This window comes from Pelophylax lessonae (genome assembly GCF_965119305.1).
Source record: "Pelophylax lessonae genome assembly, chromosome: 6".
Classification (NCBI taxonomy): Eukaryota; Metazoa; Chordata; class Amphibia; order Anura; family Ranidae; genus Pelophylax; species Pelophylax lessonae.
This window is the reverse complement of record NC_138773.1, coordinates 33563154-33635242: the sequence shown is the minus strand read 5'-3', so window position 1 is coordinate 33635242 and position 72089 is coordinate 33563154. Positions and strand designations below refer to the sequence as shown.

The 72089-nt window shown below is 46.2% G+C and overlaps 1 protein-coding gene across 2 annotated transcripts; it reads left to right on the top strand.

Annotated features, from left to right (window-relative positions):
* Positions 1-14094: 14094 nt before the first annotated feature.
* Positions 14095-29513, top strand: MAZ (MYC associated zinc finger protein; the record flags this gene model as incomplete). Of its 2 annotated transcripts, none has more annotated exons than XM_082261158.1 (5): positions 14095-14318; positions 19824-20587; positions 21119-21182; positions 22401-22572; positions 29210-29513. In XM_082261158.1, the coding sequence occupies exons 1-5, from the start codon at positions 14286-14288 to the stop codon at positions 29308-29310; spliced, it is 1134 nt and encodes a 377-aa protein (XP_082117284.1). In that variant the 5' UTR covers positions 14095-14285. The 2 variants fall into 2 exon arrangements, with proteins under 2 accessions (XP_082117284.1, XP_082117283.1); XM_082261157.1 differs by lacking the exon at positions 29210-29513 and adding an exon at positions 26349-26539.
* Positions 29514-72089: the final 42576 nt, after the last annotated feature.

The following is a 72089-nucleotide window of genomic DNA, read 5'->3' as shown; positions in this document are numbered from 1 at the left end:
TCCCTGCCTCATGTGCAGCGGCTTGTTCGCCTGTGCGGGTTCCCCACGCCAGGTGAGGTAAGTGTATTTATGTGGGGACCTGTCTGTCTGGGGGGGTATCAGTCTGGGACTGTGTAACCTGCCTCTATTCACGCTGCTTGTCTCCCTATCTCTCGGCTGCATGCTGTGGGCTGCAAGGGGGGGGGGGGGGGAGCTGTATGACACTGTGTGTGTCAGGCTGGGCAGTGTGAGAAGCTGTGTGCTGTGGGGCATGTTTTTTCTTGGCATGTTTGGGCATATACAGCGATCGCTGCGGCGATCTAACCTGTATCCTTATATTGGGATGTAATGTGTGTGTTTTAATGCACTGTGGAGCGGCGTTTTCGGCGCCAAACGACGCCATTTTGGCGGCACCCGCTCCGGCCGCATGGTTTACATGCATGGCGGCCATTTTCTTGTAGCCTCCATAGGCTTACATAGAGCGCCCTGGCAGCATCACTTCCTCTTTCCAGGAACACCGATCGAGGCAGCAGCAGCAGCGAGGGTCTCCTCAGGTTTTATCCTTCTGTTCTTGCTATCCATTGCCTGTGTTCAGTTTGCATATTCCCTGTGGGGGTCTCATTGTGCTTGAGTGTGGTGCGGTGGGCTGCGCTTGCCGCGCTTGCTAAAAAGGGGCAGTTAACCCTTGGTTGTCTGGCATTACAGGGGCAATGGATTCTCAGGAGGGCAAATTTCCTACAGTATTGGTGGAAAGCCAGGGGACCGCTGTTTCCCCCCCAGGGGGGGATTTAGCCACTATTGTGGCTGGCCTTGCTGCCCAGGTGCAAATGCTGGTGGCTGCTCAATCTACTAAACGGCCCAGAGTTGCTCTGTCCTCTGATTCTGAGGGTGAAGGTGATGGGGCTGTTCTGGCAGGGACCTCCTTATCGGGGTCCCGCTCCTCTCTTGATCTAGTGGGGTCTGAGGTGGAGGCTGAAGTTGAGGGGGTCGATAATTCTCCCCCTGGCTCGCCTGAAGAGCTTGCAATCATGGATGAGTTGATTGCTTCCATTAAGCAAACGCTGCGTTTGCAGGACGAAGTGTGTCCCCCCGCTGCCTTGGCGGCTTATGGGACGCAGAGAAAACGCAGGACGCCGCAGGTTTTTCCCTGCAATGCTGATTTTCAGCGCGCTGTTAAGGATCAATGGCGCGATCTGCGCAAGCCTTTTGCGGTACCAAGTAAATTCAAGCTGCGTTATCCTTTCTCGCCTGCCACTGATGAACGGTGGTGTGTGCCTCCGCCAGTGGATCATGCAATTGCGGTTTTGAACAAAGCCACTGCGATTCCTGCAGAGGGTTCCCCTGTTTTCCGTGATGCCACGGATAGGAGACTGGAGTCTCTTGCCCGTCATACTTATTCTGTTACGGGTTCTATGCTTAAGGCTCTGTTTGCTTCTCTCATGGCGGCCCAGGCGATCGCAAGTTGGACGCAGATGCTTAGGCGCGTCCTAGTGGCCGATTCGGCCTCGGCGGCGACCCTGGATATGGTGGATCAGATCCACCAGGGTGTCATGTATCTGTGTGATGCGGACCTGGACCTGATTCCGTTGGCTGCACGTGTGCACAGCGTGGCGGTGTTGTCTCGCCGCCTGGTTTGGTTGAAATGTTGGTCGGTGGACCAATCTTCACGTAAGACCTTAGCCAATCTGCCTTATGATGGGTCTCGCCTTTTTGGGGAGTCCCTGGATGTGTTGATTAAGGGGATCACCGGGGGTAAGAGCACTCTCTTGCCCCATTTCCCCAAGGCTAAGGGGGCTTCTGGGAAGAAGCATGCAAATTTTCGGCCCCCTCAGGGGTCCTTTCGTGCCTTTCGGCCGCACTACAAGGGCAAACCGTTCAAAGGCCAAGGCTCTCAGAAGAAGCCCTGGTCTGGGAAACAGAAGTCCGGCCAATCCGGACCTGCAGCCCATAACAGTTCGGCCTGAAGGGGCGCCCTCACCCAGTTTTGGGGTGGGGGGACGCTTGCTCGGTTTTCTTCAGCCCTGGTTGGCCCGTGTGCGGGACAGATGGGTTCTGGAAATCGTTCGATCTGGTTACAAGATCGAGTTTCTCTCTCGGCCGGAGAGCAGATTTTTTCCCTCAAATCTTCAACTGTCTCCAGAGCGCCTGCGGGATCTGCACCTGGCGGTGCGGGACCTGAGGGCTCAGGGAGTGGTGGTTCCGGTGCCTCATCGGGACAGGTTTCGGGGGTTTTATTCCAATCTGTTCACCGTGCCCAGAAAGGAGGGCAAGGTTCGTCCGATTCTGGACTTGAAGGCTCTGAACCGCTCTGTGCGGGTTCGCAAGTTCCGCATGGAATCCCTGCGGTCGGTGGTGGCTGCCCTGGTTCCGGGGGAATTCATGGCCTCCATCGATTTGAAGGATGCGTACCTTCACATCCCCATATTCGAGGGTCATCAGAGGTACCTTCGATTTGCCATTGCGGAGGATCACTACCAGTTCGTGGCGTTGCCCTTTGGTCTCGCCTCGGCTCCGCGGGTCTTCACCAAGGTGCTTGCACCGGTTCTGGCATTATTGAGGGCCCAGGGCATTTCTGTCCTGGGGTATCTGGACGACATTCTGGTTCGGTCTGCGACCAGACAGGGTCTGGAGGAGGACCTGTCTGTCACAATGCAAACTCTGCAGGAGTTTGGTTGGACGATAAATGTTCCAAAGTCGACACTGAGTCCGTCGGTTCGTCTCCCCTATCTGGGAATGATACTGGACTCGGTGCAGGCGAAGGCCTTCCTGCCGGAAGACAAACTCAGGACTCTTCAGGAGGAAGTCAGGTTCCTCAGGGACGTTCCGAACTCGTCTCTGCGGACGTGTATGAGATGTCTGGGATTGATGGTCTCGGCCTTCGAGGCGATTCCTTTCGCACAGTTTCACACGCGGGGTCTCCAAGCGGAGATCCTGTCCAGGTGGGACGGGCGACCTCAATCTCTGGATCTTCAGATCTCGTTGAGTCATCGCACCAGGGAAAACCTTCTGTGGTGGCTCCAGTCCCCGTTGGTGTCCGGGGGCAAGTCGTTTCGTCCGATCTCGTGGACGGTAATCACCACGGATGCCAGCCTGTCGGGCTGGGGTGGAGTTCTGGGCGTTCTGTCCGCCCAGGGGACTTGGTCGGAGGGGGAGTCTTCCCTTCCGATCAACATTCTGGAATTGCGTGCGATAAGGCTCTGTCTTCATCGCTGGACGGACCGGCTGCAGGGTTGCCCGGTTCGGGTGCAGACGGACAATGCCACGGCGGTGGCCTACATCAACCACCAAGGGGGCACCAGGAGTGCCCGAGCGGCTCGAGAAGTGGCCGACATTCTGTCTTGGGCCGAGACTCATGTCCCGGCAATAACGGCGGTTCACATTCCGGGAGTGGAGAACTGGCAGGCGGACTATCTGAGTCGCCAGACCCTGGATCAGGGGGAATGGTCTCTCCATCCGGCTGTCTTCCAGACGTTGTGCGCGAGGTGGGGTCTTCCAGATGTGGACCTGTTCGCGTCTCGCCTCAACAACAAGGTGAAGAGGTTCGTGGCAAGGACGCGCGACCCTCGGGCAGACGCGTCGGACGCGTTAGTGGCCCCGTGGCATCAGTACAGGCTGATGTACGCGTTTCCACCGATTCAGTTGCTGTCCAGGTTCCTTCGCAGGTTACACTCGGAACGCAGCACGGTGATTCTTGTGGCACCGGACTGGCCTCGCCGGTCCTGGTACGCAGACCTCGTGAATCTGGCGGTCGACGCCCCTTGGCGTCTGCCTTTTCGAGACGATCTACTGTCTCAAGGACCGATTTACCATCCTGCTTTACAGTCGCTGGCTTTGACGGCCTGGCTGTTGAGACCGAGGTCCTGAAGGAGAAGGGTCTCTCTCCAGAGGTCGTTCATACTTTGATCAACGCGAGGAAGTCTTCCTCGGGGAAGGTTTATTACCGTACTTGGAAGGCCTATTTTGCCTGGTGTGAGTCCAGGGGGTTTTCACCCCGCACGTACCCGGTTTCCCGTGTGCTGTCTTTCCTTCAGACGGGTGTCGATCAGCGTTTGGCGCTGGCTACGATAAAGGGTCAGGTGTCTGCGCTGGCCGTTCTGTTTCAACGTCCCGTGGCTTCCAACTCCTTGGTTGGCATTTTTATTCAGGGTGTGCGGCATCTGGTCCCTCCTAGGAGGGATCCTTTGCCCCCTTGGGACTTGAATCTCGTTCTATCTGTGTTACAACGTGCTCCTTTTGAACAGATCAGGGAGATCTCGTTGTCTATGTTGTCCAAAAAGGTCGCCTTTTTGGTGGCGATCACTTCGGCTCGCAGAGTGTCGGAACTGGCGGCTTTGTCCTGCCAGTCTCCGTACCTGGTTGTTCATTTGGATAAGGTGGTCTTGCGACCTAATCCTTCTTTTCTGCCGAAACGAGTTTCGGAATTCCATCTTAATGAGGATATTGTCTTGCCTTCGTTGTGCACGAAGCCTAAACATCCAAAGGAGGTGAGATTGCACTCTCTGGATGTTGTTCGGGCGATAAGGGTTTACCTTAAATCGACTGAGTCTTTTCGTAAGACGGACTCCTTGTTTGTTCTTCCAGAGGGTCCTCGGAAGGGCATGGCGGCTTCGGCCTCTACCATCGCCAAATGGATCAGGCAGACCATTGAACAGGCCTATGCTTTGCAAGGGAAGGTTCCCCCTGTGCCTGTGAAGGCGCACTCTACTAGATCTCTGAGTACGTCTTGGGCCTGTCGTCATGGGGCTTCTGTAGCCCAGGTGTGTAAGGCGGCGACTTGGTCGACCGTGCACACTTTCACGAAATTCTACAAAGTAGATGTTCAGGCATCGGCGGATGCTTCCTCTGGCCGCAAGGTTCTTAGTGCGGCTGTTCCCTAGGGTCCCTTGTTGGGGACTCCTGGCTGTTGGGATATCTTTTGTATCCCCTGGTTTTTTTGTCTTTTCCTGGGTTGTTGCTCCTGTTGAGCACTTATTTTTGCTGTTGCCCAGCTGGTTTCCTTCCTTTGGTAAGGTTCCTTTCTTTGATGTGGAGACTGCGTTGCCTTTCGGCGCGGATGCGTTTCCCACCCCTCATGTTTGCACTGCTTTGGGACGTCCCCATATGTGACGAATATGAAGAGGCGGCGACTGTCGGAGGACGTAAGAGAAAACGGAATTTTTGTAAAATCTTACCTGTAAAATTCCTTTCTCTGAGTCCTCCGACAGTCGCCGCCCCCGCCCCTCTTTTGGGGTTTGATTGTATACTCTACTGCTATTCCACTAAAACTGAGATATGGTTGCAGGAAGTAGGAGGGTATTGACTGAGGGGACCACCCCTTGAGGGTGGGATATGTTAAAGCTTTATTGTTAACATATTCTGTTGCCTAGCTACTCCTTCGGAGCAAAGTCTAATACCCCATATGTGACGAATATGAAGAGGCGGCGACTGTCGGAGGACTCAGAGAAAGGAATTTTACAGGTAAGATTTTACAAAAATTCAGTTTTTTCACATTCTTTTACATGAAATTCTCAAAAACAAAATGTAAAAAATCTACCAATTTGCTTTCTGCTACATATTTTTGGTAAAAAAAAAAAAAATCGCAATAAGCGTATTTTGATTTTTTTGGGCAAAAGTTATTGCGTTTACTAACTACAGGAAAGATTTATATAATTTTTATTGTTTTTTTTTTACTAGTAATGGCGGCAATGTTTTTTTTGCGGGACTGCGACATTGCGGCAGACAGATTGGACCCCTAACTGACATTTTTGACACTTTTGGGGGGGCCAGTGACATTACTACAGTAATCAGTGCTAAAAATATGCACTGTTACCACGCACCAATTGGCTAACCCTCCTCTCAGGGGCATATAAATAGGATAGACTGAGCGTAGCACGTAACCCCTGATGACGTCATACCTTGATGACGAAACGCGTCAGTCACACGCTACGCCCTAACGTCACTTCCACCTTCCGGAACGCAAGCTGGAACGCATACCGGCTCCATTGCTATTTTCAATGCATCAGCTGGATATCGTGTTCTGTAATGTAAGTGACTACTATATTTATTAAAATAAACAAGCAAAAAATTGGGGGAGCAAACCCTGAACATGTATATCTAAAGCCGGTGCAGCTATGGACCAAGCAACATGTATATTAAAAAAGAATAGCGCAACCATGCAAAAGAAATGACTATCAAATATGGAGACAATCCATAAATAAAAATGGGGATTTAGTTCCACCATATGGCCATATGGAGACAACACTCCTTGCTGGGAAGGTGTGCTAATGCACTGCAGGGGACTCCTCCTATATCTACTTGATAGAGGACACCAATAGAGTACAGGTGTGTGTGGGGGATGGGATGCTCAACCTCATAAGTCTCATTTGCTTGTTTATTATGTATTCGGTCTGACCAGACTTATGGGGTTGAGCATCCCATCCTCCACACACACCTGTACTCTATTGGTGTCCTCTATCAAGTAGATATAGGAGGAGTCCCCTGCAGTGCATTAGCACACCTTCCCAGCAAGGAGTGTTGTCTCCAAGGGTAAGAGAGGCTGGATTCACCCCTTTTTTATGGATAGTGTAGGACCCACCGATAATGGGGTACTTTGACGCAGTGGTGGGCTTGAGCACGATATGGCCATATGGTGGGACTAAACCCCCATTTTTATTTATGGATTGTCTCCATATTTGATAGCCATTTCTTTTGCATGGTTGCGCTATTCTTTTTTAATATTTATTAAAATACCTATGCATATCACGCTATGAGCCTCCCTATTGTGTTTTATGCGGCCCACTGAGACCACCACGGTTCCAACGAACATACAGAGGACACAGCCCCTCTCATTCAGTGGACTGGACCCCTGAATACACATCCTAAAGCCCACAGAGGATTTGTGACCAGCTCAAAGGGACCATTTACCCACGCTAGACCCCAAGGGGTCGTCTGGTAAGTGGGCTGAACACCCGGTGACGGATTCTCCTCTCTTTGTCTGCATGTGGAATCGCACCTTATTGAGCACCAGCACTTTTCATAAAATGCTGCACGGTTTAGGAGATATTTGCACTGCATGCAGCTGCTCACGCGAGCGGCGCATGCACTCTGAAGGTCCGGCGGACCTTTAGCGTTCCTTGCCGGGAACTTGCCGAAAAATGGGATGCGCGGGAGTGACATCATGGCGGCTCCGGCCAATCACAGCGCCGGAGCCGCCGAACCCGGAAGAGACGCCGAGGGATCATGTCAGCTCCCACAGCGGTGTCCGGGGGTCCGTGTCAGGGCTTCGTTCTAAGGTAAGTTTTTCATAATGAGCTAGTATGCGATGCACAATAGCTTATTATGCCTTTGCCTTGCAGGGTTTTTTTTTTTTTTTTTTTAGGTATACTCCCGCTTTAAGGAATTTGGTCCTGAGGTCGCTGGATAGCTGAAGGAATTCTTTGGTTTTATGCTTACACACGGCATACTTTTGTCAGTATAATGTATGTTGTGACTTTTAACCGTTTCCAATAAATGCTTAATGGTATTGCACTAGGTTGGTGCGCCCTTCTCTTGTTTTTATGCTTCCATGTAGGGGCTTGTTTAGACTTGCAGGTTGAAAGCAATAAAAATATGCAGTGGAGCCAGGGGATGGAGCTCCAGCCTGTGATTGACAGCCTCAGCTCTGTTCCTGTGTGTTGTGTGATGGGGGTGTGCCCCATTCCCTTCAATCAGCTGTTAGAACTGGCCTCACTGAATTTTGCAGACAGTTATCTCAGCTCTCTGCCTCCTTTTTTCCTGACAGCTCAAAGAAGCTTTAGAAATTCTGGACTTTGAAGGGATGTAGAGAAGGGAATACTGCAGATAAACAGGTACAACTTATGTAGGAGGATTTTTTTTTTCATCTCTGTGTATCACCTGAGGGCAGTCACTTCACTGGGTATATGGAAGGGTTAACAAACACTTTAACCAGTTCTGGACCGGAAGGATTTGCCCCCTTAATGACCAGGCCATTTTTTGCAATTCAGCACTGCGTTATTTTAACGGACGATTGCACGGTCGTGGGACGCTGTACCCAAATATAAATGATGTCCTTTTTTTTCCCACAAATAGAGTTTTCTTTTGGTGGTATTTGATCACCTGTGTGATTTTTTATTTTTTGCGCTATAAACAAAAAAAAGAGCGACAATTCTGAAAAAAACCCCAATATTTTTCACATTCTGTTATATAACATTACCACCCCCCCCCCCCTAAATGTAAAAATCAAATTTTTTTCATCCTTGTAGGCCAATTTGTATTCTGCTACATATATTCGGTAAATAATAATAAGCGTATTTTGATTGGTTTGCGCAAAAGTTATCGCGTCTACAAACTAGGGGAAAGATTTATGTAATTTTTATTTATTTTACTAGTAATGGCGGCGATCTGCAATTTTTAGCGGGACTGCGACATTGCGGCGGACAGATCGGACCGCTAACTGACATTTTTGACACTTTTGGGGGGACCACTGACATTACTACAGTAATCAGTGCTAAAAATATGCACTGTTACTGTAATATTGACATTGGCAGGGAAGGGGTTAACCTAGGGGTTAATTGTGAGTCTAGGGGGTGTTTTCTAACTGTATGGGGAGGGATTCGTGAAATTATCATAGAGACCTGTGTTCCTATATAGAAGGATCACAGGCGCCCTGTCATCATTTCAGAAAGAAGAACGGTCAGCTTGTGTCGTTTACAACAGCTGACCGTCCTTCTCTCTCAGTGGGGAGCGATCGCGGGTGCCCGGCCCGCTGGTCCCGTGGATTGGCATCCGCGCTGCCTATTAGGGGCGGGAGTGCGCCGCCGCGCGCTTGCCCCCCAGAACCACACCCGCGGCCGATGTAGGGCTACGTAGTTTTGCGCAGCCGAGCCAGCCTGCCGCAGTATATATGCGGCGGGCAGTTGGCAAGTGGTTAAGCTGCAATGGCCATGGACAGGGGTGTTCACATGCTGTGGTTGCAATGCTTTCCCTTACACCCGCTGCATTGACCGGGTAAGTACCACTACCTATTCAAGCCAATGAGGACATGCTGCAACCATCCATAGTAACACCCTGGTGCAGCATTACAGGGTTAAAACAAGTGGCGAGGAGGTGTTATAACGACCGTCAACCACCTCTTAAAAGAGATCCAAATGCAAGAGCGCTTTTCAGAGGCATGGCAGTTTAGATGGAAGTCTAAACTTAGCTTTTAAGGGGCTTAAAATAAGAACGCTCCAAAAGCACTTGAAAATGCTGATATAAAGTGTGTGTGGGGGGTAAATTGTTAAGATAGGTGACCCCATTAGAGGATTTCCCTCATTCCTGCTAAGGTGACAACACTAAATTGTGGATTTGGCGGCAGCGATCACCGGGACTCAGACAGCAATAAAATCCCCAGCAGGGGTTCTAACCCCGCCCTACTTTAGCCACAACTGAATTAAACACTTTCATTGAAACTAAGAGCAGAGCGCTGGTGGGATTTTCCTTTCAGCTTTCTGTCGCAAAAACAAAGCAATCCAACCAACCTCCCCTCCCCCACCATCGCCTCATTGCACTATCCTGACGAAACCTCCATCGTTTGTCCCTTCCACCCCTAATGGGCCATACACACTATAAGATTTTCTGAAGACTTTTTCCTTTAGACTTACCAAAACCATATAATAGGAGGTCAAACCTAAACACTTTCAATTTGTATGCAATCTGGCAGGCCCTTGCACTACATAGAAAAGGTAAATCTGAAGGAAATCTAACCACAAAAGTTGGATAGTGTGTATCCAGCACTATCTACAACAGCCAATAAAATTATAAAATGATACAATGTATGTGTATTATAACTAGAGATGGGCTCAGGTGTGTTTGGGATTGCTCGTGCCCGATCCCGCCAGGAAGCCGACACTGCCCGCCGCTAATCACAGGCACTGAGACATTTCGCCAGGTGCTTTTGGAGCGTTCTTATTTTAGGCCCCTTGGGCTCCGTTCACATATTGGCATCTCGGATTGCGGGCAGAATCGCCGCAATTCCCGTGACATGCAATGGCACCCCAAACGCGGTGCGATTTTGCCATGATTGTCGCCTGACCAGTCGCTGTAAAATTGCGCAAACAGAATCGCGGGATGCTTGTCTCCCAAAAGATGTTCTTTTGTTGGGCGACAGGCGTCCCCGCGATTTTACAGTGACAAATGTGGCAAAATGACGCCACATCTGGGTTGCCATTGCAAGTCACAGGAATCGCACTGGCGTCAATGATTCGGGATCCTAAGCTGAAACCTGGCGATTCTGCCCGCAATCCGAGACGCCACTATGTGAAGGGAGCCTTAAAAGCGAAGTTTAGACTTAACTAAACTGTGGTGCCTCCAAAAAGCAATCTGCATTTGGATCTCTTTTCAGAGGTGGTCGATGGGCAGTGAGGAGGTGTTATGATGCCTCCTCGCCACTTTTTTTTAACCCTGTAAATGCTGCACCAGTGTGCTACTATGGATCAGTGTTAATTTTGGCAGCAAATTTCAATTTAGTTTTAGTCTTAGTCTTAGGACTAAAATGGCATTTTAGTTTTAGTCCCATTTTAGTCTTCTGCAAGTGTTTTAGTTTTAGTCGTATTTAGTCGACTAAAACTCTAGTACATTTTAGTCGACTAAAACGTCCTACATTTTAGTCAACTAAAACGTCCTACATTTTAGTCGACTAAAACTCATTTTAGTCATCTATAACCGAATGGGTGTAGTTCAATTGTAATTTGTAATGCATTATTTAAGCATTTCTCTACAATTTCCAAACTCATTATATACTACTGCTGGTCCTGGAGTGAAAAATCTAATATGTTATTATTTATGGTATTAAGCTTTGAGCATGCACCAGTGTTAATTTTGGCAGCAAATTTCGATTTAGTTTTAGTTATAGTCTTTTGACTAAAATGCCATTTTAGTTTTAGTCGTATTTTAGTCATCTGAATTGTTTTAGTTTTAGTCGTATTTTAGTCGACTAAAATTGTGTTAATTTAGTAGACGAAAGCGTTTTAGTCGGTTTTAGTCGACAAAATTAACACTGCTATGGATGTTTGCAGCATGTCCTCATTTGCTTGAATGGGTCGCGTCCAGCGGCGGTACTGCGTGGTCAATTAGCAAAGTGGCGTGTCTGCTTCCTGGCGGGATCCCGAACACACCCAAGCCCATTGCTGATTATAACCTGGGAGCAACACTCCTGACCAATCACAGTGGTGTAGTGGTTAGCACTTTCGCCTAGCAGCAAAAGGGTCGTTGGTTCAAATCCACGAGACTACCTGCCTAGAGTTTGCATGTTCTCCCTGTGCCCGTGTGGGTGTACTCTGGGTACTCCGGTTTCCTCCCACACTCCAAAGACATGCTGGTAGGTTAATTGGCTGCTGTCTAAGGTGGCCCTAGTATGTTAAGGTGACCAGATTTTTAAAATGAAATCCAGGGACATGTTTTTTTTTTTTTGCATTAGCAAATGGCACAGGACTACATAATACACAGAGCACTGGGCACAGGACTACATAATACACAGAGCACTGGGCACAGGACTACATAATACACAGAGCGCTGGGCACAGGACTACATAATACACAGAGCGCTGGGCACAGGACTACATAATACACAGAGCGCTGGGCACAGGACTACATAATACACAGAGCACTGGGCACAGGACTACAATATACACAGAGCGCTGGGCACAGGACTACATAATACACAGAGCGCTGGGCACAGGACTACATAATACACAGAGCACTGGGCACAGGACTATGTGATACACAGAGCACTGGGCACAGGACTACGTGATACACAGAGCACTGGGCACAGGACTACGTGATACACAGAGTGCTGGGCACAGGACTGCATAATACACAGACGCTGGGTACAGGACTGCATAATACACAGAACACTGGGTACAGGACTGCATAATACACAGAACACTGGGTACAGGACTTCATAAGACCCAGAGGGCTGGGCACAGGACTACATAATACGCAGAGCACTGGGTAAAGGACTGCATAATACACAGAGCGCTGGGTACAGGACTACATAATACACAAAGCGCTGGGCACAGGACTACCTAATACACAGAGCACTTGGCACAGGATTACATAATATGCAGAGCATTGGGTAAAGGACTGCATAATACACAGTGTGCTGGGTACAGGACTACCTAATACACAAAACACAGGGCACAGCACTACCTAATACACAGAGCGCTGGGCACAGGACTGCATAATACACAGAGCGCTGGGTACAGGACTACCTAATACACAAAGTGCTGGGCACAGGACTACCTAATACACAGAGCGCTGGGCACAGGATTACATAATATGCAGAGCACTGGGTAAAGGACTGCATAATGCACAGAGCGCTGGGTACAGGACTACCTAATACACAAAGTGCTGGGCACAGGACTGCGTAATACACAGGAGGGTGTTAGGCATAGAATACAGGGTTCAGAGGTTTGCTGTGCACAAAGGGTACTTCTGCCCCCACATCCATAGCTCACCTCTGCACCCTTCTCTCGCAGATTATCTCTGCAGCCACCTCTTAGCCCTTCCCCCCACAACATGCCCTGTGTACAGTAATCTGGCCCTAAATCCAGGGACAGACTTGGACCAGGGGGTGTCGTCAGCCTGGGGACTGTCCCCAGAAACCGGGGATGTCTGGTCACCCAATACTATGTACAAGTATGAATATGAGTTAGGGACCATAGATTGTAAGCTCCTTGAGGGTAGGGACTGATGTGAATGTATATGTAAAGCGCTGTGTAAATGGACGGCGCTATACAAGTACCTGAAATAAATTGGAATTAATCCGTCGCCTTATTACGCCGTCCCGTTCACATCTGAGCATTCATAAGAACTCGCATTTCCAGAATGCCCCAAAACGCACGTTTGGGTGCCATTCATTCTTTTTAAAAAGCGTTTTATCACGCAACAACACGCAACGCGCCGTTCAAAAAAGCACCAAAGTCAGCTACGAAAAAGGGTACAAGAGCTATTTTAGCACGTTTGGGGGGTGCCGCACCAAAAAACCACACGGCATTGCTGCGATTGCATGTGAACGTTATTTAGAACGCCCAGCAGCCGGTGCTAAAAGAACACAATGTAAATGTATTGTAACCTGGGAACTTCCTTCCCCTCCCCCCATTGTGCAGGATACAATGTAACTCTACACTGGCAGCCATTAGCTGGAATGCAGCTTCAAGCAAGAGGCGCCTGCCCCTTTAAGCTCCCTATCTGCCCTCCGACAAATAAATGCCTGGGCCAGGAGGGAAGCGCCGCCCACTCCCTTTAAGAGCCAAGCCGTTCATCAATGCAGGCGGGCGATACCACTATGTCAGGGGGAGATGGGGGGGAACTCAGAGCGCGCGCTGACTGTTAATTCAGATCTAAACCATTCATCTTCCTCTCTCTCTGCAGATTACTTCTACTGCAGCCAACAGGTGGGGGGCAGGGGGGCCACCGATCTGTTTACCTTCCTAATAATCGCATCCCCCCCCCACATCTTGTTTCCCTCCAACATCGACCTCTCTGCACAATGCACAGTCTCCATTTTGCACTTTTGCAAAGAAAAAAAAAAAAGCTCCCTCCCCCTCCCTTGTTTTTCCTTTTAGTTCAGTCCTGCCTCTGCAGAGAGGGAAAAAAAAGATACATTGTTGCAATGCATTGATCGTTTACTTTTTTTCTTTGTTGCAGCAGAATCTCCCTTCTTGCACCCCCTTTATGATGTGATCGGTGTAGGTTTGATTTTTTTTTGGGGGGGGACTTTGCAGATGGGGGTGGGGAGGTGAAAGGTCAAAGCAGCTGCCATATTTTTGGGGCAGTAAATAATGCAGAAATAATCAGAGGAGGAGGAGGAGGGGAGAATTTGGATGGTGGTGGAGGGGGGGTGGGAACAGATCAGGCAGGCTTGCAGTTATTTCCCAGTCTGCTCTGCACAAGGAGGGAGGAGGGGGGGAGCACCCAGAGAGCGAGAGAGGGGAGGGGTGCCAGTGATGTCATTGCAGCTCTGATCTCCCTTTATTCAATGCTGTGTGTATTTTTATGGGAATTTTTTTTTTTTTTTTTTTTTAAATCAAGCTCTGGAAAAAAAAAAAAAAAAAAACTAGCCTTTAGGGGGCAGTGATCTGCAAGGGAGAGAGAGAGAGCCATCCAAAGCAGAGCAAGGCGAGGGAGGGAGGGGGAGAGTGCTCAGTTCCAGAGAGGGGGGGAGATCACCGGGACACACACACAAAAAAAAAAAAATATTTGTATATTTTTATATCAAACCCCCCAACAAAAAAAATAGATTTTTTTTTTAACCCACCACCACCACCCACCCCACCCCCCCTCTTCGCCATGGATGCAAACTGGACCAGCTTTATATTCCAGGTAATGGATGTCTTTTGTTGGGAAGTGGGTGGCTTTGGGATGGTGTTTTGCTGTTGTGTTTTTTTGGGATGCATGCGTTACCTCTCCTGCCGGCGACTTGGGGGGGCCCATCAAAAAACGGAGCCCTGAAAATTAGCATCTTCTTCTGTCTGTGAGTATTTTTTTTTTTTTTTTTTGTAGGGAGGGAGGGAGAGCAAAAAGAGGAGATGGTGTTGGGTGTTTAAATCACCACCCCTCCCTCCCATCTTTTTTTCCCTCTCCCTCTTCTTCCCTTTCATAGAAATAGCGAGGCGCCGCGAGGATAATATTCCCTTGCAAAGGGCGGTCTGCGCCGTGTGTCCGCGCTTTAACGCCGGGGAAAACAAATATCGATAGGTCCGTGCCTGCTCGGCTTTATGCAAGGCACTAATAGGATTTCTTGCATGGCCGTCATGGCTCCGTGTGTGCAGCCCTTTGTTTGCAAAAACAGCCGCCGTCTCCTTAAATCGGGCCAGACGGTGTATACTTGTAACTGTAGACATACCGGGGGGTGCTGGAGGGGGGAGGGGGGGGTGAATTTTTAAATTTTCCAATCCCAGGCCTAAAATATACCTTAAACGCTTTTAAACTGCCGCTGTTCTATCTGTCAGGGGGGACGTTGGTGGGAAAAGGGGGCTTTTTTGTTGTGTCCTAGGGGGGAGCACCGGTGGGCAGGAAAAATAGCGGCAAAAAGCAGCACATAAGCGTAGTGTTTGGTGCCCCGGAGATTATTCAGGCTTATACGGAAATCCTAAGCGTTTTTGCATTCAGCAGGGTGACAGGTGAACGGGCCCACCTGTATGCCAGCTCAGAGGTGGGAGCTGGTCTGGTACAGGTGTTACAGCATGTCAACAAAAGGGGGGTGGGGGGGGGTAAAGCCGTGCCAGCTTGGATTTGGGACTCAGTACGACCACCGTGCGCAAAATGTTTTAATTTTGTTTTTAACCTTTTAATTTTGATTGTAACACACCATTAATTTTTGCAATAAGTTTTTGAAGAGGGGCGTAAAGATGTGTCCCTCCTTTGATTTGGTCCTCGGTACGTCATTCGTGCGCAAAATGTTTTGTCATTATTTACCCTTTTTTTTTTTTTTTTTTTTTTTTATTTGATTATAAAATACTTTTTTTTTTTCTGCAAAATGTTAAACTGTTGCAATACGTTTCTTCAAAATAATCACAGTGTGGCCTAATTTGGTCATTATTATGTTTTTTTTTTTTTTGTATTTTATTTTAATTTTATTCTTATTCTTATTCAGGATTTATATAGCCCCAACAGTTTGTGCAGCGCTTTGCAACATGAGGGCAGACAGTACAGCTACAATACAGTTCAATACAGGAGGAATCAGAGGGCCTTACTGGTTAGAGCTTACAATCTAAAATTTCATACAAGTTTTTATTTTATTATCGTTTGTGATTTTTTTTTTTTTTTTTTTTTCTTCCATCATTTACGTTTTGAAGAGGGCGTAAGTCAGCCCCCTCTTTGATTTGGGGTCCAGCATGGTGACTATGCGAAAAATATGTTCAGTTTTGTTGTTGTTTACCCTTTTTGTTAAGTTTTGGAGAGGGTGTAAGCCTGTACCCACTTCGATTTGGGCCCCAGTACAACGACCGTGCGCAAAATGCGTTTAATATTGTCGATATTTAACCCTTTTCTTTTGATTATGAAACTTTTTTTTTTTTTTTTATTTTATTTTTTAATTCTGCAAGATGTTTAACTGTTGCAAAAAGTTTCTCCAAGGCAACCACAATGTGGCCTAGTCTGGAGAGATTAAGAAAATATCATGCGCAAATTGTGCAATTTGAATATATAATAGTTACTGATACATTTTATTTCATGCTAGGTTTAGTTTTTATAATCGATTGTGAACAAAAAATGTTTTTTACATCTTTTTTTGTCATGTCTTTCACTATAACTTTTTTTTCTTGACTCTCTCTTCGTAAGTTTGAGTAGGGCGTAAGGCCCCTTTCACCCTTGTGCGACTGCAAAGTCGCATGACAAGTCGTACCCCATGATTTCCAATGAGCACCGTTCATATCTGTGCGACTTCAAAGTAGTCCCTGCACTACTTTGGTCCAACTTCGATGCGACTTGAGGTTCATAGACCTCAAGATTACACAGGCATTGCTTCAAGTCCAGTCAGTCGTGGGACTTTCAGCTCGCACAAGTGTGAAAGGGGCCTAAAATATTGCTCTTTGATTTGGGCCCTGATACAGAGATAGTATGCCAAATGTATTCAACTTTGTCATTATGTAACCTTTACTGTATTTAGGAAAATTTGTATTTTCTTCAAAATGTTCAACTGTTACTGTAAATTTCTTGAAGGTAACCACAGTATGGCCTGGTCTGGAGATTAAATTAGAAGATATTGAACACATTCTTTGAGAGCCCGTTCACACTGGGGCAGGTGGCCTGACAGGTCGTCGTAGGTCGCCTTCCATAGAGAAGCTGTGGACCCATTCTAATAGGAGCGACACAAGTCGCTCCGACTTAGAAAAAGTGTCCGGAGCTTCTTTGGGGTGACCCGGAGAGACCTGCATAGACTTCAGTGATATAAAGTCCGTGCCGGCCGCTCCGAGGTCGCGGTGCGCTCGCACCGCAACTTCACAGGTCGCCCCGGGAAGTAGCGCCACCCCAGTGTGAACGGGGTCTTACAGTCTATGTCGAATTATTGACAAATTATTATTTAAAAAAACTTGCGCAAAAATCAAATAAAAGACCTGAGTTGCGCAAATTTGAACGGTTCCATTGCTAACGATGGGTCGCGACTTGTCATGCAATTTGGACCTTTCAAATCACATGACAAATCGCACCGGTGTGAATGGGACTAAACCCTTTTTCTTTTAATTTAACACTTATTGGAATAGCTGCACATTTTGCCGAATAATTGTTTAATTCAAAGGAAAAGGGTAAATAATGACGATATTCAACACATTTTGCACCACCAGTCAATCTATCAGGGGAACCCTCACCAAACATATAACTTAAAGCGGAAGTAAACTCATCAAATGAAGAGGAGCTCCAGTCCCCCCACCAAAAAATTTAATCCGAATAATGTAGCTGCTTAAAACATACATAATTGCAGTGCAATCAATATGAACAAATAGGATAATCAGTTTAAGATAGTGAAGCCCAAAAGTCCCTTGTATTAAGGAGAGAATCAACAGACGTGTGAGGTATAAGATCCAGAGATCCACTTCAGGTGATAAGCCTCCACCCTGAGTAAAAATATTGTGCTCACCTCAAGATCAGACCCCTGTGTTAGCAGAAGGTCTAATAACCTTTGACTTTGGGATCAGTCATAACAAGAGAGCCGCAGGGTCCCAGCCAATGGTCAGGTATCATAGACTCCCACACGGCGACCTCTGCGCATGGCGTACGGCATGATGGCACACTACGGAATCCAAGACACCACCGGGCTTCCCGAGAAGAAAAGGCCTGACTTTTAATATTAGGACTGACTTTTAATATTAGGACACTAACCTATTCAGGGATCGCGTGATGTCTGCACCCCAGCCGACTTTTCAATTGGCGCTTGGGTGCTGCCCCTGCAATCCCAACTAAGGGAAACCGGCAGTGAAACCTTTACAGCCTGTTCCCTGCTGCGCTTTCTGATTGGCCTGGCAGCGGTGGAAGGAGGAGGGGGGCTGAACGGTCAAAAACAGGTACCCACTCCCCCCAAAAAGGTGCTAAATGTGGCAGTGGAGGGGGGGGCGGAAGCAAACTAGCGCAGCTTCTCCTCTTGGGTGGAGCTCCGTTTTTAAGTTTATTAAAAAAACAGTTGGAATGCAACTGTCACATTGGTTATGCTCACAACTAAATTGTGAAACCATCCAAAGGCTGGTGTCATAACTGATCATATGTGCAGCATCGTGGTAGTTAAAGCGGAGTGCCACCCAAAATTGGAACTTCCGTTTTAGGTAGTAATAACCCCCTCGCATGCCACATTTTGCATGTCATTTTTTTGGGGGGGAGCGGGTACCTAGTTTTGACAGGTACCCGCTCCCACTTCTGCTCGGAGCGCTGCGGCGCCCTGAACAGAAGTTCTCCTTTCCCTCTCCCTCCCTGCAATCTTCTGGGACATGTCAGAGGTCCCAGAAGATTGCCGGCCAATCAAGATGCGCAGCGCAACTCGCGCATGCGCAGTGCGTACCCGGCTGTGAGGCAGCAAACTGTCACAGCCGGGTGCCCACACCAGTGATGCCGCCGAGACCAGAGGGAGAGGATCGAGGCTTCGGGCGGCCGCATGGCTGGACCGTGGGACAGGTGAGTGTGTGCTTTATTAAAAGTCAGCAGCTACACTTTTTGTAGCTGCTGACTTTTAAAAAACACAGAAAATGCTGGAACTCCGCTTTAAAGATTAAACAGAGGCCAAGATGGCTGCTTCCTTGGCTGAAAATGATAGGAGGGTTTACTCCCACTTTTTTATTTTTTTTTTTTTAACATTTGGGTATAAAAATGAGCATGGGGTTTTTTTTTTTAATCTTTGAACTAGGCCATACTGGTTACCTTAAGAAAACTTATTGCAACAGTTGAACATTTTGGAAAAATGTAAAAATAACCTCGCCATTAAAAAAAAAAAAAGTGTGGCTTAGTCTGGCAATTTCAGTTAAGAAATAATCACAAATTGTACAAAATTAATAATATATTACCACTTTACCAGTAAACATTTTATTTTGCTTTCATGCACTTTTTTCATATTCTTTTCTAATTGGCTGTAAAACACAAGTGGGTTTTTTTTTTTTCTTCTGCAATAGAGTAAATAAGTTCAAACAGTCATAATCTTCTGCCTGGACTGGTTGAGCGAATTCAGTTGTTTCGACTGGTTTTACAACATTAAAGACCTAATTCTCAGCATTTTGTTTTTCAAGATTTTAAAATCTCTGTATCTGCAAAAACTTTCACAATGCCCACCTAAACATTTTGGCTTTACATGCACAGGTTTTGTCAAGGTAGACATGTATTAATGTGGAGGTTCATTTAGGTGGTAAGAGATTTTCTTGTGCACAGAGAACTCCCTGTTGGTTATCCCAGCGCAGCCTTTCCTCAGCCTTAAATGGCTGTATACTGGGAGACCTAGATTATTTTGGGCTATAAACACATTTGTACACATTTCCAAATGCTATTATTCAAACTTTTGGATTGCATAAGGGGTTTACTTGCCATTTTAAAGGGTTTTAGTAGTGTGCCTCCCTAGCTGAAACAAGACTAGGCCTTCACCTGGCTTTATAGTATTTTTGGGGCACTATACAACTGGTCAATCGAAGTGCGCTTTAGGCATTTTATATATCACCAGCACATTACGGGGTAGCATTGGACCATTCATATCAGTCCCTGCACCCAAATTAGCTTAGATTTCCTATCCGCACAGCCATACACAGAGCTAGTCCCATAGCTTTCAAACATCTCTGCCCTTGGCTCTTTCAGGTAAGAAGACATCCATAAAGAAACTTTACAAGGTCTTTTAAGATTTTTTTTTTTTTTTTGCAGACCCCTCCGCCACCCCCTGCCGAACCTCTGCAGGTCGAACTTTTGCCGGTTTTAGCTACTGTAACTGCGCCGCCAGATGGATCCCTCAATTCCCAGACAATGGTGCACACCATGGCACCCCAACACCCTTCCACAGTGGACACAGCAGCCCTCAAGCAGGTGGTGCCAGGTCTGTCCATTCCCCAGCAAATGGCACCAACACCCGTCACGTCACAACCCTCTCCTGTCACTACCACCACTGCCCTTCCCCTGCACCCTATCATGGAGCTGCCCAAGAAGTCCAAGAGTCGAGGCCCATACATCTGTTCTTTGTGCTCGAAAGAGTTCAAAAATGGCTACAACCTCAGAAGGCATGAAGCAATCCATACGGGCACCAAACCTGCCCGAGCACAGCCAGCCACAGTTAAAATGCCCACAATGGTGCCGCTCAGTTTGCTCAGTGTTGCCGGCACGCTTGGAAGTGGTACAGAAACCCTGGAGGTGCCCACCTCTCCTTCCACGCTCCCCCTTTCAGTGCCCGGGCCAGCCCCCACGGCCAAGAAGGTGCGCAAGAACCACGCCTGCGAGATGTGCGGCAAAGCCTTCAGAGATGTCTACCACCTGAACCGCCACAAGTTGTCGCACTCTGACGAGAAGCCCTACTCCTGCCACGTGTGTCAGCAACGCTTCAAGCGCAAGGACCGGATGACGTATCACGTGCGTTCCCATGATGGCACGGTGCACAAGCCCTACATCTGCAGCCACTGTGGAAAAGGATTCTCGCGGTAAGGAGGACAAATGGTGGGGCTGGGAGACCAGAGGATCTCCTGCAGTGGCTGTTGTAGAAGCACAGTAGCAGATCCACAGTACTGAGTTTTCATAGGAGCTCTTCTACTCTCGCTAGGAGAGGAACTTAAAAGCATTATTAATATTTAGCAATTTTGAGCAGCTTCTTCTTTCATAACAATATAAGTAGACCACAGCTTTCGGGTTTTAAAGACCAAGGGTAAGAGGAGGTTGGATTAGCTTTACACAGCGAAGGACAAGATTCTAAAATATTAATTGTACTTGATAATGAGAGCAGGTTGGTAGTAATGATCAAGAAACAAGCATACTGTGAAAATGAATGTTCTCAAAACAAAAAAACATTTGGCAGTAGAGTAATATAGTCCTATATTATTAGTAACTGCAATTCAAATGTTACGAATGTACCCTATAGTCTTTTCATACTTAATGCATTCTCTCCACTGCATATATGCCTGATTAAATATATTTTGATTTCTTTTTTTGTATTTTGTTTTTATTTGTAATTTTAGTCCTGATCATCTGAACAGTCACGTCAGACAAGTTCATTCTACAGAGCGTCCATTTAAATGCCAGGTACTTTCTATACTGCCTTCTTATCTTGCATGTACTAAAATAATAATTGTATGGTTTAAACATGGCAGCTTCTGTAATATATCCAGCTAATATAACTGGGATCTAGAGCCCTGTCAATTGAGATTTTCTTTTGTTCATTTTAAAGCAATCCTGTGGCCAGGCTTTTGAGGTTTGAGTATATTTACATACCAGTAAATTAGGCTTTAAAACTATCCTTTGTAGCTGCCGGAATTGTGGACCAATTCATTCTCAAAAGTTCACAGCAAATGCTGTGAGTTCAGCCCTGTAGAGCAGTTCATCTTCAAGTTCACAGCAGAAAGCACTGAAGCCATTCACTCAGCAGCTCAGTTCACCCTGCTCCCAGCTGTAGCTCAGCAGCGTTCCAGCATTCTCATCTTTTTTATATCCTATAGACCCAAAGCAGGAGCTCTGGGATAGGGAAGCAGAATAAGCTGAACTACTGAGTGAATGACTTCATCCTCCAGTTCACAGCAGAAAGCATTGAAGCCATTCACTCAGCAGCTCAATTCACCTTGCTCCCAGCTGTAGCTCAGCAACGTTCCATCATTCTCATCTTTATATTATATAGACACAAAGCAGGAGCTCTGGGTTAGGAAAGCGGAATAAGCTGAACTACTGAGTGAATGATTTCATCCTCCAGTTCACAGCAGAAAGCACTGAAGTAATTTACTTAGTAGTTCAGCTTGTTCTGCTTCCCTATCCCAGAGCTCCTGCTTTGTGTCTATGTGAAACATGAGAATGCTGGAAGGCGCCTGAGCTACAGCTGTGAGTGGGGAGCAAGGTGAACTGAGCTGCTGAGTGAATGGCTTCAGTGCTTTCTGATGTGACCCTGAGGATGAACTGCTCTACAGTGCTGGCAGCTAAAGAGGTCAGTGAGAACTTACTTTAAAGCATGTACTACTTGTTAATGTGAAAATATCTAACTGTCCATGGGCGCAGGTTCACTTTCAGCCTTGCAGGTCTGTCTGTTCTAGAGCTCTCTGGTCTGCGCATCAGATAAGGCATCTCTGGCTTTCACATGCATGTGTGAGCTTCCTAAGACTTGTGAACATGTTTGAGTAATGGTCGATGCAAGGCATTCTGTGAAAGTCCACTTACAGGAACAGTGTGTTGTTGGGGGTGGGATTCTGTGCCAGCTGTCGCCACAAGCTTTCCAGCAGTACTTTTCTTCTGAAGCAAATGTCTAACTGTCAACAGACCTGTGAAGCTGCCTTCGCTACAAAGGACCGTCTGAGAGCGCACATGGTGCGACATGAGGAGAAGGTCCCCTGTCACGTGTGTGGGAAGCTCCTTAGCGCTGCTTACATCACGGACCACATGAAGGTTCACAACCAGGGTCCAAACCACGTGTGTGAGCTGTGCAACAAAGGTAAGCCTGCAAAGGGGTTTTTATGTGCCTTCATATCGCAATCCCCCCCCATGACACCAAGACACTCCCTATGACTCTTAAGTGGGTGTATCCCAATGTCCAGCGATGCTCATCTCGGCTAAGTTTGAAGAACTTGCTTCAATGGGTTGGGTGGTCTTTATTTGGAAGCCCATTGGCTTCGTAAATTTAGTGTTCATGTGGTCCGTAGGTTTGGGCAGTAGGAAAACTCCCAAGATCGCAAGGGTTCTGGACAGGTGGAAGTGTAGTGATTGACTGACTTTACACTTGACTCTATACCCTCAAGTTAAGATCTTCAACTGCATGGTTTGTTGTCCACCCTCTGGCCATCGTTCTGAAGACAGTCAGGATTATTTGTTGACCCTATGGATCCCCTGTGGGCATTTCTTTAACAACCAGCTGTCTTCAGTGTGGTGAGCAAAGGGAAGAAAGACCTCAACTTTGAAGATCTGTAAATTGAAGGGCCAGAGGACCACCAATCCAGAAATGTTGTGATCTTCAAGCCAAGGTTTCCATTGGCGGGTTTGTAGAATTGTACACTATAAAGCTGCTGATGTAGAAATATATAGTTCTAAATCCCATTTTAAAAAAAAAAAAAAAAAAATGGCCAGACTTTTGTCAGGAAGCTTTGAAATTCTGTGTAACAGGGCCTGAAGGTAATCTTTTTTTAGGCCTAAATCCCTGGACACCAAAATATTAAACAAAAAGCTGGTATTCTTTAGGCTAGGCTTGTTAGTCAAATAGTTTTTAATTTGGCTGAGAGTAAAAACTTTGTGGAATGATGTAAAGCTATGCTCCTAAAGGGTGGAGTTTAACAGTACTATGTAAATGACAAAACTTTGTGGGATGAACTTGGTAGCTAAGCTTCTCGGGGGTGGAGTTAAGGTGGCAGTATGTAAATCACAGGCCAGCAAGCTTGAGAATGGTATATTTTGATGACCTATTCCTGCCTTTTACAAATTGTCACTATCCCTTTTTAGCTATGCATGGCTTTACTTATAAGCTCTGCTAAGGAAACATACTGACTCTAATATCCTTTTCTATTAGTGCAGCGAAAGGAATGTTTGTTAACAGACTGTCTATAGTGTGATTTCTATATGTGGATTTGTAAAGCCTAAGAATAAAGTTTTTTTTTTTTAAGAATTTTTTTTATTTTTTTTGTGTTCGGGGCTATACTGTGCTCTTTAGTCCTCCTTTAAAGTTAAATTCAACTAATTTAGAAATGGGATTTTTGGTGATAGGCTACTTAGGGGTTCGGAGTTATATCTATTAAGCATATAGTAGGACCAGGAAACATGAGGCTTTAAAGGTAAACTCCAGGCAAATGGCCATATGCACACTTAAGAGTTGTAAAGGCAGAAGGCTTCTTTATAGCTTTATGCATTAAGATAAAAACCTTCTGTGTGCAGCAGCCCCCCTCAGTCCCCCTAATACTTACCTGATGTCCATGAGTGTCTCAGCCATTGGAGATTCTCCCTCCCTGATTGGCTGAGGCGCAGCAGCTCTATTGATTGCCGCTGCTGTCTGTCAGCTAGCCAATCAGCGGAGTGAGGGGGTGAATAGATCCATAGGGGTGTGACTTGGCCCAGGTGCCCCCATGGCAAGCTGCTTGCTATGGGGGCACTCAATGGGAAGAGGGACCCAAGAAGAGGAGGATCTGGGCCACTTTGTGCAAAACCAACTGCACAGAGGAGGTAAGTTTGTTTTTTTTTTTTTTTTTTTTTTTTTAGGAAAAAAAAAACCGAGACTTTACAATCACTTTAAAAATACATGTAGCGTTTTTTTTATAGGGCAAAATTTGTGTAACTCCTGTTCAGCCATTCATGTGGTTTCCACACTCTTGCCACAGTACATAGCCTGTTAGTAGCCAACATTATCCTTTTTTGTGGTAGCAATGCTGCTCCTTCTAATACCTGCCCGCCCATTGAACAAAATATGCATCAACAGTGGGCGGCCTCAAGTGCGGCCCTTGACAGTGTTAGAGATAGCAGACCCGGCCAACAGCGACAACAGAATATAATCAAAGGCAGGAGGCGGCCAGAGACTGCGGACAGGAGGCGGCCAGAGACTGCGGACAGGAGGCGGCCAGAGACTGCGGACAGGAGGCGGCCAGAGACTGCGGACAGGAGGCGGCCAGAGACTGCGGACAGGAGGCGGCCAGAGACTGCGGACAGGAGGCGGCCAGAGACTGCAGGCAGGAGGCGGCCAGAGACTGCGGGCAGGAGGTGGGAGGCGCAAGGTTCCCTCTCTAAGTTTTACCCTATAAACACCCTTTCCCCCTCCCTCCAGTTGTATGTAACCTGGTAAATAGGCTGGTATCACTGTGCAGTATGATAGATTCTAATTAGCTCACCGGAAGCTCCTCTTCTCTATTTCTTAAGTGCAGGAAAATATTTGCCTGGAGATTTACTTTAAATGTTTTAAGCTAATAATACTGAAATCCCTGTGCTAAACACAGTAAGGTAATTACAAATAAATCCTTTTAGCTTTGGCTGTGCGGGGCTTACCTGAGCAATTCTGTTGGGAATACACAATGGTCTCTTCTGGAGTCTTTATGCCTCTCTGCTCATCCCTTATCTACCAGTCTTTGTATGGCCTCTGCCAGCTCTTCCCAATAGGATTCCAGGCTGCCACACCTCTGTTGGTGTCTCACTTCTTCTGCTGCATTCTCAATAATCAAATTTAAAAGAAAAAATCCAGCAGTCCGAGTGAGACCCTTTTTATATAATTATTCCAGGTGAGCAGAGAACTCATGGGGCCAGGGGATGAGCTTTCCATCCTTCAGTGAAGCAATGCACAGCCCAAAGAATCTCAGGGTAGACATTTGTCCATGCAGGGTTCAGAGGGGCAGCTCCACCCTAAACTGATGTTATCTGTGATCAATAGTAGTCATGTGCTGGCTCCTGATGTCTCCTGGAGATTCCTGTGACGAGAGAGCTGTGCTGGAATTCTGCCAGTGATGGTGTCACTCTCCCCCCCCCTAATGGATTCTCCACAATGTAAATAATTGAGTGTGGAGTGCAGTGGCGGGGGGAGTGACATCATAGGGAGCAGAGAACCGAACCACCGGCAGAAAATGTCACCATTGGAGTCTCCGATAGATATCAGAAGTGAGCGACACAGTTCTCTGGCACCAACCTATACATGAAAGGTTATGGAGAGTTTACCTTTTTTTAATTTTAAAGTCTTATTTTTAAAGAGGAACTCCAGCTATATAAACGTAGGAGATGGATAGAAGAGAGCTTTTATTTATTTATATATATATATATATATATATATGTGTGTGTGTGTGTGTATGGGAGAGAGCTTCTCTAACAATCCTATAACTGGACAGTTAAAGAAGCAGCAGACCGATGAGCTCATCTCTCCGTCACTCTGCTCTGACCTCAACTCCTATCAGCATCCCCCTTCTTAGTACTGCAGCACAAATGATTGGCTCCTTGTGCTGCCTCTACCTCTCGCAGCCTGAGCTCTGCTGTACTGGGGCTGCAAGAGGCTGATACAAAGTCTCACACAATACATTTTATTACATTTTATTAATGATTACAGAGCTGCATCTTTCTTTTTTTTTTTTTTTTTTTTTAATGCCTGGAGTTCAGCTTTAATGTTTCCTGGTTATTAGAGGAGGTAGCTGGTATGGGTGGTTTGATTATTTTTTTTTTTTTTGGGGGGCGGGGGGGTTGGATGACAGATTCTTAGTAGAGAGCAATGCCTGTGGCCCGGCCTTAAAGCGGCGTGTGCTTCTCCCCCCCGTGCAGGTTTTGCCACGGCCGCCTACTTGCGGGTCCACTCGGTGAAGCACCACGGTCTGGTGTGCCCACGGGCAGACAGCTTCCTCTGCAAGTTGTGCAGCGTACACTGCAAAACTCTGGCTCAGCTGAGCGGCCACATGCACACACATGCCATGGCGGGGGCCACGGGCCTTGCTGAGGGGCCCACACTGCAGTGACCACGGCTAAGGCAAGAGCGTAGTTACCTTTCCATCCCCTTCCTCCCTTTCCCCTCCCCTTCTCCTCTTCCTCCTCCTTCCTTGGGGCTGTATGCATTGTGGGTAGCTGGAGCTGTCCTGAGCATTGCTGGGTCTTGGGGTATGGTCCATAATCCTCTCCTGTCCTCTTTTCTTGGCACATCTGTCTTGTCATTCATGATCTGTGTCCGGACTCGTCCTGTAATAGGCATGTCGAACTCGCCAGTGGTGTAAAAATGTAGGGGAATTCCCAAAGGGCTACATTATGGCCAGGGAAAAAAAAATGGTGGCACTTTTGGGAATTTGCTAATTCTGTTCTAAATTACATTTAAAAAAACAAAAAAAATAATAATATCTGTACTTTAGATCGCAGTTTAAAGAGAGGATAATCCTGATGAGGTGCAAGAAAGCATTTCCCGCACCGTAGTCCTTTGCACTCTTCGGTTTGACATGCCTGTCATAATAGAATCTCGTTAATCCGTGCTTTGTTTCTGCCTCTCTTGTCTAGCTGCCTGATTTGTCTCTCCATTCTGTGTCTTTGTTCTGCACGATTTTATGCTTTGCAAAATATTTTATTGTTCTGTAGCTTTAAAAGGTGACTCCATATTCAAGTGTACTGTATGTAATGCCAAAACTTTTTTGTCTTCTTCTTTTTTTTTTTTTTTTTTTTTAGTTTTGGATAGAATGTGGAAGGGTTAGATCCGCTGTCTGTGCCCCCAGTGGGGCAATTCATCCCCCTCTAGTTCCTGGTGACAGTTGTCTCGGGTACAGAATGTGATAGGAGATCCCAACGTACTTGAGTTGTCACATAAGGAGAGCGGAGACACCTGTTCTGGTGACAGCGAAAACCGGTCATAGGTGGATCGAATCTCGGCCAATAAAGCAAGGGCTGGCCGAGATTCGAACCGTCTATGGGCAGGCTGGTTGTACCCAAGTAGATCCATCGATTTGACTTGTGTACAACGAACCTGTTCGATTTGTTTACAAATAATTACTCCTGGCGGTTATCAATGCTAGCAGTAATCATTGTGTTGGGCCGGACGGTAAGGCTTCCTGCACCCCTCTGATGGCAGAACACAATAGCATTGCGGGAGGCATTTCTCCATCCGCATTGGCTGTGTTGATGGGGAAATCGGGCGATTTCCTTTCCTTCCACCACATCGAATCATCTTTGGCTTTCCTAAGAGGAAATTATGCCTTGCTATGATGGAATCTGCTTAGTTCCTGTTGTATCTCTAGCACAGAAAGTGAAATTGTTCCCGACAGACACAGGAAAAAACTGATGAGTCTTAGGCAGGCCAAACACGATGTATATTTTTTTTCCTGCAACCACGGGTTGCAGGAAATTCTTATGTTTCCCCCATCAACACAGACAGTGCTGACGGGAATCCCTCTTGCAGAGCAATTGTCTGCTCCCGGTGGGGGTGCAGGGATGGGCTGGGGAAGCCGCCCCAGCTGGGAGAAGACCGTGATTATGGCTAGCGGCTATAGCAACCACTAGCAATGATTGCAAGAGAAGCCGGCAGGCTGGTTGTACATTCAGCCAGCCCATTAATGGTTCGAACCATGTATGGCTGGCCTTCAACAAAAGGGTATTTTCTGATATTTTTCTTTTTTTTTTTTTTATATATTGAATTTTGTTTTATTTTTAGCTGGGGTATGCCTTGAGGCTCTGTTTTATAGTCTATACTACTAAACCAATAAAAAAAAAAGGGGTAACCTACTTATCTTTTGCCTTCCCTGGTCCCCCCCCCATACCTCTGCCCCTTATCAACATTCTAATGTATTTTTTTAAATAAGATGTTTGTCTTTATTACATACATCTTTTTAGACCAAGTGATGTCATCAATGGGTCTCTTGGGAGGAGTTATGACAGATATCAAAAGGCCTTGATAAGTTGATGTCGGTCTCACTGAGCCTGCATGATTGAAAGAACTGAAATCCAATGAATGAAAGGGGTGGGAACAGTAAGGAAAGGGCTAGATCACGCGTGCTCAACCAGTAGCCTTTCAGCTGTTGCGTAACTACAATTCCCGTTGCAAGCATGACTCCCAAAGGCTGAGGTATGATGGGACTTGTAGTTCCGTAACAGGTGGGCCGCCACAGGTTGAGAACCCATGGGTTAGATGATGATGAACATCCTTCAGCCAGGAAATGAGGCGAGTTGTATAACTTGCTGAAGCTTCTAATGTACGTTGTGAGAAGCTTACAGGGAAATCACAGTAAGCACTTTCCAGGAGAGAAGCCTGTACAACTGTGCAAGACTGGATGGTAGGCTAGAGGCCAGATTTAACCATTACCTACTTTTTCCAAAACTAAGAAAATAAGTTTTTTTTTTTTTTTTTTCTTTTATATTAAGTTGGGATCGGTGAAGAGAGTATAGTGTTTGTATGACATGAACTTTAATGTAACTCTGGGACCGGTGTAGCAGTATTTTCCTGGCTTTGGGTCCCAAAAGCTGCTCAGAATGGGAATTTTCAAATAAGGAATTCCCTCTAAAGTGTGTAATTGCCAATGCTACACTCTCTCCTCCTTTTGCTCTAGTAATTCCTCTGTGATACATGGAGCTACCCTTTAAACTCCCCCCCCCCCCCACCCCAATTTGTAAATATGCTCAGTTCTAAAACATGTCTTTTTCCTCCTGTCTTGCAGGGACCTGCCAAGTCTGCCCTCTGTCGGACCCAACAGCTGCCGTGACCGCTGTCCTGCCCAACGCTACTGTCCCTGGTATCTTACCGTCGCAGCCCTGGTGACTGGCTCTTCTGGAGGGGGATACAGACGCTGCAGCCTCTCTCTTCTGATGTGTTTGTGTACAGACTGATGGGGGGTGCGATTGCTCCTCTGATGCACACATAATGTATTATGAAGAGGGGGTGCATGTAACCTCCTCCTGTCGCCTTCAACCTCCCCAGGGAGGAACTAATGAAGGTGACCTGGAAAGACAAAAAAACAAAAAGGGAACACCATCCATACCGACAGCTTGGTATTACCAATACCCTATTGCCCCATATTCACTACTAGACACAAACTGCACAGGGCGGAATTTTATACACTACACCCCCCCTAGGTGGCGGGAAGAGGAGTGCAGCGTTTAATCGGCATGTGGCCCTCACCGTGAAACTTTCCAGTCCCTCTGTGGGCAGAGTAGCTGGTGTGGAGCTGGCACATAGGGATGACACGGGATGGGCCACTGCAGTAGGGAAAAGGTAGCCGCACAGGCTTGTCTAGCAGAGGTGGACTTCACTAGACATTTTATCAGCAGTTCTGCCAGGTTGTCGGACAGACGCAGCGTCCTGCGGATGGTGTAGACCTATTTAATTTTAATAAGTTTTAATAACACTAGATGAAGAGTACTTTTTTATCTTTATTCTTTACCAGTTCAATGACTGGCTGTCAAAAGTGGGGGAGTATAGAATTTCAGAAGACCCCCTGGGGAAGTAGAGGTAGGAAAGGAAGTTCTAAAAGTATTGGTGCTGCAAAGAGCAGGAAGTAGCACTCTTCAGTAGAATGGGAGGGGGGGGACTTGGAAGAGCTGAGAAGCATGGGTAGGGGGGGGGGGGGAGGGTGGTACTTAAGCAACAGGAGACTTGTGGAGGAACAAGGGGCTATACTGGACTCGCATGGAGGAATGAAGGCCTTTCTGAAAGAGCAGGGAGTAAAAGGGTGTTGTAGAGGAACAGTGAGGATCCTGGGACTGAACTGGAGGGACAGCAAGGAACTGAGAGCTCTACTGGAAGAATATTGGGGAACGAAGGGAGGCTTTATGAAAGGAGAATTGAGAAACTGTACTAAAGAGGAACAGGGAGAACAAGGGGGGGGGGGGGCTTTACCAGAGAAATGGGGAACCTTGCTGGAGGAACAGGGGAGAAATTGGGGGTGGGGGGCCTTGCTGGAGGCGCAGTGAGGAATTGGGTAGGCCTTACTGGAGGAGCAGGGAGGAATTGGGGGCTTTGCTAGAGGATAAGGGGAGAACCGGGGGCCTTGCTTGGAGGAGCAGGAAGGAATAGGGTGGGTTTTCCTGGAGGAGCAGAGAGGAACAGGAGGCCTTTCTAGAGGAGCAGGGGGGCATCAGAGGCCTTTCTGGAGGAACCTAGGGGCTTGTTGGAGGAGCAGGAAGGAATAGTGTGGGTTTTGCTGAATGAGCAGAGAGGAACAGCAGGCCTTTCTAGAGGAGCCGGGGGGCATCGGAGGCCTTTCTGGAGGAACCTAGGGGCTTGTTGGAGGAGCAGGGAGGAACCAGGGACCTTGCTTGAGGAGCAGAAGACTGGAGCAGCAGAGAGGAACCTAGGGCTCTGTGAAAAAGTTTGGGACTGCTAAAAAAGCAAAACGGAAGCAGAAAAGCGGATGAGAACCATGCTGTGATTGGCTTTACTGCCCTGATTATGACCTTGGATAAAGTCCAGAGCATTTGTTACAAAGTTTATATGTCATGACCATCCTTGTGCAGCGTTTCAGGGCATAATGCAGGGTGAGGACTACTGGCATCCTCATTTTCCTTTTTTTTTTTTTTTTTTTTTTTTTTTTATCCCTGATGAGCTTAGAACTTTGCAAATGGTTTTACGAACTTTGGGAAGCTACCACCGCTATAGCACAAGTGGTAAACTGTTGCTCTGACAACACCTACAAATGCTGCTGATGAGCTAGCTTTTGTAGCATTAAAAGGAAATCAACAATGAAGCAAGTTTTAATTATCGGTGGACTTGCAGATCTCATTGGGTTATGAATGTTGGGCGTATGGGCTGGGATAGTAGATTAAGATGTCACTGAAGCCCAAATGAGGGCTTCTAGAGCCACTTTTGAAATTTTCAGATTTGACCAAGCACCCATCTGACCCTAGCATTTCAGTCCTAACTAACAACTGTTAGCACATCACATTTTAAGTGGTCCTGTCAACTGCATTTTGTGAAGTAATCCAGTATTGAGAGTCCAGTGGTTCAGCATTGAGGTTGCATCCTCTTCAAGTGATTTCTGAACTAGACCTGATATGCTAAATGACCAAAAGTACGAGGACACCCTTCAAATGATTGGGTTTAGGTGTTTCCAGTGAAGTATGGTTAATGTTACAGCATATAAATTTAGACAATTGTGTGCTTCCAACCTTGTGACAGGTTTGGGGAAGGCCCTCTTATGTTCCGGCTTGCCTGAGCCCCTATGCAAAAAGCCAGCTAGATAAAGACAAGGTTTGACCAATTTGATGTGAAGGAATTCAAGCAGCCTGCAAAGAGTTATGACCTCCACCCTACCAAACACCCTTGGGATAAATTAGAACATCAATTTTGAACCAGATCTTCTCATTCAACATCAGTACCTGACCTCACAAACGATCTGTTGGCTGAATGTGCACAAATTCTCACAAACTTACTCCTTCCCAAAAGAATGGGGAATGTTCTAGCTGCAAATCGAGGCCTACTGAATAAAACTGGTCATGGTTTTGGATTGGGATGTCTAACAAGCTCATATAGGTGTGATGGTCCAGTGTCATCAAACTTTTGGCCATATAGTGTATCTTGGCAGATCTTCAACCTCTAAAGAGCTACTTACTTTATAGCCCCACTAGGTGGAAAGTAGTCTTTTTAGGCTTGATTCACTCTAGCGTTTTGAAAACCTTGTTTTTATTGTGTGTTTTGCATCTGTTTTGTTGCATGTTACTGCACTGGGTAAAGTGCAGCAAAACACAGAAGATCGTATGCTAAAGGGCAAAAAATGTAGCACACCCTGAGTGCAATTGCAGCCTGATGAATCAGGACCATAGGTCTATTTAAAGGTTTAAAATAATGTATACTTTTTTTATTTTTTTTTTTTTCCCCCACAAAGAAGACAGATTTGTTAATAGCTTTTTCTTGTCTGTAAATACTTTTCCTTCACCGTTGTCCTCAATGAATTGGAGACCTAAAGGTGGGAAAAATTTAAGTAGCAAAGTACGTGAAATAAGATGGTGATTTTGCTGATCTTTTAATAGGCTCAGTGGATTTTATGGTTTGTTTTTTTCTTTCTTTTATTCTAGGGTAGGTAGGACTTTTTTCACTAAAAGCCTTTAGTAAATTTTATAGACAATTGTCCCTAAGTGTACTGCACAAAATACAACATTTTGAAATTGAGTGCAGATTGAAATAGAAGGGCATGTTTTAAAGTAGATTTAATTAAAGTGGACCTTGCATTATACAATGGCCTCCCTCATTTTCTCTAAAGGGCAAAAAAAAATGGTAGCAAAAATACACAATATAGTTGGGTTTCCCCAACTCCAGTAGTGTACTGGGTGATGTCATCCATCTGCTAATAAGATCCCTGGGAATGCTGAGTATCCAAAATCTCCTGAGAAGACACAGCAGCACAGTGCAGAATTGTCTTCAGGTGAGATTTGGGCTACTCAATGAGGAGGATAAAGGGATGATGTCTCCAACTAGGCGCCATGGGAAACAGCCGGGGAAAGGTAATTTTATTATCTAACTCGGCCCACTTCATCCAGCATGCTACCGAGGGGGGGGCACTTTGGATCTCACCCCTCATTGAGAAGGTCCACCTATTTAGTTTAAAGCCTCAACATGGTAATGTAATTTCCAAATTTTGTTTTCACTCGTTTCAAATCTGGTGATCCTGCCATGAAAGTCTTTATTCAGGCACTTCCATTTAAGTGGTGACAACTGTCTCCCAACTGCTCTCCTACTTTGTCACCCTGAGTACCTGGTAAAGGCTAAAAGACCTTTGTCTGTGCTGGCATGGGTCATTGTTGTCACTATTAGGACGCTGGAGCAAATGCATGTAGACAGGAAGTGGCTAAAAGATGCTGGTGAAGATCAGCAGCACTGAGTTGGGGGATGAAAACAGTATTATGAAAAAAGTGATGATATGATAGTCATTTAGTAATCCAAATGGCACACATTTAGGGTTTACATCCATTTTTAATTTACAAAATTTCTTGCGTAGAAATAATTTATGTTAGCAAAGTGGAATTTTGTTATAAACTGTTAAACAAGGATTAACGTTTGGTTCTTAGCAGCAACTGCACAAATGGGACATTTTACAGGGACAGGTTAAAAAAAAAAAAAAAAAAAAAAGTTCTGATTGGTTGCAAAGAAGCTTCACTTACAGCTGAGGTAATCCTGATCACTTCTACCTTGTGTTCCAAACTCATTCTGTTAGATCAGCCCGTATAAATTTTTTATTTGCGGTCCGTAATTTTGACTTTTATGTAAGGTTATGCACTTCTAGAAAAGGTTTCACTTAAAGCATGGGTGTCCAAACTTTTGGCTTCTCTGGGCCACATTGAGTGTAGAGAAATTTTCTCGGGCCGCATATAAAATGTATACTATAGTTAGGGTTCATAAGTAATAAAATGCCGCCGCACCCTTCTTGCACCTCCGCACAACCCGCACTTATTTAACACAACTAGAGGATGATCAAATGAAATGGAATCGGTATACAGAGGTTTACTTCTTCTGAGAGATATTAAAGGAACACTCTAACCACCATGACCACTTCAGTGATTTGAAATGGTCCTGGTGGTACGAGTCAGAAACACTGCACATGCTCGACCCCCCCCCCCTTCTTCTCCCCTCCGAGGCAGTTTCTGCCTACCATTAATTAGAAGCCACTGTGGCCATGCCCCCGACTCGACTTCCTTTCTTCCTAGCAAAAAAAAAAAAAACTGTCAGGGGGCAGTGGGCCGCATTGCCTGGGGTTCCGGGCCACACGTGGCCCCCGGGCCGCAGGTTGGACATGCCTGACTTAAAGGATTTGTTCTTGGCTTGACTTCAATATATTCCCAAACCTCCCCTGCCCTCTCTAGATCATGTCCCAGCATTTGTGTTTAGTAAACTATGTAGCGAAAACCAGCTTTGAAATCACCAGGATTGTAAAATTTTTGCAAGGGCAACTACTGGGAGGTCCGTACCTAATAGACATAGGTGCACCACCAGAACTACATCTCTCAAGAGCCTTGTTCCTACACACAGTATGTGCATTGAATTTTGGGAGTCAATTTTGCTGGGAAAGAAGTCGGTGTATTAATGTGGCGAGGGGCAGGGAAAGGTCGAGTTCTGTAGTCCTGCAAAGGACTTGCAACCGTGTTTTGGGATTTCAGTGTAGAAGAGGCAATGTGTTGTGTGCTCAAACGGGATGGTAGGAGTTTACTTGATTTATAGCAGATCAACAGGTATTTTTTTTTTTTTTTTATTGTACTTGGGCATATATTGCAAAGGTGTACTTTAATGTATTTTATTTTGACCTGACATACACTTTAACCCCTATCTTTTGCCTGCAGTCTTCTGTTGAGACTAATGGGTCATGAGGAGGCTCATCTTTTCTTATGTTGTTAGTCTTTTCTACAGAATGGGCATCACCGTGTCTCTATAGTTCAGTCAATGACTTTGGAGATGGTCCTTCATCTTAACGTGCGTCAACATCCCGGTTTACCATTTTAGACATGTATGTTTTCTAGATGACCATATTTTTAAGAGGTGACCCCCCCCCCCCCCCCTGTCTTGATTCATTGGCATCACTATATCTCTTTAGTTCAGTCATTTTACTTTGGAGATGGTCCCGCAAGTTAACGTGAGCCCAACGTTAATGTTTCCCTGCTAGATTTCTTCATTTTCTTGATGAGCATCTTTTTTTCAGAGCCTTGTCTTGATCCAGTGCCATCACTGTGTCTCTTTAGTTCACTACTTTGGATATGGTCTTTCATCTTAATGTGAGTCAACATCTATCTATGTTTGCTATCTAGGCATTTTCGTTTTCTTGATAACCATCTTCTTCCTAGAGGACCGGTATTCTTTATTCATTGATTCTGTCAAGGTTCATGTTCAGCAGCCCACTGATGTGTCCATTTAGCCAAGGTCCATTTTTTTTAGGTATGCTCCTCTATACTCATTAATTCTTCATCTCCTAAATATATCCAGTTCACCCAGAGAGTGATTATCTGTTAAGCATATTCTGTCATTCTTCATCTATTTCTGATAACGTCTCCAGTCTTGGCTAACCTCTTCAACCAAAATCTATGGTCACTGTGCATTGACCTCCTCATTTGTGCAGTAGAACGAGGGGGACCATCTCAACCTAGCAGTTCTTTGTTAAATGTGTTCTATAATTTTCATACGAAATGCCTGGTGTACATAGATTTATAATAGGTCCTCTCCATAGTCATTTCACACCCTTGCTTGTCGGTGGAGCCTGGCCCTGCATGTTGTCCCGTTGTTGTGCACCTTGTTCCTGGGCCCCTAGCCACCAGTGTTTTGAGGGAGATTAAAAAAAAAATCCGTTCACTTCACAAATGTTACTTTTTTTTTTTTTTTAAATCTTAAAACACGATTGCTTTGCGTGTGCAGATCCAATGTTGAGTGCATGAGACCTTGTGTGTATATAATATGTACAGGGATGTGGTCTACAGGCTGTATATACTGTGTGTGTGTGTCACATGCATCTCGCACTGTAAATATCGAAACTGCTGGAAAGCCGTCATTTTTGATATCTGTAAAAACAAGAAAAAAAAATTAGGAAAAATGTTTTCTTAAATGTCTTTGTGATGCTGATTTCTGTTTCTAAACCTCCCCCCCCAGATGCCCAATGTCACTACTTTCTGCCCAGTATTTCTTTGAGTTAACCCTGTCGGTAAAGGACTAGCCCTGCCTTCTGTTCTCTGTATCATGTAATCTGTCTCCGTATGTAGAATATTTCACGTCTACCTTCATGGTTGCTTATGAAACATCTGAATTTTAGTAAAATATTAAATCCCAAAGTTGCCCGTGCCTTGTTTTTGTTACATAGTTGCATAATGAGAAGTTACTTCTTGGTTTTGTGCTGTTTTTTATTGGTTGCATTGAAGCAGACATCAGAAAAGTTTTTTTTTTTTTTTTTTTTTTTTAACAAACTGCTGCACATTATTTCTATAGCTGTGGGCTAATCCAACTTGACCCAGTTATTTTATTTTGCTCATTTGGAATATTTTACAGTGTTTCAATGGTAATATTCACCAGTTCCAGTCCCGAAAAGGGAGCTTAGACTTTGTTGTCCTACACACAACCAATATTTACCCATGGGACTTTAAATGAGGCATACTACAAAAGTCAAAAAGGGGTTTATTTACTAAAGCTTGAGTGGAAAAAAATCAGTCACAATTCCGTAGAGAAACCAATCAGCTTCCAGGGTTTATTGCTAAAACTTAATTCCATAAGTTGAGGTTAGAAGCTAGTTGGTTTCTCTGCAGAATTGTGACTAATTTTGCCCTCTCTAGCTTTAGTGAATACCCCAATAATAGTAAACCCCACAATGCCAACTGTATTGTACAAGGATTGGTCACAAATGTATAAAGTATACATTAAAACGGTTTGGCTTATCAAGCCAATGTAACATTCATGTAACAATATATAATGTGCATCAAAATGGTAAATTTTCAAGTACATGCTTTACATATCCAAGTTTATTGCAATGTGAGAGAGCAATGAATCTTGTAACTCAACGCGTTTCGTAAACACTTCACTTCTTAATGAGTAAATGCCTCCAACAACAGAACCCTATACTGAAAAACAAATACATAAATTATATTAAAGCACTCCCTAGAAAGGCGGGGAAGTGCCACCACCCTACATTTTGATGTTCTTAAAAGGGTCTTCCAAACTAGCTTGCAACTTGATAAAACATAGCATCTCCAAATAGTGACCGCTGCTCAGCCCCCTTTCTAGGAAATGTTTTTAATATAGTTGATGCATTTTTTTTTTAGTACAGGCATACCCCACTTTTAAGTACACAATGGGACCAGAGCATGTATGTAAAACGAAAATGTACCTAAAGTGAAGCAATACCTTTTTTCATTTCTCAATGCATGTAAATACACCAGCTCCATAGGAAATCTTGGTTAGCTTGACAGGGCACTGCTCCCAAACCATAAGTGACAAGGACACCAAGCTTGGGGAGCATGTTAAGGGGATCCAGGACTATAAAATGGTAGATAACCTAGGCAAGCTGGCTGGCCACAAATAGGATATGTTGTAGTCCTGGGTCCCCTCTCGGTGCTTCCTAAGTTTGGTATCCCTGTCACTTATGGTTTTGGAGCAGTGCCATGTCAAGCTGACCAAGATTTCCCATAGACGCCAATGTTAAAAACCAGTAGTGCCATGCCAAGCTGACCAGGCTGTGTCCGTACTCGCGAGTGCATGTAAAGTGAGTGTACTTAAAATGGGGTATGCCTGTATAGGGTTCTGTTGTTGGAGGCATCTACTCCTGAAAAAGTGAAAGTATTCACAAAACGCGTAGTTACAAGAGGCATTCCTCTCTCATATTGCAATCATCTTGGTTATGTAAAGCATGTACTTGAAAATATACCAGCTTGATGTACATTATATATAATGTGCAACCCATTGGCTTGATATGCCAAACATTTTTATGTGTACTTTATACACTTTTACAATAAATTTGTCCTTTTATGACTTTAAATGAGGCATAATACAAAAGCCCCGCGGGCGAGTATTGGTTGTGTGAATGTTATATATGGGAATGGAGGCATGACATGTTAGACACCTGCTCACAGTTCTCTTTTAGACTTTGTTTTCCTTTCCACAGTTGTAAACCTATATGGGTTGATATACTAAAACTGGAGATTGCACAATCTGGTGCAGCTCTGCATTGAAACCAATCAGCGTCTGTTGTTTTTTTTTTTCTGTCAAATCCTAATTGAACATACTGTAGTTAAGGCCTGTAAACACAATAAGAAAATTGTACCAAAAATACCGCTTTCGAAGCGATTGTACAATAATCTGATCAGAAGTACACAGTTTGCGAGAGCCAATCACCACAATTCATGTAAAATTATCTGATGGCAGAAGCATGAAAATTTTTTACTTGTACGATTTTCATTTAATCAGTACCGTTGTCCTGAAAATACATTACTTCCAAATTTTTGTGCGGTCGTGCGAGAATTTTCCTAACTTTAGTAACCTCTTATTTTTTTTATATGAAACTAGCATGCAAAAAAATAAATAAAATATGGTGAATCATTTGTCTGATAATCTCATCGTATGCAGCAGGCATTAGGGGCTGATTGTCTACCGTCGAGAACTGCACCTGCTTTTGCACTCTCCAGTTTTAGTAACTCAACCCCATGGACACTTATTTTGGAGAAAGGCTAACTAACCTACCCCTTTTTGTTTTTATATAGCCCCACGCAATTTAGGCAAAGCTTTACATATACTGTACATTCACATTCGTTCCTACCCTCAAAGAGCTTATCAAACATTTCCATCATACGTACACTAAATAAGCTTTTATAACTGCAACACTTGTTTTTGCCCCCATTTTTCATGAGCTGAACTCGGAGACTTTCTATGTACACAAAAGGCCTATTTCTTCTAAGGTGCATCTTATTGATGGCATTTTAAATGCACAGAGATTCCGTGATGAGATTTTGAGGCCCATTGCTGTGTCATTCATCCACGACCATTCCCTACGACAGCGTGTTCCAGGTCCTGCCAATATCCAGCAACTTCGCACAGCCATTGAGGGGAGTGGACCAACATTCTACAGGCCACAATCTGATCAACTCTATGTGAAGATGTGTTGCACTGCATGAGGCAAATGGTGGTCATACCAGATACTGACTGGTTTTCACCCCCCCCCCCCCCCCCCTCAATATAGTAAAACTGCACATTTTGGAGTGGCCTTTTATTGTGCCCAGCCTAAAGGCTCGTACACACTTGACGAAAATCGGACAAAATATCCTCCGATTTTTCTCTCTCATGCTTAGCGTTCACAACCGTTTTTAGTAGAGAGTGCATAAATGTTCACGAAATTTCTCGTCCGATTTATTTTTTTTTTTGGGGACATTTGTTCCTAGACTTCCGGGTCGTCAGCAACTTCAGATCATGCGCGGCCTTTCGTATCTGATTTTTCACAGACGTACTGCATACACATTAAACGAAAATTGGTTGTCTGGGGACGGACGATAAACATTTTGGTGTTTGTCCCTCCGTTTTTTTTTTTTCGTTGAAAATGTCGGGATCGGCTGCTGAACGTTGTGTACACAATAGCCGAAAATCTGACGATTTCACCTCGGGCGGGAATTTTCGGCAGATTTTCTACTATTATGTACCCCACTTTAGGCACACCTGTGCAATAATCAGGCTGTCTAATCAGCATCTTGATATGCCACACCTGTGAGGTGGATGGATTATCTCGGCAAGGGTGAAGTGCTCACTAAGGCTGGCCATACACTATACAATTTTCTTGTTCAACTTTCCTTTAGATTTACCAAAACCATGTAATATAGGGTCAAACCTAAACACTTTCAATTTGTATGCAGTCAGGCAGGCCCTTGCACTACATAGTTTAAGGTAAATCTAAAGGAAATTGAATAAGAAAATTGTATAGTGTATGGCCAGCCTAAGGCCCCTTTCACACATGCTGTCCGTTTTTCATCCATCCGTTGATGAATGAAAAACGGACATCAATGTATCTCTATGTAAAAACGGATGACAACGGATGATCATCCGTTTTCATCCACTTCCGTCAATGTACGTTTTTTTGAACGGATGAATGCCCTATTTTTCATCCGTCAAAAAAACGGATCGGATGAAAAACGGATGACAACGGATGAAAAACGGACAACAACGGATGAAAAACGGACGACAATGGATGAAAAACAGATAACAACTGACAAAAAATGGATGAAAAACGGATAACTGATGAAAAAGTGGATGACCACTGACAAAAAACGGATGAAAAACTGATGAAAAATGGATGAAAAACGGATGGAAAACTGATACATTTTGACGTGACTGAACTGATGAACTGAACGGATCATATGTGTGAAAGGGGCCTAAGGCTGGCCATACACTATACAATTTTCCTATTCAATTTCCTTTAGATTTACCTTCAAATAGTTAGTGCAAGGGCCTGCCTGATTGCATACAAATTGAAATATGGTTTTGGTAAATCTAAAGGAAAGTTGAACAAGAAAATTGTATAGTGTATGACCAGCCTAACACAGATTTAGACAGATTTGTGAACAATATTTCAGAGAACTAGGCCTTTTGTGTACATAGAAAAAGTCTCTGAGTTCAGCTCATGAAAAATGGGGCCAAAAACAAAAGTGTTGCATTTATAATTTTTTTTCAGTATACTAAGGCAAATTTTAGACAGGATCCAATAAACCCACTAGCATGTCTTTAAAGTGAGGAAATCCACCTAGGCACAGGGAGAACATGCAAACGCCATGTAGTGTCCTGACCCTGCTTCAAACTCACCCCTTTTGTGCTGCAAGGCAGAAGTGCTAACCACTTGTGGGAGAAAACCTAGAGCAGGGGTCTCCAAACAGTAACCTGTGAAGTGGATGCAACCCTTTCCTTGCCTTTATCTGGTCATTGGGGTACTATTCCTCCCACTGACACCAACAATGGGGCACTTGTTCTCTTATAGACTACTGTCGCAATGTCATTTTTCTACTCTCACTGTCCCACTTGGCATGGTCCAGCCCCATTGAAGTCTGAAGCATGGTATACTGGCCCTTTGTTGCAATACTTTGGGGACCCCTGAGCTAGAGGAAAACACAAACATGGTGAGCATGTACAAACTCCATGCATATTCTATCCTTTGATGGAACCGAAAGCAAGACAGCAGCATTGGAAGGATAGAGCACTGCTGGTTTAAGGTCACCATACAAGTTACAGTCTGATTATGCAATCTTTGTACATTCAACTTTAGATCTGCCAAAACTATATAATATGAAGACCTACTTAAATTCTTCAATCTGTACTGCTTCAGGTAGGCCCTTGTTTGGTAGCTCTAAAGGAGATTGTACAGAAACATTTTAAAGTATGGTGAGCTTTAGTCTCAGTGCTACCAAATAAAGATCCCAATGATGTTTGGATACAATGTCACATGCCATATCTATTCTCCCTGAAACCAAGCCTGTTTAGGTCCTGTGTTTTCTGCATGCTGGTAGGCAGGCAGTAAAAACAGAACAGTGTCTCTTACATGTTAGAGACTGTAGATGGCGCTGTATATAAAGAAGGAAATCTTTTCTGGTTCAATAATTTTTTATTCATTTAAAACAGAGTAACAGGAAAAAGCACCTAATCCACCCACGCATGTGCTAGAACTTGCAACATGAGTATAAGCAAGCTTCCACACTGCGAACGGAAAAGGAGGAACAGCTTCCTCAATCAATCGTAACAGACATGAATACAAAACGGGAAAAATTCAGGGAAGATCCCCTTACCTGACGAAGCAAACCTGGACATATGAAACTCCAGACAACGGTGCAGCATGTTCTGGACACACATGAAAACCAGAAGAGGGCATAGAGTCCTGTCAAGGAAGGAAAATCAAAGGAAACGGAAACAAGAAAGCGAAGCGAAGACAAGAGAAGGGTGGGCAGGGGCTCAGGAACACTGGGCGTGCCAGTCAAAGCTGGCCCACGCTAGTCAGGGGGAGAGTAGGAGGCATTTGCCAACCATGGTTCCCAAATCTTTAGGAACTTGGCGTTGGAGTTATTACGGATACTGGACAATTGTTCATTGAACATCAAAGCCGTCACATGGTCTTTCACTCATGAAAGAAGACTGTGGGTTTCTTCAAGGCCTGGGTTCTCTTAGCTGATATAAACAAATAGGATGCCAATTTTTATTGGCGAGAAAATAAGCCCAAATTAGGGCAATTCAATAAAGCAAATTTGGCATCCTTTCGGATGTTCAGATGGAACAGGGTATGCAGTAGGCCGAACTATTAAGACCAAAAGCCTACCAGTCACGCACATTTCCACCAGGTGTGCAGAACATCTCTGATCGCCATATCCCCACAAACAGCAGTCATTGGAAGTTGGATTGACCTAGGTGATTTGGGTAGGAACCCAATACCACCCTAGGAGCACTTTATAAGGCCACCTATAATTTGGCAATGTTAAACGAGCATTTAGCGACAGCAGGCCAGACTTTGCTTCAGTCCACCGGGTCTATCTCAGATGCCAAGGCTTGTTCCCACTGGGTCACATAAGAAAGAGAAGTGAAATGTGATTGACTAGTTAGGGAATTCTAGAGAGTGGAAATGAGGCCTGGGAATCCCGGAGAGAGATGTTCGAATGTGGTTTCCTGGAAAGGATAGGTAGAGGTAAGTCGGAGAGAAGATATCCAATGCTGAAGCTGGAGATAGCAAAAGAACTCCAATTGCGGGGTGTTGTGGGTCTCTGAGAGCGGCCCATTCGGAAAGAGTAGTCAAAGTGTCACATACATGCAAGACCATTAGAGGTCCACTAAGAGAATTCCTGAGACTAATCTAAACCTGGGGGAAACAAGGGGTTATTAGTGATAGGTAGCAGAGGTAGGGAGGGAGACCTAAGAGAGCTGGAGTATTGCACCAAATCCTATCATTTCATTCTGTGTTGCATAAATGGTATCAAAGTCGCAGGTCATGGTTTATGTGAAGCCATAGAACCATCTGCATGGAAAGAGGGGTGCAATTGGTGAGCTCCAGAAGCACCCACAGAGAACCGTCTGAGGAGGCATGAAGCAGAAATAACAAGGAAATCTGGGCGGCTAGGTAATATTTGAAGATTTTGAGGACCCCCAAGCCCCCCCTCCCTGCAAACTATGCATAAAAAGAGTAGCTCAAGGACTTCTGGGGTGCTTTTTGGCCCAGGTGAAGCAAAAAATCTTTCTCTGGATTAAACTGAGATATTGTGAAGGGACCCGAACGGGTACTGGAAAATATATAAAAGTTTGTGCAAAACTGTAATTTTTACCGAGCTGATACGACCTATCCAAGTGTTCTGCGTTTGACATCAAGAATAAATTATAATTATATTGAGTAGTTTTCATCAATCAAATTTCTTAAAAAAAAAAAAAAAAAACATCAAACAATATGAATACAGACTAAATATGAAATATTTATTCACTAGACATGTATTCACAATTAACAGTTATACTTATGGTTTATCTTACATTAAATACAAAATTGTTTGCAACACTTGCTAATGGGTTTTGATATACAATATGAATGGAACTAAAAAAAAAAATTCTCTTTTGTTCGTTGACGGACACAGCTCCAGAATCTTCTTAACCATTGGATTATGCTGCCCCCTACAGAAGTAAGACACTAGGCAGGAAAAAGTTTTACCATGCCTATGGGGCAGTCCCAGAGGATATACTCCCACAGTCTGCTATAGGCATTCAGTTTTTTTTGCCTAGTCCGGAGTAAGGACCTAGTTCATTGCTGGGATTTCTAGTCCTGACAATTTTTTCCTTTTTAAATATAATTTTTTCCTCTCTTATTATTTTCTGTTACTGTGAGAACTACAATCAACTGCCGGACTGGGCACATACTACCTGGTCCAGGCTTGAGTCACAGCGTGCCTCTTGGCTCGCACCCCCCCCCATTTGGATGGCGCGGTGGTCTGCCCCGAACGGTGCCCACCCGGTTCCATGATGGTGTGGTAAGTTCCCCCCTCTCACCTGGTGGTCTTTTGGGGTGGATGTGGGCCCCTCCCTGGGACTGTTGGACCCCTGGGTTCCCCTCAGCCCCTCTAAACGGTCACTATGGGTCTTTGGACCCCCACCCCCCCCTTCCCGGGTGCAGTTGTGAGCTGGCTTTGCCACATGGTCCTATGGGGGGGGGGGGGGGTGTTGGCTGTAGTTGCTGCTGACCAGGCTTCTGGCCGAGCTGCTGATGCTGACCGGGCGCAAGGGGGGGGGGGGGTTGAGCAGGGTTCCCTGCCATTCTGGGGGTTGGTGGCTAGGGCAGGGATGTCCTCTGGGGTCCCTGTGGCGGTTGTTGGGCTGGGGGAGTGGATGTTTTACCATCCGCGGGCATGCACTTCACATGGCCGGATCTGGCCTAAAATTTAGAACGCAGCTTTGCGGCCTACTCAGTGGAACCTATGTGAGGTGGCCCCTGTAAGGATGGTTGAAGCCACTGCTTCCCGTGTGGCCATCCGCCTTCCTCTCTGCTGCCCTGGGTGGTCAGATCCACTGGGGCTCACGTCCTGGCGGCAGGGCACCCTCAAAATTTAGGCCACGACCTACTAGGCCATGCGGCCAACTTGGGCGCCCTCGTTGGGGGGGGGGGTGGCCTCAGTGGGTCTAGCTGAAGCCTCCAACTCCTCCCTTGGGCACCTACCGGACTGAGGATCCGTGCTATTTGCAGCTGGACCCCCACAAGAATTTAGGCCACAGCTTGCGGCCTGCTGGGCCATATGGTTAGCTTGGCACCGCCCTTGAACCAGGTGGGGCTCTTAAGGTGACCCCCTTGTCTTTTTCTGGGTCTCATAGGTGGTCCATTAGTGGACCCTTGGCCGACGTCACCTTGTGGGATCGCAGTCGGTGGTCTCCTCTGATTACGTTTCGGGTGAGCTTAGTATGTAGCAACCCTACTGGTCTACGTCCACGCACTTGGGGTGCTCTGTTATTGTGGATGATTCCTCTTCTACTGCAGCTACGCATGAAACGGCGCTGGTGGATGCACTGATTGCATCAGTGTGGGCAACTTTTGAAAATGGAGGATGCAGCTGCTGCTCTGTTGGAGGCGCTGGTCCCCTTTGGTTCCCGCAGCTCTCCAAAAGAGGCAAAGGTATTCCCTTTTCCTACCTATTTTGACATAATTGTCACGAGTCAGTGACCTAAACGCAATAGGTCGGTGCCTAAGCATATCCCTAGACAGTATCCCTTTGAAGAGTCCCTGTTAAAAAAAAAAAAAAAGTTGACAGTCCCACCTGTAGTGGATTCTCAGGTTCCAGGCTGAATAAATCCACTCAAATCTGGTGGCGGAGTCTCCAGCTTTTAAAGACCCCTTTGACAGGAGAGCTAAGACTTTGGTCTGCCACATGTTTACTGTGGCTGGTTCTGTCCTTGGGCTGGTGTTCATCATAGCATTGGTGTCCCAGACTGTAACAAAGTGGGCAAAGCTTTTGCACCAGGATCTGGAGGGGGAACAGCTGCCCCCTGCCGTTGCGGAGCTGGAAGACCAGTTGGTCCAGGGGTTTTCAGTTTGTCTGTGATGCCTCTCTGGAGGTGGCTCCCTTCGTTTCTAGACTGTCTGTGACAGCAGTGGTCCTTCGGCGCATGATAAGGATGATGTCATTAAGGGTCTTACAGGGGGGGGAAGAGTACTCTTATTCCACAGACTGCCAGGGGCAAGGAGACGTGGGCCCTTTTTTTTTTTTTTTTTTCTCGGCTCATATGCAGCCTTTTTGTCTCTCAGGAGGATCTCAAGACAAAGGATCTAAGTCTGTCAGGACCTCCTCTGGAGGTTCCAAGATATCTGGTCTGGTAAGCCAAGAGCGGGTTCTTCCAGACCTGCAGACAAGTCCTCTTCTGCCTGAAGTGGCGCCCTCGCCCGTGTCTGAGGTGGGGGGATGTCTTCGCTTCTTTCCGGACCCATGGACCTCCCTGATTTAAGACGGGAGTCCACGAGCTGATTCAGTCCGGCTCCAAGATCGAGTTTCGGTCCTATCCTCCACTGAGGTTCTTTCCTTCCAACCTGCATTTGATCCTGGACCGCTTGCGGGGTCACTTTGGGGCGGTGCAAGACTTTCTACTACAAAAGGGGTGATTGTTCCAGTTTCAAAATCGGAAAATTTTCAAGGTTTCTAGTCAAACCTGTTTAGAGTTCCCAATAAGGAAGGCAAGGTACTTCCAACCCTGGACCTCAAGGCTTTGAACCGCTTTGTGCGAGTACAGAAGTTTCGAATGGAGTCCATTCGTGCGGTAGTGGCATCCCCACATCAAAGGACGCTTCCCTTCATATTCCAATATATCTTGTTCATCAGCCTTTCCTCTGCTTTGCTGGGGGTGAGGAGCATTATCAATTCATGCCATTACCCTTTTGTCTTGCCTCAGCTCCTCGGGTATTAGCAAAAGTGTTGGCATTGTAGCGGCACCGGAGAAATGCGGCACTGGGTACCTGGACGCTCTTCCTCTGTGAGCAGAGCCTCCGACTGATCTAAAGGACAACCTGAAAATTACTGTACAGACTCCACCAAGTTGGACTATCTGTAAAGAGGGCTGGTTGGGGGAATATGGAGTTAGTTAAGAAAACCGCATCCCGAAATATAGGAACAAAAAGGGAAAACCCCCAGTGGGACTTTTAAATCGTAATTGAAATACTAATCAAAGCAAAAAAGCGTTAATCTTTATATAAAAAAATTCAATTTTATTTTACACAAGTATAAAAAAGGGGAAATGGGAAATACAAAAGATGACATAAATACATAGGACAACATGTGGTTGGCTAGCCCTAAAATGACATCATCATATGAGTATATAGGTACATAGGCAAAGACACATATGGTAATAATGAATACACCCGATGCGTTTCTGGAGGTTATCCGTCTTCAGGGGTGTTGAACATATTTTGTGGAGTACAAAGTACCTATAATGATGGTAAGTCAATTAGATAAAGCCATACATGACAATCAAATATGCACAATCCGTTCTCTGGATAGTTAGAAGGATGTACAACATAATCCCAATTGCAACAAAGGGAGGAGGACAAACCGAGGGGATTAGCGAAACCACCAAATAAACGGCAGGAAAAACCCAGGGCCAAAGGCACTGATAGGCAAGGAATTTTAGCTGTAGTTAAGTGGCAAAAGAAACACCGCCATAGAAAGATTCATGAAGAAAAAGAGGGTAGATGTGTAGACCTCCTGCAGGATGTGAGTCAAGACCAGCCCGGAAGTTGGACTATCTGGGTCTGACTCTGGACTTGGCTTTAGCCCGGAGTTTCTTCCAGGGGAAAAAAAAACTCCAAAAGCTGCTGGTTTGGCTCCCGTTGTCCAGCAGTCAGTCATCTTTCAGGACTTGCATGCGGGTGCTGTGCCTTATGGTGTCTACCTTTGAGGTGGTTCTGTTTGCCCAGTTCCACTCGAGACCTCTGCAAAGAGAGATTCTTGCCAAGTGGGATAAGAATCCACAGTCTCTAGACAATCTGATCCTGTTGACCCGGGATAAGAGAGGGTCCCTGATATGGTGTCCATCGACAGGGCAAATCCTTCCTTCCCCTGTACTGGACGGTGGTCTCCACGGTTGCCAGCCTGTCTGGGTGGGGAGGCGTTTTTGGCACTGATGTGCTTAAGGGGTCTAAAGGATTTAAGACTACCGATCAATATACTGGAACTTTAAGCGATAACCTTTGTCTGGCTTATCAGACAATTCGCCTTTAGGGGTGCCTGATAAGGATTCAATGGGACAATGCCACGGCTGTGGTATATGTCAATCACTAAGGGGGCACAAGAAGTATCCTGGCAGCTCGGGAGGTAGCCAACATTCTAAGGTTCAGCTGTGTCTCCGGTGGGAAACTTCCGAGGTGGACCTGTTGGGCTCCTGTCTCAACAGGAAGGTACATAGAATTGAGGCAAGGTCTCGGGATCCTCTGGCCATCACCACAGACGCACTGGTGGCTACTTGGGGCCAATATCATATGATATACGCCTTTCCCCGCTAAAACTTTTGCTGAGTCTTCTGTGCAGGATCGAGGCAGAAGGGTTCCGGGCATCCTAGTGGCTCCAGACTGGCCTTGCCGGTGTTGGTACGCCGATCTGGTACGGCCAGTTGCCGATGCCCCTTGGAGACTTCCTCTCAGAGAAGATCTATTGGCCCAAGGGCCAATCTTCTATCCTGCTTTACAGTCGCTGGCTTTACCAGCTTGGTTGTTGAAAGCCAGGTGTTGAAGGATAGGGGGTTGTCTGAATTGGTGATTTCCACGCTATTAAAGGCTAGAAAATCTACCTCTAGGAAGATTTACCATTGCGCCTGGAAGACCTACATTGCGTGGTGTGAGTCTCTTGGGGGTCATCCCCGTTCCCTTTAGGTGACTTGGATTTTGGCATTCCTCCAACAAGGTGTTGAGCAGCGTCTGGCCTTGGGTACCGTCAAGAGCCAGATTTTCAGCCTTGGCGGTCTTCTTTTACTGTCCTTTTGGCTCCCCCAGTACGGTTTCTGTTGCCTCCATGAGATCTCAATTTGGTGCTGTTGGTTCTCGAGTAACCGCCTTTCAAAAATATTCCTCTGCTTACATTGTCCCAGAAGGTAGCCTTCTTGGTGGCTATTACTTCTGCACGCAGGGTGTCGGAGCTGGCGGCGTTGTCTTGTCGTTCACCTTACCTGCTGGCTCACAGAGGTAACATGGTGCTTCGCCCTTGTCAGTCTTTCCCTTCTAAGGTTGTTTCTGGTTTCCATCTGAATGAAGACATTGTGTTGCCTTCGCTGTGTCCTAAAACTAAACATCCTAGGGGATTGCCTTGCACTCTCTGGATGTTGGTCAGGTGCTCAGGGTGTACCTTGCAGCAACCAAGTCGTTTAGGAAATCAGCCTTACTGTTTTTCCTTACGGGCGGACCTTCCAAAGGGTTGGTCGCATCTGCCAAGACCATTTCCAGATGGACAAGACAGACGGTGATGCAGGCATATTCCATCAAATGTCAGGTTCCTCTGTTCCCTGTTAAGGCGCTTTCCACGCGGGTGCTTAGTGCCTCTTGGGCTTTCCGCTGTCAGTGATACAGGTTTGCAAGGCAGCCACCTGGTCGTCTGTGCACACTTTCACAAAATTTTATAAAGTGGATGTACTGGCATCAGCGGATGCTGCTTTTGGCCGCAAGATTTTGCAGGCCACTGTTTGAGAGGACCTGGTTCTCTTTAAGGGTGTATTGTTTTCAGGTGAGCTCCAATTGTTTGTCGTTGAGCTCCATGTTACCTGGTTGGCTAGGTTTAGCCTTTGGGATTTTTTTCTGCTGTGTTTTTCCCACCCCTCATGTTTAACACTGCTTTGGACTGTCCAAATGGTTAAGGAGATTCTAGAGCTGTGTCCGTCAATGAACGAAAGAGAAAATTGTATTTTTGTCTTACCGTAAAATCCTTTCCTCTGATGTTCACTGACGGACACAGCATCCACCCCTCTATTGAGTTGGGTTATTTTTCTTCTGTAACTGCTTGCAAGAAAACTGAATGCCTATAGCAGAGTGTGGCAGTATATCCCCTGGGACTGCCCCATAGGCATGGTAAAGCTTTTTCCTGCCTAGTGTTCTACTCCTGTAGGGGGCAGCATAACCCAATAGTTAAGAACATTCTGGAGCTGTGTCCGTCAATGAACATCAGAGAAAAGGATTATACAGTAAGACAAAAATTAAATTCTCTCCCCATGGACAAAATAACCATATACATAATATATATAACTACCACACTATAGTCTGCAATTTACGCAGCCTAACGGTTACCCCCTGCAGAAGAAGTAAGTTGTAAAATGGTACGCTACTATGGCACCAAACAAAAGATGATTATAATTGGAAAAATCAAGAAAAATCTAAAATGGTTATTAAATTGGGGGAATAATAAACTAAATATTACAAGAAATCAATAATAGGTATTTTCAAATAGTCAATGAATCAGGAACGATCAATGTAACATAACTACCCTGCTTACTACTACTGGCTGCTGGCTTATTATGGTTGTTACCAGAGTACCCTAAGATGGCTGCCTTTCCCAAAATGGCATCTCATTAAGGAGGAGCTGCATCTTGTGTCCTTAAAGTGTCCGATTATGAGGCGTAATGATGAGGGTATGAATTGTGTATGAAGTGTGGTAGATGAAGTGAAGTCCCCATGGGAATGAAGTGTAGTTTAGTCTCCTAATTTCTTCTTCTCCTGGTCCTATATACTTTTCTGGACAATAAGCTCATAAAAATGTTAATATGCCTAGCCCAGAAGGTGGAATTTCTTTTCATTGGTTCATGTGGCTAAATGTTAATTCCGTTATTTGTTTAGGCATTGCCTCTCTTAGCCACCAAGTGTCATTCTAGAACAATGGATATATTTGTTCTAAATAATTTGCTGTAGGACTGTGCACTTTCTCATGAGTCAAGTGTGGCCATATGATATTTCTAATATCTATATGTAATTTTTAGGAGATCTGGTAAGGCCATCAGATGAGTATACATTTCTTTTTTTTCCCAAATATTTTATTTATTGAGAAAGGCAGTACAGTGGAAAAATCAAACATAAATACAATTTCGATCAAAAGATACCCTAGTCAAATAGGGGAAGCACCTTCCATACATTAAAAATATTCAAGAGTGGTAGCATGTCGGTGCAAGAGAAAACTAGAAAAACATGTCTCCACGTCCAGAAGAGGAGGCGAAACACCCCCCCACGGGACTCGTCTGAACTACAGTAGCTCAAGACACCTGGAGAGAGATAAAAGATATCAGCAGGGCAACCAAAACTCTTCCCAAACTGTCACTACCCAACCTTTTATAGAATGTCGAAAAACACAAGATAGATGAGTATACATTTCTAATGCAGCAATATTTGAAACATAAAGGAAGAAAACTATATGGATATATATATAATGGTAAAGTATATACAGTATATCTAACACAATGATTTGTATATTTAGACTATTTCTACATATAGGATATTTCTAATTCGATTCAATACATACTACATAACAAGATTGTTATTATGCCAGCAGATAATAAAATCATGACTTGAATCTATTTAATGGGATGTGATAGTTGGGGTTATAGTCTTATAATCATACACTCCTAAATAAGTGCGTAGATGGAATGGTTAATTAGAATAATATCATAAATCCATAAATCAAAACTTCATAGTTCCCTCTTAGCATATTATAGACCAAGGCTCTTCAAACAATGGCCCTCCAGCTGCTGACGGCCCTCCAGCTGTTGTGGAAATACACGTTCCATAAGGCATTGAAAAACTCTGACATTCACAGATATGACTAGGCATGATGTGAATTGTAGTTCCTACACAACTGGAGGGCCATAGTTTCAAGACCCCTGTTATAGACTATGGAGGTTGTTGTCAATATTTATGTTAATATTCCTAGTGGGATCTCCGTTGTATAGTTTCCACATATTTTAAATGGTGTCGGAGCTCTTTTCCTCTTCCAGTGGTAAGACATTTTAGGTAGGAATTCTGGTTTTGGCTAGCCCGAGTCTGTTTACCAAGGTATATTAGAAGTTGTCCAGCTTGCTAAACATTCCCCAAGGCCTTTTCGTTACACTGCTCAAAAAAGGAACACTTTTTATTTAGAGTATAGCATCAAGTCAATTAAACTCCCGGGATAATGATCTGGTCAGTTAAGTAGCAGAGGGGGTTCCTTATCAGTTATAGCTGCTTTGGTGTTAATGAAATTAACAACATGTGCACTAGATGGGCAAAAATGAAATTACCTCCAAAACAGGAATGGTTTTACAGGTGGAGGCCACTGACTTTTTTCCCCTACTCATCTATTCTGACTGATTTTCACTAGTTTTGCATTTGGCTAGAATCAGTGTCACTACTGGTAGCATGAGGCAATACCTGGACCCTATAGAGGTTGCACAGGCAGTCCAACTCCTCCAGGGTGGCACATCAATACGTCCCATTGCCAGAAGGTTTGCTATGTCTCCCAGCACAGTCTCAAGAGCATGGAGGAGATTCCAGGAGACAGGCAGATGCTCTAGGAGAGCTGGACAGGGTCATAGAAGGTCCTTAGCCCATCAGCAGGACCGGTATCTGCTCCTTTGTGCAAGGAGGAACAGGGTGAGCACTGCCAGAGCCCTACAAAATGACAGGCCACTGGTGTAAATGTCTCTGACCAGACACAACAATCAGAAACAGGCTTCACGAAGGTGGCCTAATGGCATTTGTCATTGAACACCAGAATTGGCAGGTCCGCCACTGGCGCGCTGTGCTTTTCACAGATGAGATCAGGTTCACCCTGAGCACATGTGACAGATTTGAAAGGGTCTGGAGAAGCCGTAGAGAATGGTATGCTGCCTATAACATTGTTCAGCAAGAGCGGTTTGGTGGTGGGTCAGTAATCCTCTGGGGAGGCATATCCATGGAGCGATGCACAGCCCTCTACAGGCTAGACAATAGCAACCTGACTGCCATTAGGGTATCGAGATGAAATCCTTCGACCCATTGTCAGACCCTACGCTGTACAGTGGGTCCTGGGTTCCTCCTGGTGCACAACAATGCCCGGCCTCATGTGGCGAGAGTATGCAGCCAGTTCCTGGAGGATGAAGAAATTGATACCAATGAATGGCCCCCATCTTCGCCTGACCTAAATCCAATAGAACACCTCTGGGACATTATGTTTCGGTCCATCTGATGCCGCAAGGTTTAGGAGTTCAGTGATGCCCTGGTCCAGATCTGGGAGGAAATACACCAGGACACCATCCGTCGTCTCATTAGGAGCATCCCTCGACGTTGTCAGGCATGCATACAAGCACACGGGGGCCATACAAACCACTGAGTACTATTTTGAGTTGCTGCAATGAAATTTTAGCAAAATGGACTAGCCTGCTGCATCATTTTATTTACTTTGATTTTGGGATGTCTTTAAATTCAGCCCTCTGTAGGGTGATAATTTTAATTTCTTTCAAACGATGTGGCATCCTTTCTTTCCTAACACATTACCCAGTCCATATCAGTATAGATCCTAACACATTACCCAGTCCATATCAGTATAGATATCCAGCATGAGATTTTGCCCCATTGAGATCTGATGTGTTTTCAAGGTGTTCCTTTCATTTTTTTTTTTTGAGCAGTGTTCATTGTTTGAATATGGTGTATTCTAGCCTTGGAAAAGTAGTTGATCTTTGCTGTTTTTCAGAGTTTTATCACTAGTCCAAGGGTGTTCAAATATGTTCTATTTAGCGACCATAAAATAGATGTATCCTTGGCTTTTATATTCCCAGTTCTGCAAACAGCTTGTTTACAGACCTTCAACAGGGTGATTGTTCTGCCCTAACTACATGTGGCTGAGGTGTAATAAAACAGACCGCTAACTCTTTTCACTTAACAACTCATTGAGGCAGGCGCTATGTCCTTTTTTTCAACTTTTATAGCAGGGAAGTTAGAGTAAAACTACAAATGAAATAAATAACATTCAATCAGTATATACAATATACAACATATACAGCCCTGGCACCAGGGCCGGTTTTAGACAAAGTGTGGCCCTGGGCAAACCTAAAAGTGGGGCCCCAGGACCGGACTGGGTATGAAAACCAGCCCTGGAAAAAATGACATACCAGCCCCATAGCAATGCGTCATTATACCAGCGCAACGTCATTTTCAGCGCAACGTCCCTCCCCCTAATACAATGCTGATCCCCCTCCCCCTAATTCAATGCTGATCCCCCCCCTCCCCCTAATACAATGCTGTTTCCCCCCTATCCCTAATACAATACAGACCCCTTAGTAAGCCTCCCTCCCAGTACAGACCCCTCAGTAAGCCCCCCTCCCAGTACAGACCCCCCAGCAAGCCCCCCTCCCAGTACAGACCCCTCAGCAAGCCCCCCTCCCAGTACAGACCCCTCAGCAAGCCCCCCTCCCAGTACAGACCCCCCAGTAAGCCCCCCTCCCAGTACAGACCCCCTCCCAGTACAGACCCCCTACCAGTACAGACCCCTCAGTAAGCCCCCCTCCCAGTACAGACCCCTCAGCAAGCCCCCCTCCCAGTACAGACCCCCCAGTAAGCCCCCCTCCCAGTACAGACCCCCTCCCAGTACAGACCCCCTACCAGTACAGACCCCTCAGTAAGCCCCCCTCCCAGTACAGACCCCTCAGCAAGCCCCCCTCCCAGTACAGACCCCCCAGTAAGCCCCCCTCCCAGTACAGACCCCCTACCAGTACAGACCCCTCAGTAAGCCCCCCTACGAGTACAGACCCCTCAGTAAGCCCCCCTCCCAGTATAGACCCCCAGTAAGCCCCCTCCCAGTACAGACCCCTCAGCAAGCCCCCCTCCCAGTACAGACCCCCCAGTAAGCCCCCCCGCCCAGTACAGACCCCCTCCCAGTACAGACCCCTCAGCAAGCCCCCCTCCCAGCACAGACCCCTCAGCAAGCCCCCCTCTCAGTACAGACCCCTCAGTAAGCACCCCTCCCAGTACAGACCCCTTAGTAAGCCCCCCTCCCAGCACAGACCCCTCAGCAAGCCCCTCTCTCAGTACAGACCCCTCAGTAAGCCCCCCTCCCAGTACAGACCCCTTAGTAAGCCCCCCTCCCAGGACAGGCCCTCCGGCAGCCCCCTCCCAGTACAGACCCCTCAGTAAGCCCCCCTCCCAGTACAGACCCCTTAGTAAGCCCCCCTCCCAGGACAGGCCCTCCGGCAGCCCCCCTCCCAGTACAGACCCCTCAGTAAGCCCCCCTCCCAGTATAGACCCCCAGTAAGCCCCCCTACCAGTATAGACCCCCAGTAAGCCCCCCTCCCAGTACAGACCCCTCAGTAAGCCCCCCTCCCAGTACAGGCCCCCCGCCCAGTACAGACCCCTCAGCAAACCCTTCTCCCAGTACAGACCCCTCAGCAAGCCCCCCTCCCAGTACAGACCCCTCAGCAAGCCCCCCTCTCAGTACAGACCCCTCAGTAAGCCCCCCTCCCAGGACAGGCCCTCCGGCAGCCCCCCTCCCAGTACAGACCCCTCAGTCAGCCCCCCTCCCAGTACAGACCCCTCAGTCAGCCCCCCTCCCAGTACAGACCCCTCAGTCAGCCCCCTCCCAGTACAGACCCCTCAGTAAGCCCCCCTCCCAGTACAGACCCCTCAGTAAGACCCCCTCCCAGTATAGACCCCCAGTAAGCCCCCCTACCAGTACAGACCCCCCCAGTAAGCCCCCTCCCAGTACAGACCCCTCAGTAAGCCCCCTCCCAGTACAGACCCCTTAGTAAGCCCCCCTCCCAGTACAGACCCCTTAGTAAGCCCCCCTACCAGTACAGACCCCCTCAGTAAGCTCCCCTCCGAGTAAGCCCCCCTCCCAGTACAGACCCCTCAGTAAGCCCCCCTCCCAGTACAGACCCCTCAGCAAGCCCCCCTCTCAGTACAGACCCCCAGTAAGCCCCCCTCCCAGTACAGACCCCCTCCCAGTACAGACCCCTCAGTCAGCCCCCCTCCCAGTACAGACCCCTTAGTAAGCCCCCCTACCAGTACAGACCCCTCAGTAAGCCCCACTACCAGTACAGACCCCTCAGTAAGCCCCACTACCAGTACAGACCCCTCAGTAAGCCCCCCTCCCAGTACAGACCCCTCAGTAAGCCCCCCTCCCAGTACAGACCCCTCAGTAAGCCCCCCTCCCAGTACAGACCCCCCAGAAAGCCCCCCGCCCAGTACAGACCCCCTCCCAGTACAGACCCCTCAGCAAGCCCCCCTCCCAGTACAGACCCCTCAGTAAGCCCCCCTCCCAGTACAGACCCCCCAGTAAGCCCCCCTCCCAGTACAGACCCCCCAGTAAGCCCCCCTCCCACTAAAGACCCCTTAATAAGCCCCTCCCACTACAGACCCCTTAGTAAGCCTTTCCCAGTACAGACCCCTTAGTAAGCCTTTCCCAGTACAGTCTACAGACCCCCTTAGTAAGCCCCCCTCCCAGTACAGACAGACCCTTCAGTAAGCCCCCCTCCCAGTAGAGACCCCCCAGTAAGCCCCCCTCCCACTACAGACCCCTTAGTAAGCCCCTCCCAGTACAGAACCCTTAGTAAGCCCCTCCCAGTACAGTCTACAGACCCCTTAGTAAGCCCTTCCCAGTACAGACAGACCCCTCAGTAAGCCCCCTCACCTGCGATCACATCACATGCTGGCGCGTGACGTATCGTCTGTGTCACAGGAGGAGGGATCATCTTGTCGGCGCAGTGACAGACATTCTTCAGCAGCCGCCACAGCCAGTCAGCTTGCCTCACGCATGATGCACCAGCACCGCCGCGCAGGGGCAGCAGCCTCGTGACGTCACGCCGCTCACAGCGGCTGACGTAGAAGAGACGGAGCCCAGCGGGGGGAGGGGGCGGGGCAGCAACCATCATCAGCGGCGACCGACGAGCGGCCCCAATCATTGCAGCGGCGATCAATGCTTAAAGCGGCGCTGCGGGCGGACTTGTCTTAAAGCGGCCAGTCCGGCCCTGGAGCCCGCTGCTGACAGTGACACGGGGCCCCTGGACATTCGGGGGCCCTGGGCAGTTGCCCAGTTTGCCCCCCCCTAACGCCGGCCCTGCCTGGCACACTAGTTTAACTAGGAAAAGGGGTTATAAACGCCTTTTTTACCTATTTTATTTAGACAATATTTCCAGTAGAATGGCAGCTAAGTAGATGTGGGGTCCTCTGGAGAAGATGTATTAATGGAGATGGAGAAAAACAAGATGGCTACTGGGGGCTGTCTCTCAGACCTCATGGTCTAGTCCACTAGAATGATGGGAAGCTATGGTGGCTTTCAAGCAACAATCTGTCTACCTTTAGTAATTAATCTATAGAACTATAAGTATACCAAAGAGCCAATAAAGGTAGTCAGTGTCTCGTAAGTCTTGCATTGGAAATGCACCTTCTGAATTTTAACAGTCCTTTGCTGTCTACAAAGGGATAAAGTTTCTTTAGAGGACAGTCTTTTGGAACATTCTTGTGATTTTAATGGCATTCTAGCGCATAAATGTCTTGTTGGACACAATGGATGATAACGTTTTTAGCCTGTATGAACTCATCCACTGTATAAGACCCAAGACAATTGTGCCAACCTTTGCAATGTCTTGATCCTGTAGGTGTGGCTCTAAAAGATCTGGCTATGTGAATTATGCAGGGTTTAGCTCCGTGTAAAGACTTGTGGAGAATCTTTAAAAGTGCCTGGATCCCAACAATTTGTTAGAAACTGTTGTGTGTAGTGCAGAAACCTGAGGGGGGGTTTCTGCATGAGATTCAGGCTCCAAAAATGCCTTTTTCAGGAGTGAGTGGAGAATCCCAATCACGTGTGTCTGCAGCAAGCTCTCTGAGAGGAATCTTACCTTGGACGGTCACAGGTGCTGCAGACCCAAGTGGGTAATACTGACTGTTTATGGTAGACAAGACACCTCGAGGTGTAAAAGGCTTTGGCTCCTGGTCAACCTGGAAGGTGAGGGTGTCAGAGTTAAGATCCCAATTAAGTCATCCTGCACTGCATGGGTAGCAAGTCTGTTGCCAGGTGTAGGTCTTTCAAATCGCTGACATGATCTTGAAAGGGAAAGGCCTCCATAAAGCCTTGCTGTTTGAGCTATCTTATGCAACCTAAGGTTTGAACAGGCAAGTGTGCTGCCTCAGGTGATAGAAGTGACTTCAGGCCATCATCTACATAAATGTCTCTCTCAATGTACTGTCTTTCATCTTGCCCATAGTAATTTTCACCTTCTTGGGCAGATAGCTTAAGTCCATAGATAGCAACAGCTGGGGATGGGCTGCTGCCAAAAACTTGCACTTTCATGTAATCAAATCTATATTGTCTTTAGTGGGGTCATTATCCCTAAACCATAATGTAGCGCTGATATTCTCCTACCTTGATGTGTGTCTGTATACTTTAATTTAACGTCCATGGACATTGCTGTGTTTGAGAAGTTGGAGCCATCTAGTGACCAAATACTGGTAATGCAGCTATGTTTTTTTTTTCTGAAAGAGACAGGAAGTGATTGTGGGTTTGGGAGGTTTGGTGACCTACCCATGAATACCTTCTTGTGCAGGGCATGCTGGGTAGGGGATAAAAGGGGCCGGAGCAGCCATTTTAGGTCTCTTGGAATCGTGTGGCCTGCCTGAGAGGACCTGTGGGGAGACGGTGGCCAGATTGCAGAGACCCAGAGACGCTCATCCGAGCATCGGAGGACGGGATCCACTCAGTGGGGCTGAACGGAGCGATTGATCCAGCTGATGGAGAAGCAAGTTTCAGTCACCGGACAAAAGTCACCACACAGAGCCTCTATCCAGTGGGTGAGCGGGTCACGGCCCACAGTTTGTTAAATCTCACATGCAATTAGACTCATATACAGGCCTCACTGGAAATTATAGTTCCACGAAGGAGCAGAGCAACTGATACTGAGAAGGTTTGAGGCCTATCTACCTTGATGTCTCAAGAAATGTTTAAATAGTTGTTACAGCTACACCAGAAGCATTTTCACTTCAATTTAATTCACCAAAACTGTGGATTACAAATCAAAAGGAGCCACTTTAGCTAGCGAAGAAAAGAAGATCCAGGACTAAGTATTCCAAAAAGTGAGATCTCACACATAGCTTATAAAGTAGGGGGAGCTCCCAGGTATAGACATATATATATATATATATATATATATATATATATATATATATGTATGTATATTGTTTCTTTCTAATTGTTTATATTGAAATCCATTGTGCTGTTGTATTATCCTGGAGTGACAATACAGGTGTTTTGTACTATCTTGCATTGTATTGTATTGCATTGCTTTACAGCTGTGCCAAGGGGATTGAGCCAAGTTAGTGGGGTTTATTGGTAGAGTGCAGGCCCAGATCAAACCAGCAGCCCTTTCAGGGGTCAGTGCTACAATAAGAATCTCAGAAAGTTCCTGTGTTCTTCCTTGACTTGAAAACTGTGAAACATTTGTTGTATGTCAGCAACTATGGAGATGGCTTCCTTGCGGAATCTGATGAGAACGCCAAGAGGAGTGTTGTTGAGATCTGGCCCTTTTGAAAGGACGTCGTTGAGAGAAATTCCTTCGTACAGGGAGCTGGAGTCAAATACTACTCGGATTGTCCCTGGCTTCTTGGGGTGGTAAACACTGAAGATAGGTAGGTACCAGCACTCTTCATTCTCTTACAGAGGTGGGGCTACCTCTGCATGACTGTCTTGTCTTCAAACATCTTACTCATGAACGAGAAGAAATGCTCTTAAATTTCTGGTTTCCTTTGAAAATTGAGAGAAAAAAACAATTTTAGAGCCTGTAGTCTGTTGTTAGGAAGACAGTGTCTCTGTGTTTTGAAAGACAGGGGTGCTACCCAGCTGTATGCATCATTTTTGTAGTATCCCTGTGCCATTATCTTCAAGATGATCTGATTTTCAATAGATAGGGCTATTGTGGTCATCTTTTGTCTTTTGGAAAACTGAGCATGCCAACTGATCATTGTCTTCTTCGCAGGGAAAATTGCTCCTGTAAAGGTTGGAATGTATGACACTAGCAGGTTGTAACGTTCATGCGTTTTTGTTTGCGGATGGATTTACAGCTGCAGAATTATTACACTCAGTAGCCTTGTAGAGAATGTGTTGAACAACATATCCAACTCTCAGGACTTCATCACCGTGTACAGCCTGTTATATACTATATATATTAATAGATGTTTAATGGAGGGATAGAGTATATGAGGATATATAGATGAGAGACAGGCTATTGTATGGTGAGCACTAGAAGTAGTATAGGAGAGTTGCAGGTGATGGTAAGCAGATAGGTTCTGATGTCAAGTATAGTGCAGATGGTAAGAGGACACAGATGGAGTATACTTTAGACAGAGTAACCTAGTGCAAGGATAGTTCAAGGTAGTCCCAAGAGCTAACAGTCTTATGCAGATGATAATGAATAGATAGATACAGATAGTCTTGGTAATTGCAGTAGATGACAGTAGGAGATTGGTTAGTAAGTATCCCCTGCGGGGTACTTATCACTTAGATAGGTTAGGAAATACAATGTCCAGAGGAGAGGGGTGATCCCGTAGCGGGATACGGATCACCAGCGAGGTTTCCGGCTTAGTTCAGCAAGGAAGGTATGTCAGCAGCTCCGACTTCTCAGGCGTAGGTGCGATGAACATGTGGGTTTGAACGAGCGATGAGTGAGAGCAAACCGGCGATTGAAATAGCCGCTCATAGCGGCGCTCGGCAGTGATGTCATCCGGTCTTAAAGGTGTATGCGTCCTTTGTATATACAAGATGGGACGCAAAGAGAGGAGAAATATAGGAACAAGGGTACCATAGGTACCGGAACATTACACAGGTTTGCCTAAATGAGGAATCTGTAGGGGCAAGGATGGATGCCCATTCTCTAAAGTCTTTGTAAAAAGAGAGATTACGCTGGCTGGTTTGTGAGCATTTCCTAGGCAAACATCGCCTACAATGACCCATCCTTGGTCCAGCTTCTGAGGGTAAGGGGAGTTGTGGGGGCCATTGATTTGTTTTCGCACCTTGTGAACTCTGATGATATCTCTCCCAAGCAGCAGTGCTATCTAAACCTGGGTTTTAAGCATAGGGATAAGATGTGCTATGCTCTTCTGATGTCTGTGATAAAATACCACCCCACCTCAGGTGTAGGGATCTCTCCTCTGTCAGTTGGGAACTGATTGCACTCGATTAAGGTTGGCAAAGGCAGGGGATGTTTGGCCATAAATAGATTCGATTTGGTAACCAATGGCCCTTCTCCCAGTTTATTCCCTAACGTCTGTACAAGTCTTGAGTGAATATGAAGAGCTGGCTCCCTCGATTTTAAAGGTGTCGAAGAAGGCCGAGCTAGCAAGTGATCTGTTGCTTTGATCGTCCAGGATCGCGTACGGCTCCATACGGTTCCCTTAGGCTGATGATAGAATTGCAGCTGAGCAGATGTGGGGTCCTCTGGAGAAGATGCATTGATGGAGATGGAGAAAAACAAGATGACTACTGGGGCTGTCAGACCTCATGGTCTAGTCTACTAGAATGATGGGAAGCTACAGTGGCTTTCAAGCAACAATCTGTCTATCTATCTACAGATGGTAATCTATAGAACTATAAGAATACAAAAGTGCCACTAGAACAATTAACAAAAGAACATAGGAAGCATTTGCTGTAAGGCATGACAGTGATAAAAGAAAGGAGAGAGCGGCGCCAGCTTAGTATAGTACAAGTTTATTTAACACTGTTAAAATTGGTGACTCACTGTAGGCCGTACTATACGGACCTTACGCAAACGCTTTGGAGAGCATCGGAACCTTGTTGAAACAGGTTCCGATAAACATAGCGTCCCCCGACACTTTACTGAGTATCATCCCAAGAGCTCCGATGGACTCAAAGTGTGGGTATTGGAAGCCATCCCTGCACACTTTCCCCCTGCTGAACGGTTCAAGCGACTGTGTACCAGAGAAAACTACTGGATTTATACCCTGGACACTCTAGCGCCAGGAGGCCTAAACGAGGGATTAGAAATCAATATCACACTCTAAAATATTGCACATATACTTGTGACACCTCATACATTCACACATCATTCCCTATCAGTGACATATATATATATATATTTTTTTTTTCCATCAATATTTTTATATATATATATATATATATATATATATATATATATATGTATGTATATTTTTATATGTGTATGTGTGTATATATATGTATATATATATGTGTGTGTATTCTCATTTTCATTTTTATTTTTATATTTATTTTTATTTTTATCTTTATTTTATTTTTACTTTTATTTTCATGTTTATTTTTATTTTTATTTTTATTTCTATGTTTATTTTTTTTTTTAATTTTATTTTATTTTTTTTTTATTTTATTTATCTTTTTTTTTTTTTTATCTTTATATATATTTTTTTTTTTTTATCTTTACATTTATTTCTATTTTTATTTTTTCCCTCCAATACCGTTTTTTCATGTAGATGTTTACACACATTACCGATCTATTTTCCCCATGGCCATGTCAGTATTGTTTTTATGGGATTTATTCTTATAAGTCCTCTTTTATGTAATACCATCATGTATTTTTATGTATTTTTATGTACTTTTATGGATTTCCTAGAGACATGTATCCCCAATTGTGTTTTTACTGAGATGACTTTCTTAGAGTCTTTTGGCTCCGCCCCCCCACAGACAGATGTCTTTGCAATTAGTCCGGCAACAGGGTATAAATTCCCTGCCCCACCTGAGACACTCCCATCGCCTGACGAAGGAGCACGGATGCTCCAAACGCGTGCAACCCCTATTTTTCTCCTGCCAGGAAGTGATGTCATCAGGGATCAGAAGTCGGCAGCCGGAGCCCTGTTGTGCATGCTCCACCGCGGCCAGTGACAACTAGCAGCCCCACAGCGGCTCGGCTATACCTCTGGAACCTCACCACCTTCTCCTATGACCACTATCCTGGAAGAGGAAGATGGATGACCCTAACAGTCTTTGTGTACCGGTCTCACCCAACCTCGGACAGTGAGTCACCAATTTTAACAGTGTTAAATAAACTTGTACTATACTAAGCTGGCGCCGCTCTCTCCTTTCTTGCATCTCTCAGGGCTTCTCCACGCTTCAGCCGGCTGCCGCGGACTATAGCTTCCCTACAGTACCAAACTTTGTTCCCCCCCACGCAGCCCCATAACCCCCCCCCCCCCTTCCATCCACCAACATTCCTTGTACCACCTTGGGATATTAGAAGAGCGCCATGACACCCCCCACTTTCATGACAGTGATAAAAACAGAGGATGTCTCAGGTTGAAAACTTAGGTGACTTGTCCTGAAGCTGACCTTTGTTCTGGGGCTTATTCAGTCTTAAACATCCATACTGACATTATGACAATACGTCTATTTCTTCACCATTGTTCTGACACAAGATATAGGTGGGAACTGCCAGGACTGCATAAGGTCAGACAGCGAGCTAAGAAGTGGATAATAATTGTCAGCAAACATAGAAGAATAAGTAATGGTCAATCGGATGCCAAGATATTCAATAGAAGAAGATGCCCAGCCAAAGGGAAAGTAGCACTGCAATAGAGCAACCAGATCAGGGCTATGGGACAGGAAATAAAGGTAAATCTCCCCTTTGGGACAAAGAGGGAAAATATAAACCCTCCCTTACTCTATCCAAAATGAAAAGAAAAAAAATAGTTTTTCCTATAGTTCTACTTTAATCCAGGCAAGAAGGGCCTCGTAGAAGACTTAAAGTGGAGTTCCACCCTATTTTTATACTTACCTCCATCTTCTCGCTCCGGGTCACCTGAAAAAGAAATGGATAATCGCATATTTTTTTTTTTTTTACTTACCTCGTAGCGAAGAAAAAATACTTACCTTACTTCCTTCTTCCTCCTTCCTCGGCCCGTCGTCACTTCCTGGCTCTGCAATGATTCCTGGGAGCTGAACGTCATCGCTCCCAGGAATCATTGCGCCTGCACCGGCCCCGACGTCAGTTCCGGGTCGCGCGCGACCCGGAAGTGACGTCGGGGCCGGCGCAGAGCATCGTGGGACCAAAGAAGGCGGAAGAAGACGCCGAAGGGGATCTCGCTGGCTTCAAGCTGCCCACATCTGAGATGGCAGCGCTGGACAAGACGTTTGCAAGGTAAGTATTTGTCCTAACAGGTAAGTGCAACCAGGGACAGATCAGAGGCTAGCCATTGTGGAATGTACTAGCCCTGACTGTCCCGGGGGTATTAAAAAAAAAATAAAAAATCCAGGGTGGATCTCCGCTTTAAGTAGTGGCTAGAAGACTAAGTAGTGGTCAATCGGATGCCAAGATATTCAATAGAAGAAGATGCCCAGCCAAAAGGAAAGTAGGACTGCAATAGAGCGACCAGAGTGACATTTAAAGCTATTGTTTTATCCAGACTGATTTTGAGGCCCGAGATAGAAAAAGCGTGTCAAGACATGTTTCAAGTTAGGGAGAGTGCTGAGGGGATTAGTCAAAGTCAGTAGGGCATCGTCTGCAAAGAGATTTAGCTTGAAGTCATGGCCTGCGTAAGTGACTACGGTCATGTTCTGGTCAGCATGAAGCGCAATCGCTATGGGTTCTAGAGCAAAATGATAAATAGGTCTGGGGACAACTCTGTCTCCTGCACCAGTGTATGGAGAAAGGCGCTGGGGAAAAAACAGCATATTTGCCTAAGGCTGTCGGTGTGGAATATAAGGCCTAAAAGTATAACTAAAGGCAAAACTTTTTTTTTTGTTTTGCATAGAGTGGAATGGAATTAGACCGCCTGTCAGTTTGTATTTCTGTCGGTGTCCCCGTTAACGGAGATTCACACTCTCTTTTTGTCCTGTTTACCATTATCATTGAAAATAAAAAAAAATCCTACATTTTTAGCTGTCCCTAGAAAAGTAAAAGAGGGAAAATCTTCCAATTGGGACACTAGTACTGGTGACCTTGGGGTCCCCAAGAGATTCTCTTAATTTTCAAGGATTTCCTTTCACTTCCTGTTTTGGCTATGGGACAGGAAGTAAAAGGTAAATCTCCCCATTGGGACAAAGAGGGCAAACCTAAACCCTATGGAGCTTATAACCCTGCCTTATTCTAAAATCCTACATTTTGAGCCATCCCTAGAAAAGTAAAAGAGGGAAAATCTTCCAATAGGGACACTAGTACTGGTGACCTTGGGGTCCCCAAGAGATTCTCTTAATTTTCAGGGATTTCCTCTCACTTCCTGTTTTGGCTATGGGACAGGAAGTGGAGGTAAATCTCCCCATTGGGACAAAGAGGGCAAACCTAAACCCTACGGGGCTTATAACCCTCCCTTACTCTATCCAAAATGAAAAAAAAAAAATTGTTTTTCCTATAGGTCTACTTTAACCGGTTGCTGACCGCCGCAAGTACATATACTGCGGCGGTCAGCCCCCGCCAGGCAAAGTGACGTACCGGTACGTCACTAGCCTGGGAGCCAATAGCGGGCGAGCGCGCGCCGCCGGAGGCGCGCTCTCGCCACGGCTCGTTCACAGACACCTCCGTGCGTGTGACCGGCGGACCCGATGTCCGCCAGTCACTCGCGATCGTCCGCTGTGAAGGGAGAAAGGCAGGCGGCTAATGTAAACAAAGCCGCCTGTCATTCTTCCCTGTTTAAAAGCACTGATCTAACGGTCCTGCTATGTAGGACCGTTGATCTGTGCTGTTACACACACAGCCACATCCCTGCACAGTAAGAAGCACGCCCCTAGGGACACACATAGTCACTGCATCTCCAATAAAGTTAACCCCTTCCCTGCCAGTGTCATTTTTACAGTAACAGTGCATATGTATGTAGCGGTGTTTAATATGCCTGAAAGATGATTGTTTGACATTTGAGAGGAACTCGGCTCCATCTAGTGGCCAAAACGACACACTGCAGCTACTATGGAATTTCTTGTGATGTGATTTTCCTTTCAGGAAGTTGAGAGACTTCATCATCCATAGTGCTCTTGGACTACCAGGATGCACTGCTTCACCGCACAGCCTTCTGGGGGAAGCTTTATAAAGGAAGGGAGGAGCCAGGCTCAGTCTCTTGGGAAAGACACAGTGAGACAAGCAGGATGCCAGTGCTGTGGGCTGATGCTGTATGCTAGGCCGAAACTCCTGGGCCTTAAGTGACTAAGTTGCAGTGTTTCATCTCCAGTAGAGGATCCCTCCTGGAGGTCCCATCGATGTTCTACAGAGACCAGACTCATCCACCCCAAATACCTAGCGCGGCTGGTGACAGAGGCCGGAGACTGAGACAGCAGCGGAGGCTTCCTGGGAGACAGTCCTGTTGGTGAGAGGGCACCTGCCCAAAAACTGACTCTATCTATCAAAGAAGTAACTTTAGTCAGGATTAGCCTTAGAGTAGTAGAAGGCAATATACCAGGTGGCCCAGTACATCTCTCACAGAAGTTTTACCGGCAATCCTGCACAGACACCCCGCGGTGATTACTAACTGTTTGCTGCCATTCTCTCTATTGATCACCCATCCTCAATGTGGATTACAAATTGCGAGTGCACCAACGTTGCTAGCGAAGATATAGAGAAGAAACAGCGGACTCAGATAGGTCTGACATTCTGATACTGTGTCTAACTGAATGCTGAGCCTTATCTCCAAAAGTATAATAGTGATTAAGATGGTGGTCCTATAGGCTCTGAGACATTTCCTGAAACAATTAATGTGCCCTTGAGGAGTGATATCACAGTATTTATCTTATCTTTGATTAATTAATTAGTATATCCTTTTACAAAGTCATATTTTACTGTATCGAAACTGTTTATTTGATTTACAGTAAATAACTTTCCTGTTTAAAAGCAAGCTTGTGTGTGGTCACCTTGTATTACCCAGAAGGACTGCAGCTGGAAAGAGGTAACAGGTCATTATTATTTATTGAAGTGTTATATTCCAATCTGTGTAGCCATTTGGTATTCCAGTCCTATTCTGGGTCAGTTGTGCCTAGGGAGGGTTCGAGCCAATTCTGTGGGTTGTTAGGCAGGACGTAGACCCAATAATCTAATCAGCAGCTCCTGCGGGGGTGGTGCTACACGTGGGGGCTCGTCCGGGATCATCTACAGTCCTGCAACACAACCCTCTCAGCCACAGAATCCCCCTCAACGCAGAAATGGATCCTACCGCTGCAGCCGAGTGGTGCAGGGAAGAGAATGTCGTAGTGGAAAATGGCCTGGTGGTTGAAATCAAGGGAGAGGTCTGGACTGAGGAAAAACTCCTCCCAGTTTTAAGGGCACTGTCCACAGACAGGAAATTCTGGGTGACTGACATAAAGACAGACACCACCGTTCCACACACGTATGCATTGTGTGAGTGGAGGAAGGGGGTCCCTGATTACTTTAAGGGAACCAGTGTAAAGACTACTGACCAAACAGAACTTTTCTTAATACATCCAGAAGTCCTTACTGAAGGTCCCTCATCCACCACTCCTGGGGTCTCCAGCAAAGAAAAAGGTGTCCAAGAAGGGAGTCCAGAGTCACCACCTTTGTCTACCTTTAGCTCAGAATTGTGTGCTGTTCTCGGGGAAATCGTAGCAAAATGTAGTAAGGACTCCCCAAACTATCTGATGACTGAATATAGGAAGCTCAGGACATTCTCTGGGAAACAGCCTGTGCCTTCGACAGAAGATGGGTTTGAAGAGTGGTTAGATACCGCCACTCAGGCTTTGGAAGAGTGGGAGGTACCAGAACAGCACAAGAAACAGAGAATCACAGAAAGTTTAAAGGGACCTGCACTAGAGGCCGTACGTAATCTCAAGCTAAGCAAAAAGAACTGTACTGCACAGGATTATCTAGACATTCTACAAGATGTATTTGGTCGGACGGAGAACGTGGCTGAACTTCTTTACCAGTTAGACCACTGTTACCAAGAAGAGGAAGAGAAGTTGTCCGAATTTATTAGACGCCTAGATAAGATCATCCACCAGATCTTGTTAAAGAAAGGGATAGACCCCCGGAAGGTAGATGAGACTCGTGCACGGCAGGTGCTGAGAGGGGCTCAACCCTTAGATCCCATTGCCATACTGTTGCGAACTCGCCAAGATGGTGGCATTCTGGAATACCCTGACCTGATCCGAATGGTCAGAGAAGAAGAGGTCATGTTGGACAACAAAAGGAAGAGTCGGCAGTTTGACTCAACTGCTCGTGTCAGAGTGATAAGTGCAAAAGAAAGTGACTCGCAAGTTGAACTCCTAAAGACCCAGGTGTCCCAGTTGATAGAAATGGTGTCCATCCTGACTAGTCAGGCATCTACTCTACCTGATGGGAACGTGTCAGAGAAGCCGGATAAACCTTCTAACCTTAGAGTAGACCCGGAACCGAGACCTAGGAGATCGCTAACTTGTTTCAACTGTGGGGGAGTAGGACATGTTAGAGGAGTATGTCCCAGCCCAGGAAATGTCACCTCAGAACCTCGCAAGCCAGCGGAAAAACTTCAGAGGGCACCCGTGAAGGAGTCGACCGGGTGCCCGCCAGTTTCAAGGGAATCCAAGAGACTCAATGATTCAGGGAATCTGAGTCAGGGAGTCAGATCCAGGTACAACGCCCCTAGTTCTATACTCCAGGCTACTGAGAGAAGGAAAATCAATGCACACTGGGCCCAGAGGGGACTGAAGTCCAGAAGAAAAAAAAAGAAAAGAGCCTGGGTGCAGAGAACTGAATCAGACAACAAGGCCACTTCAAGAGAATTCCCAACTAACTTGGTCGGGCCTTCCCCTGTAGTCTCTGTCCAGGTAGAAGGAATTTACACAAGAGCCCTCCTTGACACTGGGGCCCAAGTGACTCTTCTGTATAGAGACTTCTATGATAAACACCTTACCCATCTACCTCTGCAGAAGTTGGAAGATCTGGAGATATGGGGTATCGGGACTCAAAGTTTTCCCTATGACGGGTATCTGCCAATCAAGTTGACCTTTGACCCATCAGTGGCTGGTGAAGCTGAAACCTTCGACACCCTAGCGGTGGTCTGTCCTCGTCCGCCAGGGGCCAACAAAAGCTCTCTCATCGTAGGGACCAACACTGACCTAGTAAGGCGCCTCCTGACACAACTGGTCCAGGGACAGGATGCTCCAGCGCCAAGGATTCACCCCATGCTACGGCAGGCCTATCAACGATTAGTATTGGAGCAAGAGACTCCTGCAGAAGGAGTTGGAAGACTCTGGAAGTTGGACAGAACAGAAAAGGTCTTGCAGCCAGGAGAGGTGGCTTGTCTGAAAGCTTCCGTTAAACTCACATGGAAACAGCCGGGCCCTTTTATCATCTTTGAATCAGGTCCACAGGAAGAGGAGAGAGGGATAGAAGTAATCCCTGAAGTGATCCCTTTGAAGGTGTTACAGAAAAACCATGGAAGGGTTTTAGTGAGTGTCAGAAACACCTCTACTACACCGGTGAAGGTACCGGCCAGAGTGCTGTTGGGCCAAGTTAACCCGGCTACCCCAGTTGTCCCATCTGATCTTAAAGAGGAGGAAAGGGGTGAAGATGTTATAGAAGAGCTCTGCTCTGGAAACGCTGCCCTCCCACCAGAATGGGTGAAGAGGGCCAAGGCACAACTTGCTCGATGGCGAGGAATATTTTCTAGGGATGAGTTCGACGTGGGATGCGCCAGGAGTGCCACTCATAAGATCCGCCTGAGTGAGGACAAACCTTTCCGAGAAAGAGTCCGGCGAGTTCCCTTAGGTGACTTAGAAGATCTACGTCAGCAGCTGGCGGAACTCAAGAAGACTGGGGTTATTCGAGAATCCAGGAGCCCATATGCTTCTCCGATAGTGGTAGTCCGGAAGAAAAACGGATCTCTGAGGCTTTGTATCGACTACCGAACCCTGAACAGAAGAACCATCCCAGACCAGTATACCACTCCTCGAATCGAAGACGCCCTACAGAGCCTGTCAGGGGCGAAGTGGTTCAGTGTGATGGACTTAAAGAGTGGGTATTATCAGATCCCCATGCACCCTGAAGATCGGGAGAAGACAGCCTTCATCACCCCTGTGGGATTCTTTGAGTTCAATCGCATGCCTCAGGGGTTGTCAGGGGCCCCTGCTACCTTCCAAAGGCTGATGGAAAGGACCGTTGGAGATATGAATTTGATAGAGGTACTGGTATACTTGGATGATGTTATCGTGTTTGGCAGAACTTTGGAAGAACACGAGGAGAGGTTGGAAAAGGTCCTGAAGAGGCTACATGAAGAAGGCCTGAAACTTTCTCCTGAGAAGTGCCAATTCTATCAGTCCTCGGTCCATTACCTGGGCCACATTGTGTCTGAAGAAGGGGTGGCCACCGACCCGGACAAGCTGGATGCTGTCGCCTCCTGGCCGAGACCTACAAATGTGACCGAACTTCGGTCGTTCCTGGGTTTTTGCTCCTATTACAGGAGGTTTGTAGAGGGGTTCGCCAAGATTGCCCGACCCCTCAATGAGTTACTAAAGAACGAAGAAGATGACGTTCCTGAACTGGTCAAGCCAATGAAGTCCACCATGGGACCCCGGAAGGCCAAGGAGTCCATCCAGGATCAGTGGACCCCAGAATGTGAAGGGGCTTTCATTCAGTTGAAAAAGAATCTAACCACTGCCCCTGTGTTGGCCTACGCAGACCCCACGAAACCATATGAACTACATGTCGATGCCAGCCGAGATGGGCTGGGTGGGGTACTCTACCAGGAACATGAGGGCCACCTGCGACCCGTAGCCTCCGTGAGCAGGAGTCTACTACCTGCTGAAAGGAATTATCCTACCCACAAACTTGAATTCTTGGCCTTGAAGTGGGCAGTGGTTGACAAATTGAAAGATTACCTGTACGGAGCTGAATTCATTGTCAAGACGGATAATAATCCCCTTACCTATCTGTTGACTACAGCCAAGCTGGATGCCACAGGACACAGATGGTTGGCTGCCCTCTCTAGCTTCAACTTCAGCCTGAAGTATCGGCCAGGAATCGGGAACAGGGATGCAGATGCCCTATCCAGAAGGTTGCATGCACCACACGAACCTGATGAAGAATGGACCCATTTGGCTCCAGAAGGGGTGCGTGCCCTATATCAGGGAACTGAACTTCGATCCAGAGGAGGATCAAGAGCCGAAGAGATTGGGGTTTCGGCTGTCGGAGTACCCAAATACTATTGCAGGGTGACCCAGGTTGAAGGGGAAGATTTACCCCGGCTGTCCAAAAGGGACTTGAGGAAGGAGCAGCTGGAAGACCCTCTGGGAAAACTTCTTTTGGAAGCCTTGGAGATCCAGCGCCCTGAGTTGCTTCTCACCGACTCTCCTCAGGGGGCCCGTCTGTTGCATAGAGAGTGGACCCGGTTACAGATCCGAGAAGGGGTGGCCTACCGAAGAGGCCCATCTGAAGATCTGGAGGAGAAGTGGCAACTGTTCTTACCAGCTAAATACAGGGAGAGAGTTCTGGCTGCTCTTCATGATAATCATGGCCATCTGGGACCTGAAAGAACTTTTCAGCTTGTCAGAGACAGGTTCTACTGGCCCTGTATGAGGGCCGAAGTTGAAGGATACTGTCATTCTTGTGTCCGATGTATACAAAGGAAGACTCTGCCACGTCAAGCAGCCCCAATGGGCCATCTGCAAAGCCAGGGACCCATGGAACTGGTGTGCATTGATTTCCTTTGCCTAGAGCCTGATCTGAGTGGCCAAGGGAATGTCCTTGTGGTAACAGACCATTTTACCAGATACGCCCAAGCATTCCCAACAAGGGATCAGAAGGCCTCTACAGTAGCCAAAGTTCTTGTAGAAAAGTTCTTTGTACACTATGGGTTACCACAACGCCTCCATTCAGATCAGGGAAGAGACTTTGAAAGCAGACTGATCAAGAGACTGTTAGATCTGTTAGGCATCCAAAAGACTAGAACTACTCCCTACCATCCACAAGGGGATCCCCAGCCAGAAAGATTTAACAGGACTCTTTTGGACATGTTGGGGACTTTGAGCTCAGAGAAAAAACAGCATTGGGGCAAACATGTAGCTGCCATTGTGCATGCCTACAACAGTACTGTCAGTGATGCTACTGGATATTCCCCTTATCGTCTAATGTTTGGACGAGAGGCTCGATTGCCAGTGGATTTGGCCTTTGGCATCTCGCCCGATCACACCTCTTCAGCATCGCACAAGGGATATGTGGACCGACTGCGGAAGAGTCTGAAATCGGCCTATGATAAAGCTCAGGCCACATCTGATCAACGTGGACTGAGGAATAAAAGGAATTTCGACTTAAAAGTTCGGATCCAAGACTTGCAACCAGGGGACAGGGTATTGTTGAGGAACTTGGGTGTCCCGGGAAAACACAAGTTGGCAGACCGCTGGAAGTCCCAACCTTATGTTATCTGCAAGCAACTACCAAACCTCCCTGTGTATCAAATTCGGCCTGAAGGAAGTGTGGGTCCATTGAAGACTTGGCATAGGAACCATTTACTGCCTCTCTCTGAAGCAGTTCGCATGCCTCCTGTCGTAGATTCGCCAGAGACCCCTTCGACCTCTCGCCTGTCCAGACCAGTCACCAGATCTCAGTCGACACTCCCAGATGTGAGGGAGGGAAATTCTCCATCTGAAGATCTGGAAGATGAAGAGGAGGTACCTGACTGGATGTGGTCGTCTCAGTTACCAGAACCCACACCTGCCTCCCTGTCTTCATCCGAATTGGCTGACAGAGGAACC